The following is a 72,089-nucleotide window of genomic DNA, read 5'->3' as shown; positions in this document are numbered from 1 at the left end:
TCATTATCTAACTGTAAAGAAAAGAAAAAGGCAAGTTTATCATTTTTTATATAACACAAAATGTAAGAAAATGAGGGTCAGAAAATTGCTAGTAGTGATTGCAGATGTACCCAACAGAAGCTTCTGCTTTTGCTATTACTTGGGAGCTGTTTTTTTTGCTGACTTATATAAGAATATTAGACCCCTTTTTGCAGGCGCTATAGTGTTAAAAATAGCGCCTGCAATCCGCCCTCAAACAGCTGCAGCATTGTCTCCAGTGTGAAAGCCCGAGGGCTTTCACACCGGAGCGCTGCGCTGGCAGGACGGGAAAAAAAGTCCTGCCAGCTTCTTTCGAGCAGTGAAGGAGCGGTGTGTTTACAGCTCCTCCACCGCTGCTCCCCATTGAAATCAATGGGGCAGCGCTGGGATACCGCCGGCAAAACGCCGCTATTGCAGCGCATTGCGGGCGGTTTTAACCCTTTCTCGGCCGCTAGCGGGGGGTAAAAGCGCCCCGCTAGCGGCCGAAATGTGCCGCTAATCCGACTATTTTTAGCGCCGTTTTACTGCCAACACTATGGGCGGCCCGGTGTGAAAGGGCTCTTAATAAGAATAACTTATTTTTCTTTTTATTTGCATGCAAATGTAGCACCCTCTACCATAGGTAGGTGCTAGAGTGAGGATTTTGTAAGGGAAACTGTCAGTGCAGGTAAATTTGGGCAGGCCTATGCTTCAGGCTAGGCCTGCTTATTTTGATCTGGAGGGCAGGGAGTGGTTCAGAGTGGTCTCTTTTGTCAAAAGAGGATGATGTGACAGGAAGAGTAATGATCTACAGTGGAAGTTTGTGCAGGAGGGTGGAAGTCCTGGGAGCAACAGTCTGCAGGAGATACGCAGAGGAGGAGAAATAGTCTGCATGGTGTTATGCAGGGGAAGCGCCTGTAGATATTATGTGTACATCAGTACTCCATGACTCAACCTTTCGTTCTAATTCTTAAATATGATGGCAAAGCAATTGTTCTATGGGCATCCCATATTTCCTTTCCCCCAACCAAGTTATATTCCCCAATAAACAAAACAATGCAAATGACTGTTCATTGTCTCAGAAGTGATAGATGGAGGTCTGGCAGCAGGGTGACATGGTGGATGTTAGTTACTAGTAGCAACCAAGCGCTACACATGCTATATACAACACGTTTTTTTAAAATGTCATCTTACTGAAAACCTGTACCAAATGTTTGGTGATTTGGTAATATTTTGCAACTGTATATCCTTATTGATTTCAGTTTAGTAACTGCCACAAAGATTGCTAAGTACACATTACAGGAAACACTTTACACACATCTACATCTTTGTATGTAATATTTGATTTGACAATGTGTGTAATGCAATGCTGGTTGGTAAATGATACAACAAAATAGTATTAGTTAAGGTAAATTGTCATTTGATTCTCTGTCCATATATTGTGATAGCCATTTATGTTTAACCATCTAGCAGACTGGCTAAAGGAAGTTTTCTGTTTAAAGCAAAGTTCCAGTCACCAATTTTTTTTTTTTTTTTTAACAGGCATCCCCTCCCACTGCATTAATAATACACATAAACTATATGTGTATATGCTAGTGGATAGTAATCCTATTTTTTTTTTTTACTAACGATTTATCTGATCCTCTTCTGGCCGTTGCCATGATGAGTGTGGGAATGTGAAGCCCACTCACAACCCACTCCTGGATAACATATCGAGAGGTGCATGCTGGGTAACCAGCATGCACCTCTCGATCTTGTGCATGGGCGATGCTCCGGCGGCCGTAGCGCTGATCGTTTATCAAGTTGCCATAACAACGGGTGGTGACGGAGGAAGGTCCCGCCCCGTTGTTATGGCAACCTAGATAGATCCGCCTTAAATCGCGTCATTTCCTGACGGGAAGTAACGCGATTTTTTGACACACTCCTGCCCACTGACTCCCACTGACTCCTGGGAAATGATGGTACACACACCGCATCTCCGATATTGGTTAGGAACCTATGACGTAGGCTCTTTACCACGTGATCAGCTAAGACTAATCACAGCTGATCACAGTGGTAACCAGGAAGTGCCAGTAATCGGCTTTCTCAGTTTGCGCTGACAAGGCGCAAGCAAAGGAGAGCCGATCAGTGGCTCTCCTGACAGGAGGGGGGGTCAACGCATTGTTTATCAATGCAGCCCCCTTCAGAGGTGGCCATCACAGATGCAAATCAGTGCCCATCAGATGTCAATCAGTGCCCATCAGATGCCAATCAGTGCCCATCAAAAATACCAGTGCCCATCAGTAATACCTGTCAGTGCCCATCACAGATGGCAAACAGTACCCATCAGTAATGGCAGTCAGTGCCCCCTCATCAGTGCTGCCTATCAGTGCCATCTATTAGTGCCCATCATTGCCGCCTATCAGTACCAACCTATTAGTAATTGGCTTTCCTCAGTTCGCGCTGACAAGGCGCAAGCAGCGGAGATCCAATCAGTGGCTCTCCTCAAGGGGGGGGGTCTGCGCTGATTATCAGCGCAGTACCCATCAGCAATGTCCGTGTGTGCCTCCTCATCATTGCTGCCTATCAGTGTCATCTATTAGTGCCCATCAATGCCACCTATCGGTGCCCATTATTGCAGCCTATCAGTGCCACCTATTGGTGCCCATCAGTGCCACCTATCAGTGCCCATCACTGCCACCTATCAATGCTGCATATTATTATTAATATTATTATACAGGATTTATATAGTGCCAACCTATATTAGTGCCTCCTCATCAGTGCCACCTATCAGTGCCCATCAATGTCGCCTATCAATGCTGCATATTATTATTATACAGGATTTATATAGTGCCAACCTAAATGAATGCCTCCTCTTCAGTGCCACCTTATCAGTGACACCTCATCAGTGTCCATCAGTGCTGACTCATCAGTGCCCATTAGTGAAGGGGAATACAACATTTTATAACAGAAAAAAAGAAAAACTTATTTTTTTCCAAAAATGGCGGTCTTTTTATAATTTGTTTAGCAAAAAATAAAAAACCCAGTGGTGACTAAATATCACCAAAAGAAAGCTCTATTTGTGGGAAAAAAATGATAAAAATTTAATTTGGGTACAGCGTTGCATGACTGCGCAATTGTTATTCAAAGTGCGACAGTGCTGAAAGCTGAAAATTGGTCTGGGCGGTAAAGGGGGTAAAAGTGCCCTGTAATAAAGTTGTTAAACTTTAAAACCTTATACTTAATGACAAAATCCTAATTTTTACATCAAATTTTGACTAGTTTGCCATTTGTGACAGTAAGTGGAACTCAAATAGATTATTGGATATAGTAGCTTGCTTGATAAACCTAGAAAGAGGTGTTTCAACCCTCAAACATTTTAACCACTTCAGACCCAGAGCTTTTGTTGCCTATAAAATCAGATTGGTGTATTTATTGGAGAAATCCACTTAGGGTTGCCACCTCATCCCTTTAAAACTGAACACATATTAATTACACAGGTTCTGTGGCTGATTAAGGTGGTAATTAAACTCACTTGGTGCCTTATCTACATTAAATTAGCCACAGAACCTGTGTAATTCATATGTGTTTGGGTTTAAAGGAATGAGGTGGCAACCCTAGATTCACTTCAAAAGACTTCTTTATTACCGTTTCCTGCAGATCCTCTAAATCAGATTCTGGAACAGATCCAAATCAGAACATGTGAAAGGACAAAAACAGGCACCAGTAAAACCATCAAACAATTTATTAGAAAAATATCATCACTCACATGTAAAAATGCCTGTGTGTGGCTCAGGGTTCCAGGAAGGAATACAGCAGCAGGCAAAGGAAAAAGCTCAGATGGTCTGATACTGTCTGCCGGACCCGCTCCACAACTGACAATTGGCAGCATCTATGGCAGCAACCTGTGCGCCTCTTCGTCAGGCAGTTCAACAGAGGGGAAGGTAGTGAGCAGCAACACATTTCATGGGCAATGCCCCTTTTTTCCAGGTAGCAGCGCATTTCATGGACAATGCCCCTTTTTTCAAGGCATCAACGCATCTTATGGACAATGCCCCTTTTTTCAAGGCAGCAACGCATTTTATGGACAATGCCTCTTTTTTCAAGGCAGCAACGCATCTCATGGACAATGCCCCTTTTTTCAAGGCAGCAATGCATTTAATGAACAATGCCCCTTTTTAAAAGCCTGCCCAATGGATCAAGACACCGACTATTAGCATGCTAGCCGGTTGGGAGTGGAAAACAGGATGAACAGGGCTTGGTGAGCAAAGACAAAAATATAAGCAGTGGCCAGCATGTACCAAGTGGCAGCTGCATACATTTAAAAGCAAAGCATAGGAAATAAATAATTAAATGCATACATAAATACCAGGCACTTTTGTGATGTATTTTCAAATAAAAACATTATGAACTAATATGAACTGATCAATGTATAAAATGAACAAAATAAAATTAATAAATGTATATTCATTTTAAAAAGAATGTACATAAGTAAAGTTGTCAGTTGTGGAGTGGATCCGGCAGACAGTATCTGAGGCTTATTCACCATCTCAGCTTCTTCTTCTATTTGCTGCAGCATTTTTACGTGTGAGTGATGCTATTTTTTCAGTAAATTGTTTGATGGTTTTACTGACGCCAACGCCCTAGTTATTTTTGCCTTTTCACGTTGAGATTTTAATGAGATTTTATAGCAGTTAGGAATTTATGTGTTCACTCGATTTCTGACACTATCTTTTATTATTAACGCTTATTTAACAGATTATAGAAAACCATTTTCAATAGTATGTTTAGAAGTGAACAAATTATAGAAGCTTATTGTTAGGGTTTAAATACACTTTTGGTTGGTTACAAACAATTTCTTGTCTCAATACACTGCCAAACACCATCTTAAATAAATATTGTCTTTGCTCAAGGCAGTCCCATTCCCCTCTCCCACAATGGAATGTACCTTACCAACTTATTTAGAATGTTGATATAGAACAAAGTTCATATTTACAGTACATCCTCCCAGATTTGGAGGAACACAGTGCACAGTGGAAGCTAGATGACAATTTTAGCACACTAATGGTACAGAATTGTTATCACATTGTCACATTGTCACACTAGTTCATGCAATCTTCTAATGGCAGGTACTCTTATGCCCCATACACACGGTCGGATTTTCCGATGGAAAATGTCCGATCGGAGCGTGTTGTCGGAAATTCCGACCGTGTGTGGGCTCCATCGGACATTTTCCATCGGATTTTCCGACACACAAAGTTGGAGAGCAGGCTATAAAATTTTCCGACAACAAAATCCGATCGCGTCAATTCCGACTGTGTGTGGCCTGTTCCGACGCACAAAGTGCCACGCATGCTCAGAAGAAATTCCGACACGGAACAGCTCGGTCTGGTAAACTTAGCGTTCGCAATGGATACAGCACTTTCGTCACGTTGCAATGTCAAAAATGGTTTAATACAGCGTACTCTCTTCTTCTTTATAATGTGAGAAGAATGAAGTAGTTTTTCTGCTCATATTCACACAGACTTCTCACAAACTTATTTCTTTACTATTTATCGGGATTTCCTCAATATATTTTGATTTGTCACATCTGACAACATTATTTTGGTGTTGTTTTTTTATTTTATTTTTTTGGTTTTAAGGCAGCTTAGTTATTTTTGGTTTGTATTTTTTTCAAAGCTGATTTTTGTTTTTTTGGATTTTTATTTTTACTCCAGAATATTTTTGTGTGTGTTTTTTGTGTCAAGTTACCACAACACCATTGATATGTTGTTATATTTATTAATCTGTAGGAGATTGTTTGGTGTTGTTGTCCCTTGTTAATTTCACATTGTATTTTAGAAATGTACCTGAATCCTCACCAACAAACTGTCCTTTTTGGATGAAAACACACATAGGAGAGTATAATTTCCCAAAAAAAAACATTTATTAAGGGCTCACAACTAAACAAAGAGGGAGGCAACGCTGGAGAAACAGCAGAAATGGGTGAAGCCTTGGACCCCCAGGGCACACATCAACTATTTTCAAGCAAAATTGGTGGCCTGAGGAGTCTAAGGGAGTGCAGTCTGGTCCAGAAGTCCCAGAGATCATGAAAGCAGCAGATGACATCTGTGTCCCCAGGCTGTGGTCATAAAAGAGACTGCATCTTTTATCAGACCAGACTGAACCCAGGTCATCACTCTCTTGTCTTCCTTCCACGCTTCCTTCCATGCGGTGGCTCTGGTGGTGGAGTTGTGGCAGGAGGAGGAGGATGGTCCAACTCAATCACGTCGGTCTTGGGTGTTAGTTCCCCGCTCACCCCCTTACTTAGGACTTTATAAAGCAGGTCCTCACATAGCTTGCGTTGACCCTCCTGCATGCCCTGCAGTTTTGTGGCAGCCATGCAGGCAAAGGCCTCTTCAGGAGTGGGTAAGGCTCGGAGGGACGCAGAAGCCTCCTGAATGAGCCCGAGCGCTGAATCCTGCATGGGAGTCGTCTTCCTCTCTCTTGTATGGAAGGCGGAGGGGAGGAATCGGCGATTCGGTCAGGCTGCGACTGGTCCCAGGCTTCTCCTGGCTGCCACTTAGCCCCGCCTCCTCCTGGCTGCCACTAATCCCCGCCACCTCCTGACTGCCACATTCCACAGCCTCCTCCTGGCTGAGGTCTTCCTGTGTATGAAAAAGGGACATAGTTTGAGTATTTTATTCATCAATCACACACAATTTTCGCCTCCTGACTGTTGCATTTTTCATTCTTGTCCCAATTTTGGGTGCCCACTACTGTCTATTGATATGTAAAACACTTTTTCCAATCAGCAATTAGTGATCATTAATAACATCTAATAAACATAATTTCTTTATTGGCCAGAAATCTGTAGAATACTGCTCTACCTGACTCCAGCTGGGCTCCTCTACTTCTTCCTGGCTGGAAGGCCCAGGTTGGACATCGGAAGCCTCAGCTGGGGTGGAAGGAAGAGTGGAAGGAAGAGTAGAGAGGGATTCCCTGACTTCAGTGTGGTCTGACAGAAATCGCAGTCTCTCATAGTACCACAGCTTGGGGACATAAACGTCATCTGCTGCAGCTCCGGACCTCTGGGAATCCGTGACCTTCTTGCGCTCCCTAAGATAAGTGCTCCTCAGGCCACCAATTTTGTTTTTTAAATAGGGGATGGTTGCTGTGGGGACCACCGGCTTCACCAACTCCAGCAGTTTCTCCAGCGCTGCCTGCCCCTTTTGTTTATTATTGTAATGTGGATGTTTCACCTGCCACAGACAGGGCAGCTCCCTGTATTTGTCTATGAACAGGGGGAGGAAGTTGTGGTCATTGAAGCCATCCATTTTCTCTGCAAGACACAACACAAGACAAACCCTAATGTCAGGCCAAACTCCCCTAATCTTGTTACAATATAGGCTTCCATTTCGAAGCAGTATAGGCCCAAGTTTAGATCTTACCTTCGTTATCACGATCGACGATCACGATCGACGCCTCCGATGCTCCTTCCTACGCACGCGTGTTACGCTTTATACACACTGCGCATGCGTGTAACTCTGCCCGCCCCTGACTTTCTTTCTAGTCTATTCCCCGCCCCTTTTCATTCGGCACAGTGGGGGAAGAGCACATGGCGGATACACAGCAGGTGCGTGCTAATTACAGCAACGAGGAGGAGGGGGAGGAAAGCCCGGAGCCGGAAACGTCCCGATCCAGAAGGAGACGATTTAAGGCATCAAATATGTCCTTTGGGGAGATGTTGGAGATGGTCGACATCCTGAAGAAGGCCGACTATGATGAGAAGTATGGACCTTACCCCAACCCCAATGTCAGAAAGGCCAAGATCATGGCGAAAGTGGTCAAGAGTCTGCATCGGAATTTCGGGGTACGACGATCGAAAGATCAGCTCAGGAAGCTGTGGTCAGACCTCAAATTACGAGAACATGAGCAGTACAGAAAGATCCGGAGAGTGCTGCAAAAAAGTAAGTAGTTGTCCTGTGTTCCTATTCTTTATGTTTCTTATGTTCGTGCTGCTCCATGTGCTTTTCTTACAAGTGTACGTTTTTAAATGGCAACTTTCATGTTCATGGGCACATTATTCGTTCGTATCAAACATTTTTCTTTCGGCCTATAAAACACCATTGTTTAGGCCATATGCATTTGGCCACAATTTTTACGCCCTACTTGTCTGAAACTAATTTGGTTGTGTAGATGGCTTTGTTACTAGAATGAAATGCAAACTAGATTCTGTGTAAGGAGAGGACACTCAGCAGCTGTTTTCACATCTGGACACTGGAGCACTAGTGTGGGACAGAAGAACACCATTTTTATTAGGGGGCCACACAGGTGCTCCAGTGTATACTATAGGGGTGATTCCATCTGGGAAGCTTGTACTAAACAGGTAAAGTATTGCAGCTTGACAACGGACAATAAAAATGCTACATCTTGGAACTCTGCCAAAATAGACAATTGTACTCCACTTCCAAGCAATGTTTCCTATTTATAGTTCTGCCATCAAATATCTGTGTGCTAAGTATAGCATTTTTCTTTTACATAGGGGAGAAAAGACTCGGAGGATACCCCTCATCCGAGGAGACCAGTGACCCCCCCACCTCTGGAAGAAGGGGAAATACCCCCAACCCAAGAAGATCAGGAGGAAGAAGACGTGGTGGAACTAGTCACCACAACAGGTGAGTGTCTGCGACCACAGGCTCAGGTAAGAGATGGATGCCGGCAGATTTTTTGATACCTGTTTTTGTTTGGTTTCTCTCTTTTTAGGTGATCGTGATGTTGTGGATCCAGATCCTTTCACATCAGAAAGTGCCCAGATCCTGATCGGGGAGATCATGGGGTGTAATTTACAATTGGAAAACCTCAATAAAAACATCAATGATGTTATTAAAAAAAATAAAAACATCATTGATGTTTTGGGGCGAGTTTAAAACCCCTCCAAATCACTTTCTTCTTTTGTGTGCTACAATGTTAAAAATGTTTGAGCGATTTTTTGAAAAGCCAAATTTAGAGGATGCACACAGTGTGCCAACATGTGCTATCTGCCATCACGGGAGATCAATGGACGCGTTTTGGGGGTGCAACCCCTTCCTCAATAATAAAGTAGCTGAGAGGAAGGGGTTTCTCCCCCAAAACACGTCCCTTGATCCCCCGTGATGGCAGCTAGCACATGTTGACATTGGGAAATTTGTGTGCATCTTCCAAATTTGGCTTTTCCTGGGGTGACTTCACCCCATCTGAACGCAATATCAAACACAGTTCCTAAATACTCATGTCTGATATTGCCTTCAAGTTCTACCTAATGTGAACTTTGTAAGTTCAAGATTTGTGTCTTTCTTGTTGGTTTTACACATGCCTGTTTTAGTTTAAATGGACATTTCCATTTTTGATAATGCTACCCCAAAAATTGTTATACAACAAACATGTTGGTTTGTTTTAAAAACCTTTTCTAAATGCACATGTGATTGTGCAGGTATTAAAAAGATTGTTCATCAAGAATGTGTGGATTATTGTCTCAACGCTACAACACTTTTGTGGGGCTCTAATTGCTGCTTTCTGTGAAAATGGGGGTTATTTCCTAAGGGCAAATCCTCTTTGCACATCAAGTGGAGTTTCAGTGCAGTTTCAAGTGCACTTGTAGCGCAAAGTTTCTTTGCCTTTAGTAAATAACACCCAACGGTGCTTTGTATAAGGTTACACAATCACGCCTTTTTCGGGACTCACCACATTTCTGTCAGAGTCATCTAAAACAAACACAAGCAGTAAATGTCAACAAAGATTTTCTTTTTTTGGGTTTTTTATTTGATAAAGGCTTCACAAATTTGCTGGCATATTGATGGCTCCCCTACCCGCAAAGAACTCCAGGTATCGTAACCGGACATCACGGGCACACAGGGAGGGCAAGCCAGGACGGCCACTTTCAAGCGCCGTCAGTGTTGTTTCATGTATCATTTCGGCCTCAGGCCCAACTGAGCCAGCATAGTTGGCTGAATGTTGGCGTAAAAAGTTATGGAGAATACAGCACGCCAGGATTATATGATTAAGTTTATACTCCGCCATATGGATGGGTGTCAGAAATAGGCGGAACCGGCTGGCCAGAATTCCAAATGTGTTCTCCACCACTCTTCTGGCTCTGGCCAGCTGGTAATTAAAAACCCTCTGTTCCGGGGTGAGGGTCCTCATAGGGAATGGCCGCATAAGATGGTCCCCCAGCGCAAACGCTTCATCAGCAACGAAGACGAATGGGAGTCCTTCCACATTGTCCTCTGGAGGTGGCAAGTCCAAGCTGCCATTCTGGAGACGCCTGTAAAACTCCGTCTGGGCGATGACTCCACCATCGGACATCCGGCCATTCTTCCCCACGTCCACATACAAGAAGTCGTAATTAGCCTACACCACCGCCAACATCACAATACTATTGAACCCCTTATAGTTGAAATAGTATGACCCTGAGTTGGGTGGTGGGATGATGTGGATGTGTTTCCCATCAATTGCCCCTCCGCAGTTAGGAAAGTCCCACCGCTGGGCAAAGTGGGAGGCCACAGTCTGCCATTCCTGTGGCGTGGAAGGAAACTGTTGAGGAAAACAAAAATAAATTAGTATTTTTGCACATAAACATGGCAAGCAGATTAGACACAAACATTCTTGGCCAACCTCCAGATAGCATTTATTAAGGGGAATTTAACAACACCAAAGTATAAGGTACACCTATCATATTCCCCCCCCCCCTCATGGGCCATTTCTAACATTATGGGGGGGGATCCTGGACAGGTAACCCTCTCCACTTCATTGAGAGATGAATGCCTAAATACAGGGTAATACTTGGAACAGCCCCTCCTTAATTACACTATTGGCAGCCCACTGGACAGGTAAGAAGTGTCATAATACAAAGATATAAATACACACTGTACACATTTGAGGACATTTGGACATTCTGCTATTACCTGTCAAGATAATAATAGGATACAAAAACTTTAAACAGTACCATTTGAAAGTATACAGACAGGCCCTTGCACTACATGCTTTGGGGGATTCATCCATACATCTGAGCACTAAAGAGATGGGTATAGTGTGTATGGGTTTGGCAAAGTCAGCAGATAGATGATTGAGGATAGATAGAGAATTGGGATCAGCTGACTTAGCAGTTGGGGGGAGGGAGGGTTACTAAAAATGATTTGGGGACACCACAAAAAAAAGCCTCTGCCACTCTGCCTGAATTCAAAGCACAAATCACATTTCTAAACATTTTAGGGGTTGTTTGGGGTAAAGCACTACTATGGAGCTGACAAAATACATTGTTAAGTGACTACATGAGGTGAATATAGGGCAGGAGAGCATGCTGGGGAGGTTATTGAAGGCCAATCTGTATGAAGGACTAAAAAACTAATTACATAAAAATCCAGCATGCATGAGAACAAAGGGGACATTCACAGCATATTACAATCATGGTAATTAGGGAATGAGGAAAGAAATACAATATATTATCAAACATTCAATACAATAAAATGTGATATTAAAGGATAAAAATCTTACCTTCATATACTCCTTCTGCAGGACCTGGATGATGGCAGAACAGGTCTCTGGGATAATGATCCCCAGAGCCTGGGGGGAGATGCTTGTTGAGAACTTGAGGTCCTGCAAGCTTCTCCCTGTCGCCAAGTACCGCAGGCTAGGGACCAGCCTCTGCTCCAGAGTGATGGATTGCTTCATGCAGGTAACCTGCCTGCTGATATAGGGGGTCAGCGAAGCCAACAAACGGTGAAATACGGGGTCCGTCATCCTGAGAAAGTTCCTGAAATCATCAGGATTATTCTCATGGATCTCACGGAGCAAAGGCATATGAGAGAACTGGTCACGCTGAAGCAACCAATTCTTGGTCCATGAACTCCTCCCCACCCTGTTCATGGACTGGACTTGTGTCAAGGTCAGGACCCCAACACCAAGCCCCCGCACAGCACGAACTCTACGAGGAGTACGTATACACAACATGGCTAGAAAACGGTCGGCTGCTCAGAACGAAGTAACAGAACGCACTGAAGAACAGCAAGGCCTGTGAAGAGCGACCTGAAAAACAGTAACGAACGAACAAGAACACAATGACTATAAGTCACGCGGAACTTGCTTGCACGCACTGAAGAGCAGATACAAACCCACAAGCACAAACTGAACCGCAGAAAACGATCTGAAAGCCACGAGTCTGAAAAAGCGCGAATCGTCTCTCACCAAACTTTTACTTACACGAGATTAGCAAAAGGAGCCCAAAGGGTGCCGTGCTTGGTTCTGAACTGGCCTTTTCTAGTCTCGTCGTACGTGGTTGACGTCACTGCGTTGTTGGTGATCGGAAATTCCGACAACTTTGTGCGACCGTGTGTACGCAAAACAAGTTTGAGCCAACATCCGTCGGAAACAATCCTAGGATTTTGTTGTCGGAATGTCCGAACAAAGTCTGACCGTGTGTATGGGGCATTAGAAGGAAATTTATCACATACAATGTAAAAAGGCTTATCCCATAAACAAGTCGTCCATAATACATTGTTCTCTGTGCCCTTTCCTGATTTGATATCACCTGGAATCTGCAGCAGTTATGTTGGGTCTGTGCCACTTTGTACAGCCATGAAGCACTGAGAAGGAAAAACTGGAGTTATACAAACCTCCTTGAAGTTTAATTCTGACTTTGACTGTATTTTCCTAATTTGCACTATTATAATAGGTCAGTAACTGTTAAGGAAATTGTAAATTCTGTATAAAATTGTATTCTATTTTGTATGATTTACCTATGTATCGCACACTGCACCCATTGTGCACACGGCACTAATAATGTTTTCATTACATGTTTGCATTCTTCCGAGTCCTGATCAGAATTATCCTGCCTATGTTACGCCCCTTGTTACCATACAAGTACAATTGTAATATTAATGTGATACCTACGTAATCATGTGTATAAAAACCTTCAATTGCATCAAATAAAACAGAACTGTTATTTTGGAAAGATGAGTGTATCTTTTGTGTCTGTTCCCTACTGCAGTAGTTATTATTAATTTTGAACCACTAATCAATATGAGGGTAGGAGTTGCCTATCTAAAAAATACAGATAAGCAATTGGCTACAAATAAAGTAACAGTAATGGGGTAGGTTGCCTGTCCTTTGAATAATAAGGACACACGCACTGCATAAAACTCAATTTCCACACTCCCTGTTCCTCCTCTGCAATATTATAACATTTTAAGGCCCACGACCAGACTTACTGCTTTACCAAACACTTCAGCCTGCCCCCATCTGGGTAGTACCTCCCCAGCCCAGGAACTGGTATTTCTTCATTACTGCATTCACTACCATAGATTGTAGCAAAATCTCCATCTCCGTGCAGGTCTACAAGGAGGCACGTACTCTGTATAACTCTATGACATGGCTATCTCCCTGCTTAGCTAGATACAGTTATATGCCACCTCTGATTATTATAATGTTATATCTAAAATATAGTTGTCTACAAAAGTATTATATAATTTCCAACAGAAAAAAATACAAATATGAAAGTTTTTTTTTTTTTACAGACATCTAAATATACTATATGTGTAATAAAAAAAAATGACTGTTGGTGTGTGTCACCTGCAACTAACCAATAATGGTGGCCACACAAAATATTGACACTAATTGACACTATTGGCCTAAATTTCTCTTCGTAGATTGACAATGTGCTTTTTGAACATGCTAGAAAATGAATAGCTCTCTCCTTTTCAGGGAGGGTCCAGTTACTGTCTGTTCTGGCCCAGCTCCTCCACCCTTCCCTTAACCCCCTCATATAACCTTTTATGTAGGTGCTGGGAAAGGAGCAAAGAAAAGTACTATAGAGTGTCACTTGGATGACAGCTCTGAGTCTGCTGGAACTGCTGACATCCCATCCAAGATGGGGGCACTCAGCAACCGTTTTAGGGCTTTTGGATGTCTACACAAGTACACAAGGGAGGCTTTTACAGGTAAATAACATGCATCAAATATGGTAAATGCATACAACAATAGTATACATGTTCTTATATTTGTGTTGCTTGTATATTTTTAAATTGTCAGTGTTACATAAAATGAATGTTATTAGAAAAATTATTAGTATATTTTTTTTAAACGCTATAGGTTTTTTTTTTGTTTTGCAGGAATGAAACATATACCTTCTTAGGCATTTTTTTTCAAAACAACTATTTGCACTTATGTATGGAATTTATCCAGTGTACAAGAGCTTGATAGCTCCTACACCTACTACCTATTCCCAGAGTTCCTCTCCAAATGTTTAATAATTTTACTGGTATGCAGCTTCTTTGACTTTTCACAAATACATGTCAAGAGACTGTGGCAATGTCTTTCTGAGCTGATGGGACTGTTGTCTGCTTTTGGTGCAGTGTCTCATCTCAAAAGTATAAATGTATCTCTGAACTGTCACTTTGTTAGTGCAGAGAAATTCCCAAGGCAAATCCAGCTTCAGAGGAAATGTATTTAACTAAAAGGCCAGAAATCTGTCTTCTTATTCTCTGGCTGACATCCCTCTCTTTGGGGAATTAGTTCAGAATTTCCCATCAGAAGATTTTTGTTATAAGAGGTCTTATGAAGTCAGGAGACCTGGGTCACATTAAGACTGAGGCACGAGTCTGCAGCTGACCTTCAACTTCCACATTCTGGGGAATGTTTTATATAGTCACTGCTAGGAAAGAGCTTTATTTAATTCCTGATTGTAATGAAAATTGGCATGCAAGTAAGAAAAACTACAAGTGTAAAAGTTTGGCAAACTTTAAGTCAGAAATTGATATTTATAGTCCTGGGAATTTCTATACAGGCATACCCCTCTTTACGCACACTCACTTTACGTAGACTCGCGAGTACGGACATACACACAAGTGTACGTAAAGTGTCTCACAAGTTCAAACATTCCTGCATCATACAGCCGCAGTAGAGGGAACTGAAGCTCTGAGCATGTAGCCTGGCCTGGTCCAGTGTGCTCTTTCTGTATCCTGGCCGCCTCCCCACCTCTGGTGACATCACATCCGCTTGGTGGTTCTTCCGGCTTTCCTGTTAGCCACAGAATGCCACCTAGCCTCTCCACAGCACTGTCCTCAGTGCACAGCGCGATGTCTGGGGGATGGATTGGAGCAGCCCCCCCTTGCATCAGATGAGCCTATTTACATGTGAGTGAGCCCCTGGCGCCCCCACTACAGCCCCTGGCGCTCCCACTACAGCCCCTGGCACCCCCACTACAGCCCCTGGCAGCCCCACTACAGCCCCTGGCGCTGGCACTCCCACTATAGCCCCTGGCACCCCCACTACAGCCTAGAAGCAAAAAAAGGTATTACTTCACTTTAAGTACATTTTCATTTTACATACATGCTCTGGTCCCATTGTGTACTTATAGAAGTGGGGTATGCCTGTAAGGCCTTTTCATTCGTGTCACTATTTTAATGTATTTTTCTAATGAGATTTTTCAAACCTTGCTTTGTATGTCCATGTGTATATAGGAACCGAAAAAGGGGTAGGGTTGGGACTTTGATTGAGGCCTGTGGGTGTAATAATAATATAAATATGGCATGAAGGTAACCTGAATGTCACAGACCCCTAGGGGTAATTCATGGTAGGGATCATGGTAAACATAATTGAGCAATATAATAAGGCATTTATGATGTAGCAATACAATCATAAAAATTCAACATAAGTTGATATAATCATAATACATTTATTAATAAAGAGTTAATCACTAAAACATGGTTTGTGACAAACAGTAAAATTCATGACAGAAAGTAAATAAATATAAATAAATAAATACACTCAGAATCACTATTTGGATTAATGGACACTCAAAGTGGTTCTAAAGCCTAAACATTTTTTACCTTCATGCATTACTTGCATGGAGGTAAAAAATGTTTAGGTGTCAGCATCTCCCCTCACCCCCCCTCTTTTACCGACCTGAGCCCTCATTCAATTCAGCGCTGTGCATGTTTGTTTCTCTCCTCTCTCCCTGGGTCTGGATGGCTTTGCTGGGGCATCGGGAGCCATCGGCTCCCAGCGCTGTCAACCAAAGCCAGAGACGAGGAAGCAGGGGATTGGCACGATTCTCGCTGTCTATGTCAGTGAATGCAGAAGTGGAGCTCAGGAGCGAGCGTGTCCATGGGGGCACTGGACAGAGAGGAGGGGCCAGGAGCAGAAAAGAGGAGGTTTGTGGCTGCTCTAAGCAATTCCATTGCACAGAGCAGGTAAGTATAGACATGTTAGTTATTTTTTTTTGTTTGTTTACCTTTACAATCACTTTAAGTTTAAAATTTTACATGAACTGATACTAATGTATTATGTATATGATATCCTGATTGTATAAATTGCAATTATTACACACAAATTTTGTTGCATAGAATATTTTGATGGATGGTATGTTGAGCGCTGCACAATTATAGGATAATTGTCATTCCAGAGAATCGTGGCATATTCTAGAGAGATGTTTTCCTCCTCACACTTGTGTGATAAAGAGAGAATGATTCCCAGTCAAATCTGTGCTGAGCTTAAAGTGGATGTAAACCCTCACATATACCCAGTGAAGTGAACAGCCTCAGATGATACACAGAGATGAAACAAATCTCCCTACAAAGGTTTTACATGTATATCTGCTGTCTTCAGCTTTATATATTTTAAAGTTATATTAGAAAGTGCACATTGTGTTAGAGATTTTCTCTTCCTGTTCAACACTGCAGTGAAGCCTGGGCATGCAGCCAAGACAGCTGATTGGAGGAAAGGCACACACCCCCTCTCCTCATAGGTAGAGACTTTCAGAGCTATTTGTTGAATAGCTCAGCAGCTACTAATCTATTTATAGCATTCTCCCCAACACAAAACTCAGGCTGCTTTTATTTCAGTTGATGGAGAACTTGTCAGAAGTCATCAGGCTGATAGAACAGAGCAGGAGAAAGCCACGAGACATAGTGCTTTGAAGAGAGATAAGAAAACACTGCAGATATATGTACCAAGCTCAAATTTCATGAATCGGGTTTACATCCACTTTGAGCTGAATTTATCAGTCTAACAGCAGAAGAAGACACTACAGTTTTTGTCCGAAATCACCTTTACTTTTGTTATTTCTTACCTTATCTTACTGCAAATCTTCCCTTCTTTTCTTTCTTTCTTTCTTTCTTTCTTTCTTTCTTTCTTTCTTTCTTTCTTTCTTTCTTTCTTTCTTTCTTTCTCTCTTTCTTTCTTTCTCTAATTTACAATGATAGCTTTATGAATTTATTTTGTTTCAGGCAGCTTTGACAAACTGTGGAAACACACATGAAAATTCTGATGGATGGGCCATTTTTATCTTTTATCTTGTATTGTTTGATAACTGTAAAATAAACTGTAAAAACAGCTGAAAGTGCCTTTCATATATCAAGCGGTTTTAACCACTTCAGCCCCGGAAGGTTTTACCTCCTTAATGACCAGAGCATTTTTTGCGATTCGGCATGGCGTCGCTCTAACTGACAATTGCATGGTCGTGCGATGCTGTACCCAAACAAAATTGACTACCTTTTTTCCCACGAATAGAGCTTTCTTTTGGTGGTATTTGATCACCTCTGCGGTTTTTATTTTTTGCGCTATAAACAAAAAAAGAGCGACAATTTAAAAAAAACAAAAATAAATTTGTTCATCAGTTTGGGCTGATATGTATTCTTCTACATATTTTTGGTAAAAAAAAAAAAAAAAAAAAAATCGCAATAAGCGTATATTGATTGGTTTGTGCAAAAATTATAGTGTCTACAAAATAGGGAATAGATTTATGGCATTTTTTTTTTATTATTATTTTTTTTTTACTTGTAATGGCCGTGATCTGCTATTTTTATCGGGACTGCAACATTGTGGTGGACAGATCAGACACTTTTGACACTTTTTTGGAACCACTGACATTTATACACCGATCAGAGGTAAAAATAGTCACTGATTACTGTGTAAATGTCACTGGCAGGGAAGGGGTTAACACTAGGGGGCGATCAAGGGGTTAACTGTGTTCCCTATGAGTGTTTCTAACTGTGGGGGGGATGGGCTTACTGGGACATGACAGAGATCACTGTTCCCGACCACTGGGAACAGTAGATCCCTGTCATGTCACCTGTCAGAATGAGGCAATGTCTTGTTAACATAGGCATTTCCCCATTCCCCATTAACCTGCCAGCATGTCTTTGGAGTGTGGGAGGAAACCGGAGTACACGGAGGAAACCCACACAGGCACAGGGAGAACCTACAAACTCCAGGCAGGTAATGCTATTACTTAATTATTTTTCTTTCTTTTTTTTTCTTTATTTTCACCTGGTGATCCAGCTAGTAAGTCTGTTTTTCAACTTAGTTTAACACACCAAGCTGTCCAGACAAAGAAGCAGTCAGGGGGTTGAGACAAACCATTTACCATCTGACATGGCCTAATAAAATATGACCATTGTAAGCACCTTACAATGGTCAGATTTTATTCATTTATGTAAAACATGTATCCCAAAAGGAAAAAAAACTGTTGCCATAACTGCTTATGAAGTGTTAGCTGGTGTTCAGCTTAAATTTTTTAGTCAATTCCATCTAAATCTGCTATTCTAATGCCACCATCTCCCCAGACTGACAACGCTACTGTCCAAGGGTATTTGCTTTACTACTTCCTCCAGAATGCAGACACCCTAAGACAGGAAGTTGTGTTACTGGCTGGATTATCAGGTGAAATAAAGGAGAAAAAAAAATCAAAAAAGGAAAACAAACTCAGCCATCACATCCAAGGAATGATAAGCTGCAATATATTACATTTTGGTTTTGGGCTTTTATTGAATACATTAAATTTGTTATTTATGGATCTATTTTTTGTAGTATTTTGTTCTGTATATTATGACTGTCCAGTGTATTGGCAAGCTCACAGTAGTTTTGAAAACAATCACCTTGTAAAACAACCCATTCAGTTTAAAATAGAAATGAAAGGCACAACATTTTTGTATAGATATAAAAAAAATTATAAATACAGTTTTTTTTCATTTCTATAAGACCCCTTTCACACTGAGGCGCTTTGAAGGCGCTATAGCATTAAAAATGGGTGTCAGAAAAAATCCTGCCAGCAGCTTCTTTGGAGCGCATTAGGAGCGGTGAACTCACCCCTCCTAAAGCGCCCCTGCCCATTGAAAACAATGGGGCAGCCCTGCTATACCGCTGGCAAAGCACCACTGCTGCGGCGTTTTGCGGGCAGATTTAACCCCTTTTCGGCCGCTAGCGGGGGTTAAAACCGCCCTGCTAGTGGGCGAATAGCACAGCTAAAATGCTGGTAAGGTGGCGCAAAAAATAGTGCCGCTTTACCGCTGACGCCCGGGGCGGCTCAGTGTGAAAGGGGTCTAAGTGTTCACATCCCCTCTGTTCTTAGCTGCGTAAGAGCTGGGGGAGGAGAAGCAGCAGTACACAGAGCTTCCCTCTGAATGACTGTGCGGGGGGGTGTCAGGACAAGTCTAGAGGAAAAGAGATTTCATCTGCAAATACGGAAAGGCTTCTTCACAATATGAGCTGTGAAAGTGTGGAATAGACTCCCGACAGAGGTGGTTCTGGCCAATTCAGTAGATTGCTTTAAATAAGGCCTGGATTTTTTCCTAAATGTACATAATATAACTGGGTACTGACATCCGATTGCCTCTCGGGGGATCAGGAAGGAATTTTGTTCCCCTGCTGTAGCAAATTGGTTCATGCTTTTCTGGGGTTTTTCACCTTCCTCTGGATCAACTGTGGGTATAGGATTGTGTATATGGGATTGTATGGTTGTTTTTTTTTTTTTTTTTTATTGGTTAAATTAGATGGACTTATGTCTTTTTCAGCCTGACTAACTATGTAACTATGTAAGTCTGACCATTGGAGGAGAGCAGGCTGAGTTCCCAGCATAGCTAGAGAACTGACCATGGTGTGTTCTGTATAGTGTGGTCAGTTTTTAATAGGAAAGCAGAGGGACTGGCAGGAACATCAGGGCTTTTACAGAAAGGAAGCAATATGAAGAGAACAGGATATTTTTTCATACAAGTACATGGTACGGAAGGCACATATCAGGAATATAAAACGTTGGGGTAACAAACGCTTCAACAGTGGTCAGTGTATTCTTCAGTCGGTCTGTTAGCTTGGGAGGATCAGGAATGTGCCTTGGTCTGTTAGCGGATCAGGAATGTGTCTTGGTCTGTTAGCTTGGGAGGATCAGGAGTGTGCCTTGTCATCCTAGCCTACAGGGCTGTGTGTTTCTATTGAAACACACTGTAGGGAAACACAGCTTTAGTCTCTACATGTAAGGGTGGCTCCATAGGATGCTGTAAGAGAAAAGAGCCACCTTAAAACAGGTAACCTGGGGCAGCAGTCCTAGCACCAGCCTAAACTGAAACAGACAAAAGATAAAGACGCTTTAAATAAGTTGCTAAAGGTGCTTAACCACTTGCTGACCGGCTCACACCGATATATGTCGGCAGAATGGCTCTGCTGGGCGAAACCCCGTATGGGTACGTTGTAAGAGCTACCAGGGGTGTGCGCACACCCGCTGCGCGTCAGGGGCCCGATGCGCGTTGCCGGCGGCTACGATTACCACCGGCTACCTACCATCACGGGCACGAGTGCCAACACGGGGATTTGTGTCTGTAAACGCACAAATCCCTGTTCTGTCAGGGTAGAGAAGACATATTGTTTGTTCCTACAAAGTAGGAACAGCAATATGTCTCCTCCCCCAGTCAGTCCTATCCCATACAGTTAGAAACACTAAGGAGGGAACACATTTAACCCCTTGATCGCCCCCCCCCCCCCCCCAGTGTTAATCCCTTCCCTGCCAGTGACATTTATACAGTGATCAGTGGCTATTTTTAGCTCTGATCGCTGTATAAATGTCGATGGTCCCAAAAATTGTCAAAAGTGTCCGATCTGTCCGCCTCAATGTCGCAGTACCTGTAAAAATCGCAGATCACAGCCATTACTAGTAAAAAAAAAATAACAAAAATGCTATAAATCTTTCCCATAGTTTTGTAGACGCTATAACTCATGCGCAAACTAATCAATATACGCTTATTGCTAATTTTTTTACCAAAAACATGTAGAAGAATATATATTGGCCTAAACTGATGAAAAAATTTGTTTTTTAAAAACATTTTTGGGGATATTTATTATAGCAAAAAGTAAAAAATATTGTTTTTTTTTTCAAAATTGTCGCTTTTTTTTTTGTTTAGAGTGCAAAAAATAAAAAACGCAGAGCTGATCAAATACCACCAAAAGGACCTTTGCTTAGGTACAGCATTGCATGACCACGCAATTGTCAGTTAAAGTGACGCAGTGGCAAATTATAAAAAGTGCTCTGGTCAGGAAGGGGGTAAAATCTTCTGGGGCTGAAGCGGTTAAAGTGATACTAAACCTTCAAAATTTTTAGAATAAAAATAACAAACTTGTTATACTTACCTGCTCTGTGCAATGGCTTTCACAGAGCAGCCCCAATCTTTTTCTTCTGGGGTCCCCTGTCGGCGCTCCAGGCCCCTCCTCTTCATTGCATGCCCCCACAGAAAGTCGCTCCCCACAAGGACACCCATTGACACAGACAGCAGGACTCGCCCCCGCCCCCTCGCTCCCATGTCACAGCTTTTGATTGACAGCAGTGGGAGCCAACAGCTCCCAATGCTATGAATCTGTCCAATGAGGAGAGCGACAACTGGATACATTAAGGTGAAAAAATGTAAGGCTTCACAATTACTTTAAAAACTGAGGGTTTTATAAGTTTCATTTGAGTATTGATAGATGTAGAGTGTTTAGTAAACAGTCACTTACTACACATGAGACAGGAAAGCCTTCAAAAAGGGATTTGGTGTTCATAACCCTTTTGCATGTCTATTATCAAAAAGATTGTCCCTCTCTTGCTATGTCGTATAGCATGGCTGTACAATCACAAGAAGGGCTGAAATCAATTATAAATATTTTGCAATGTAATGACTTATTAACATGTGTCAATCTTCCTGTAGTTAAACACATCACATCTACTGCATTAAAATGCAATTCAAGTAGAAATCCCATTCTTTCCTATGTGTCTGGTTTATATCTATGAGCTGCAGTTTAGTGTATTTTTAAAAGTGAAACTATAAAGGTCAATGCAATGTAATTAAATTTTATGCATTTTAGATGTATGGCTGCAGTTTGTTTGCAGTTTGTTTTAATGTACACTTTCACGTGAAAACTATTTTTGAAAGTTAGTCTACTTTTTAATTAGATATACAGTAACATTTACTAGGTTGCACAATTTACAGTTGACTTCTTGTTCACATGCGAGTATAATTGGGTAATGCAGGCATGGGAATGCAACCAAAAGGCAGCTCATATTTCCTTCTGGTACGTGATTCTGCTCATTTATCATAAACTTGGCAAACAGCACAGGCAGGCAGATCCATTTATTAAATTACTATTGAAGGAGAAACATTTGGGAATTTGTGGCCTTTCAGCATACTGAACATATAGTAAAATTGTTGTGTAAAAATTCCTAGTATGTTAATATTCGGCTACTGAAAATTGGCATGGCTGATTTTGACATAGTAAACTAGCACGAAAGTTTGCACAAAAGTTGCAACCAATAAATTGTACATACAATATAGCTACATTTTTTAAGATTGGGATCAGACTCAAGCGGTAGGTGCGTTTTCAATGAGTGTGCCAGTCCAAAAATGTATTTTTAAGAGCATGGTAGCCCGCTTTTATTTAAAAGAACGGAAAAGTTCACAAAAGACATCTGTAGCCCATGCAGGGGTTTCCACCAGTGGCAACTGGTGCTCAAAATTTTTGGGGGGCGCAAACAAACTGAAAAATACTGGAAAAAAACATCAATTGCAGCCTCAATGTGCCCATCAAATGCAGCCATTGTGCCCATCAAATGCAGCCACTGTGCCATCAACTACAGCCATGGTACCCATCAAATGCAGCCACTGTGCTCATCATATGCAGCCACTTTTGCCCATCAATTGCAGCCATTGTGCCCATCAAATCCAGCCACTTGTACCCATCATATGCAGCCATTTGTGCCTGTCAAATGCAGCCACTTGTGCTGTCAAATGCAGCCACTTGTGCCCATCAAATGCAGCCACTGTGCTATCAATTGCAGCCACTTGTGCCCATCAAATGCAGCCACTTGTGCCCATCAAATGCAGCCACTTGTGCCCATCAAATGCAGCCACTTGTGCCCACCAAAGGCAGCCACTGTGCCATCAATTGCAGCCATTGTATGCCCATCATATTCAGCCACTTGTACCCATCAGATGCAGCCACTGTGCCCATCATATGCAGCCACTTGAGCTAATCATATGCAGCCACTTGCGCCAATCATATGCAGCCACTTGCGCCAATCAAATGCAGCCACTTGTGGCCCATCATATGCAGCCACTTGTGCCCCATCATATGTAGCTACTTGTGCCCATCATATGCAGCCATTTGTGCCTGTCAAATGCAGCCACTTGTGCCCATCAAATACAACCACTGTGCCATCAATTGCAGCCACTTGTGCCCATCATATGCAGCCACTTGTGCCCATCATATGCAGCCACTTGTGCCCCATCAAATGCAGCCACTGTGCCCATCATATGCAGCCACTTGTGCCCATCAATTGCAACCATTGTGCCCATCAAATGCAGCCACTTGTGCCCATCAAATGCAGCCACTTGTGCCCATCAAATGCAGCCACTTGTGCCCATCAAATGCAGCCACTTGTGCCCATCATATGCAGCCACTGTGCCCATCATCTGCATCCACTGTGCCCATCAAATGCAGCCACTTGTGCCTATCCTATGCAGCCACTTGTGCCCATCAAATACAACCACTGTGCCATCAATTGCAGCCATTGTGCCCATCAAATGCAGCCACTGTGCCATCAATTGCAGCCACAGTGCCCATCAAATGCAGCCACTTGTGCCCATCAAATGCAGCTACTGTGCCATCAATTGCAGCCACTTGTGCCCATCAAATGCAGCCACATATGCCCATCAAATGCAGCCACTTGTGCCCATCAAATGCAGCCACTGTGCCATCAATTGCAGCCATTGTGCCCATCAAATGCAGACATTTGTGCCCATCAAATGCAGCCACTGTGCCCATCATATGCAGCCACTGTGCCTATCATATGCAGCCACAGTGCCCATCATATACAGCCACTTGTGCCCATCTGTTATATTGAGAGACACAAGACTCTATTCTGAAACAACCAATATATTTATTTCAGTACTCACTGTACACTGCAACATTCATCTCAGGACAGGTATCTCTAATGCAGCGTACACAGGGTCGTACTTTTTAACCAGACTGGTCCAACAATTGCCGACGGCTTTGTGTGGGCTTCACCGGACCTTCAGCGGACTTTTCCAGTCACAAATCTGCCGGACTTTAGATCTGGAACATGCTTCAAATCTTTACGTTGTAACTCCGCTGGACCCAGAAATCCGCTCGTCTGTATGCTAGTCCGACGGACAAAAAGTGACACTAGGGCAGCTATTGGCTACTGGCTATCAACTTCCTTATTCCGCCACTGTTACCCCCGCCCACCCGCTGTCTGCCCGGCACTTACCCCATCTTAGTGATTGGTCAGGCAGCGGGTGACGGTGGCGAGCTGTGGGACGGCTCCTGTGTCCTCCATGCTTCCCACTCCTCTCTTCTTCCATTCTGCATCCAATCGGATGTGCCTTCAGCCAATCAGGTGACTGTTATTAGACCCGCACTACCCGATTGGCGGAGAGGTGGTTCAGTGTTAGAAAAGCAAATATTAATTTGCTTTTCAAATACATCTGGGTGGACTGCGCGCGCAATGCTCTGCGCTCCAAGTCCACTTTTTTGAAGCCTATTAGAGCCTATGGCCCTAATCAGGTGCTTTAAAAAAACACCCCCGCCACTGGAATTCAGGCGCCCTGCATCTGAAAAGGGGCTGGATGCCTGAATAGGGGGTGGCTACAGCGGCCATGGATAGATTCATGCAATGCTGGGGTGGCTGGAGATATTGGGCGGGGCCCCGTGTGCCCTTAATGGATGGGCTACCCCTGGGTTCCACCATTACTGTAACTTGCACAATCAAAATACTTCAGCCTCCTGGGTTACTCTCTTGCCACACGGCTGCTTCAGGCCTCCAGCCTAGGCCTTAGGTCTGCTCCTCAGACCAAAAGAGTTCCTTAGAGTCAAGCTCTCTCCTAGCTTACTTCGATCAGCTCCTTGCTGCTCTGACACATACTACATCTGCCTCCTGCGGACATGCACGCTCTGGCTGCCCCATGCAGCCTCTGACTCCTGCAGAGGAATGGGAGTCCACACGACTCCCATGTACAGACCTGTCTGTTGGGTGGGGCCCTGAGCCAAAGTCAGGTCACAACTAAATAGCCCAGCACACAGCTGTGCAATCAGCATGCCTGTCTCTCCAAAATCTGGCATAAACCAGCAATCCTCCAAGTAGCACGGTCCCACTGTCACAATTTTTTAAATTGATGTGTTTTAAACGTGTATTAACAACTCGTGTGAATATATATGGAAATGTATGCTGTATCACACATCATAAACTTGCTCCTTACTGCATACACAAAGGTGAGAAATGGCCCAAGGCAAACTCATACAGGACATTGCTTAGGGAGTGGATGACAGATTGTAGCTATGGTTATAATGAGTATAAGTTAAAGGACTGAGTTTAAATAGTGACATATTTCATCCATCATATTTCTTATATCAGCTTTTTACTCCTCCAGTAGCAGCTGCTGTATATATACTGTACATCTATTTTTTTCCCCAGAGCTCTTACCAATCTATCCCCACCTACCTGAAGCCATAACTCTTTCTCCTCACTCCCCAGCTATATCTCAGCTATATCTCTCTATACCCACCTTCTCACAGCCACAACACCCTCCCCACCCAGTAGCTGTAATAACCCCTCACAGCCATATCACTCCTCTCTTAATCCACATCATCTCTCTTTATCCATATTACCACTAAATCTTGCCTATGTATCCACAGAAACCTTTCCATACTTACCCTCCAGCTTATTTACCCTACCCCACGCACCCATCCACTGGTTTCTCTGGAGATTACTAGGGTTTCCTTGAGATGTGGCTATTTGGTCTACCATTTGATGGTGTTTCATAGTTCCGGGGCCTGTGCCAACTTGGCAGACCCAGCTGCATGACACCAAAGTTCTTTTTAGCTGTCTTTGGGAAGACATTCCCATGAATATAAGGAACACCGGAAACCAATATAAAGGGCATTTGTCCCACTGACCTCTAATGAGTTGGTTTTAGCAGGGGTGCGAAATCTGCAATTATATTAAGGGTTCCTGTGGAGTAAAAGGATAGAGAAAGGCTGCACTAGCTCATTTAACTTGTATTCTGATCTCACTCAAAGAGCACACACTGAATCTCCCCTTACCGCAGGGGTAGGCAACCTCGGCCCTCCAGCTGTGTTGAAACTACAAATCCCATCATGCCTCTGCCTCTAGGAGTCATGCCTGTGATTGTCAGGGTCTTTTAATGCCACATGGGATTTATAGTTTCAAAATAGCTGGAGGGCCGAGGTTGCCTACCCCTGCCTTACCACATCACCTGCCCTATATATTCTTTTCTTTGTGTATCATGGCAGCATACATTGGGTTATGGCTCCACCCCTCAACCTAAATGGGCTGGTTAACTATAAAATTGAGAGAGATACAGCTTGCAGCATTCTCATTTTTGCCCTTACTTGGTAGGACTGGACTGGTTGTGGAACATCCCTTGGAATAGGGCTTGTTGAGCCACTCAGGACTTTCATGGTACCACTGAACTCACAAAACTAGGTACAATTTAAAATCATCATATTTATTAGAAACGTTTTATCATCAGTACATACACCGATCAGCCATAACATTATGATCACTGACAGGTAAAGGGAATCTCTCATTACAACGGCATCTGAAAATTGGTGGAATATATTAGGCAGCAAGTGAACATGTTGTCCATGAAGTTGATGTGGTGAAAGCAGAAAAAAATGGGCATCACAGTTTGCTGTGACCCATGTCCATAGCCAAAAGCTTCTACAATGGTCACATGAACATCAGAACTGGACTACAGAGCAATGGAAGAAGGTGGCCTGGTCTAAGGAATCATGTTTACTTTTATATCATGTGGATAGCCGGGTGCATGTGTGTCACTTTCCTGGGGAAGAGATGGCACCAGGATGTGGTATAAGAAGGCAAGTTGGCAGAGGCAGCGTGGTGCTTTGGGCGATGTTCTGCTAGGTAACCTTTGGTCCTGCCATTCATGTGGCTGTTACTTTAGTGTCCATGCCTCAATGGGTCAGGGCTGTTTTAGCAAAAGGAGGCCATAAGCAATATTATGTGGGTGGTCATAATGTTATGGCTGATCAGTGTATATCAAACACCAGATACAAAAAAAATTAAGGGAAAGTAACTCCTTCAAAGACTGAGCGTCTTTAACATAATACCCCACAAAAGTCTATGGTAGATATTTGTCCAGCCTTGCTCTCGACATATTTCATGGGGTAACCGCTTCCTCAGGGGGTTTTCTAGAAGGAGTACTAATTCAACAGTTCCCTTGACCCATCAGCGAGATAATGGCGCCAAAACGCAGCTTCCCCGGCAAGTGTGGGAGCCAGATCACTTGGGCTGATAAATACAGAGAGTAATAATAGATCCTAGGATGTTGTACGCTGGTGATGGAAGGTAGTATAATAATGATTAATTAAGCAAAAGGTTCCCCAGAAAGTAACTGGTCAGGACCAATCGTCTGCAAAGTTAGCCCAGAAAGGAGTATTCACAACAGTAGCCCCGGAGCTCACCACAATCACCCTAAGTCTATAACCCAAAAGATAGGGTGTTTTAACCATCAAAGTAAGCTTCAAACTAGTACAGATGTCATTCGCAAACTGTAGATTTTACAAGCTGGGAAGTGATGCCAAATTGGGGGAAACCAATAGATCCACATGGTACTGCATCACCGCCAGGAAATCTGCATTCGATTTTGATGATCCTTAAGCGGAATCCTCTTCTATTTGTATAAACTCTAAAAACTATGACCTGGTACACCGATTCTGCAGACTGCACAACTGAACAAGGAACTTCTGAGATTTAGGGGCCTATTTATAGTATATGTGGCTCAAATGGGACACTTTCCACTGTTTTGTAAACCTAAACACAGATTACTTTTATCTAACTGTCAGTTTATTGAGTGAATATTTTTACTTGGCCAACATTTAAGAGGGGGACCTAAAAATTTGTTTTGAACAGGGGCCCCTAGGTGACTCTGTCTGTTACTTCTATTTTTGCAGAACTAACCCCATTACTTTAACTGTTTCCCAAAAGAGGTACATTCAAGGTATGTTTTGAATGATAACTGTCATACTTCCACGTATTTGACTGACGAGCCCGATACAGCAGGGGAAGGTCTCGCTTACGTATCTGGTTCCTGGCCCCTGGTAGTATGAACAGGAGGCACGGGAGCTCAGAATGGTATGAGAGCCTGGCAGGTGACTTGCGGAAGTAAGGCCCAGGATCCTGGTGCAAGTGGACTGGAGATCCTTGGTAAGCTGGAGCACAGGCAGCAGGTGCAGAGCAGGAGCAGGGTAGGCAGGTCCGGTCACAGGCAGAGTTGGCAACAGGCGGGCAGCACAGTACAAGGGAGCAGGAAGGTTCAGAGTCCAGGTCACAGGCAGGGTTGGCAACAGTAGTACAAAGGATCAGGCAGGTTCAAGGTCAAAGGCAGGCCAGGGTCAGATGCAGGCAGACAGCAGAGAGTAATCCAATAGCCAAGCAGGGTATCAGGGAGATCAACCGTTCAGACAGGAAAACAGGAAGCACGGATACTGGGAGCAGATTGCACAGCACTGAGCAAAGTGCACCAACAGTTTAAATAGGGCGATTGACGCCAAACGCTGTGCGCGCGTGCCGACGCGCACAGGCGCGCATGGGTGCACGCCGGCACACCCCAGGGCACCTGATACTGAGTCTGTTCCGGGAGCTTCTCTGACAGTGCCCCTCCTTAAGGGCAGCCTCCGGATGCCCATCTGGGCCAGTCTATTGGCGTGGGCACTCCAAAAATCCCTTAAAAGTTCTTCAGCATACAGGTTGCTTTCCGGTTCCCAGGAATTATCTTCTGATTCATACCCCCTCCACTTAATTAAGTATTGGCCTTGGTTGTGCCTCTTCCCGCAGTCCAGGATTGCTTCCACCTCAAATTCTTCCTCGTTGTCAATGATTACAGGTTCAGGTGGGCCAGTATTTCGGCCGGAGAAAGAATTGGGAATAACAGGTTTTAGCAAAGACACGTGAAAAACTGAATGGACTTTCAAAGTATCGGGTAAGTCAAGCTCGTAAGTCACATCATTAATTTTCCTCTTGACCGAAAAAGGACACATGAATTTGGGACCCAACTTCCTTGAGGGGCAGGCCATTTTTAAGTTAGCTGTGGACAGCCAACCTGGTTGCCAGGTTCTAGGATGAGTTCTCCTCGCTTCTTCCTGTCAAACATCCTCTTATTGTAATCCTGGGTTTTAGCCATGGTCTCCTGTAGTAACTTATTGTTGGTGAGGAAGAAGTCCATTGTTTCGGAGACTGCGGGAATCGCACACTCGGGTAAGGAACCGTGCAGGAAGGATGGATGGAAGCCATAGTTGACAAAGAATGGCGTTTGCTTAATGGCAGAGTGCAAAGAGTTGTTGTAGGCAAACTCAGCAATAGGCAGTAGAGAGACCCAATCGTCCTGTGAGAAGGCAGAGAAGCAGCGGAGATATTGCTCCGAAGTTTGATTGGTTCTCTCCGTCTGCTCATTCGTCTGGGGATGGTAGGCAGACGAGAATGCCAATTCAATTTCGAGAGACCCACAGAGAGCCTTCCAAAACCTGGAAGTGAACTGAACACCTCGATCAGATACTATACTTGATGGGATGTGCAGTCTCACTATTTCCTTAATGAAAACTTTCGCTGTTTCCAATGCTGAAGGTATGCCTTTCATGGGTAGAAAGTGAGCCATTTTAGACAATCTATCCAATGACAAAGATAGTAGAAAAACCTTCTGCCTGAAGGAACTCTACGATGAAATCCATCAAAATCATTTTCCAGGGTCTTTCTGGAACAGGTAAGGGTTTTAGTAGGCCCCAGGCTTTCATTCAGCTATTCTTATTCTGAGCACAGGTGGTGCATGATTCCACGTAGCTCTTGCAGTCGTTTGCCAGCTGAGGCCACCAGAATGTGCAATGTACCTGCTCTGTTGTTTTCAGAACACCAAAATGTCCGGCCAACTTATGGTCGTGGCAGAGTCCCAGTACTGCCACCCTCAGATTTTCTGGGACCATAATTTTGTCCTTGTGCCAGAACGAACCATCTTGCATGCTTACATTATCTTCAGCAGATGGGGACCAACCCATAGAAGCTTGTCTTATTTGGGATAGGAGATCCCCTTGAAGTAACAAGAAATTTCCAGCAGGAAGGATGGTGTCTGGGGGTAAGGATTCCCCGGAATCATGGAACATGCAGGATAATGCGTCCAGTTTGATATTTTTAGAGCCAGGTCTGTACATGATGTGGAACTGAAATCTGGAGAAAAACAGAACCCACCTTGCTGTTTTAATCTCTTGGCCGTTCTCAAGTACTCCAGTAGTAGCTGGATGAGCAGCACCCTCCAGTAGGTAGCGCCACTCCTCCAGGGCGGCCTTGATGGCCAGAAGCTCCCAATCTCCTACATCGTAATTATTCTTCGCAGTGGAGAGCTTACGTGAGAAAAAGGCTATTGGATAGAGGAGGGCTTTGGCGCCTTGCCGCTGAGAAAGTACAGCCCCTACTGCAAACTCTGATGCATCCACTTCAAGAACAAATGGTAAGGCAGGATCTGGATGTTTCAGGATGGAAGCAGAGGTAAATAGCTCCTTCAGTTTTTCAAAGGGGGATTGCGCCTTAGGGGACCAACAGAATCGGTTCCCTTGCTTGGTTAATTCAGTGATGGAGCAATTATTACAGAAAAGCCCCTTATGGACTTCTGGTAAAAATTGGCGAAACCAATGAAGCGTTGGACTCCTTTCTTATCGGAGGGAGCGGGCCAGTCCAGGATGGCTGCCACTTTTTGGGGATCCATCTTAAAGTGGAGTTCCACCCAAAAGTGGAACTTCCACTCATCAGATTCCTCCCCCCCTCCGGTGACACAGTTGGCACCTTTCAGGGGGGAGGGGGGTACAGATACCTGTATATTACAGGTATCTGTACCCACTTCCGGCATAGATAGCCGCAGAATCTGCGGTTATTTACGCCATTTCCTGCTCCCTCCCCGCTGCCTGCTGGGAAACACACAGGTCCCAGAGGCAGCAGGGACCATCCGTATTGCGCTGCGCGACTCGCGCATGCGCAGTAGGGAACCAGGAAGTGAAGCCGCACGGCTTCACTTCCTGATTCCCTTACCGAAGATGGAGGCGGCAGCACCCGAGGACGGAGAGACGCTTCGGCCTCGGGTGCTGACATCGCGGGCGCCCTGGACAGGTAAGTGTTCATGTTTTAAAAGTCAGCAGCTGCAGTATTTGTAGCTGCTGACTTTTAAAAAAAATTTTTTCGGCGGCGCTCCGCTTTAATGCCGTTGACAGAAATGATTAGGCCAAGGAACTGGATGCACTGGAGTTCAAACTCGCATTTTTCCAATTTGGCGTAAAGTCCATGCTGCCTGAGCCGGGTTAATACATTTCGGACATGCCTGCGATGCTCGGTGACTGAGGAGGAAAAGATTAAGATGTCATCTAAATACACTATAACATACAAGTCCAGGAGGTCAAGGAAAATATCATTAACAAAGTGTTGAAATGTGAGGTGGATGGACGGATAAAACCTTTTTTAGATTCTCATCAATATAGATCTTAAGGGTATCCAGCTCCTGCTCTGTTAGTGGAAATATTCTTCCAAAAGGGACTTCAGTTCCTGGCAGAAGTTCTATTGGGCAATCGTAAGGTCTGTGCGGAGGAAGGGTCTCTGCCCCATCCTTGCTAAACACATCAAGAAAATCCCGATAAGGAGCGGGAATTGCCTGCTGCGATTCAGTGCCACTGTCCAGACACAGGAGTTGAGTGGGTTTTACGGAGGTACTGTGCAAACAGTGCTGTTGGCAATATCTGGAGAGGAACTTAATTTCCCCAGTGACCCAGTCAATGCTAGGATTATGGGCCTGTAGCCAAGGCATTCCCAGGATAATGGGAAAAAGTGGTGAAGAGATGGCATCCAATCAAAGAAATTCCCAATGGTGAGTGCCCATGATGGCCATCAAAGGGATAGTCTCCTGGGTGACAGGACCGGAACTAAGGGTGGAGCCATCAGCAAGGTGTACAGTGAGTCCCTGAGTTTTCCATTGGAGAGGAATGCGGTGGTTAGCAGCAAAAGTTAGGTCAATGAAGCAGCTGCATGCTCCGGAGTCAATTATGACTGAGACTGGAAGATCCTCTCCTGGAAGCTGTAGAATAATGGAGAGAGCAAGGTGATTAGCAGGATTAGGCAAGGTAGGTGCATACTTAGGAGAGGTTGAAAGAGACTTACGTGTCTTGTTAGGGCAAGATCTCACATAGTGAACCGACTACCTGCAATACATGCACAGATTGTTGACACGTCGGCGCTGCCGCTCTTCTGGAGTGAGAGACGGGCGGAGAAGACCGAGCTGCATAGGTTCGGGGGTATCGAGGACCGGGGTAGATGGTGGACGAAAAAAATTGGCCGACAGAGCTGGTAGCACTAGGGACCTTGGGGAGGACCCAGGTAGGGTGGAATTGGTTGGTGGATCTCTCAGAGTGGCTCTCCCTTAGACGCCGGTCTATTTGAATGGACAGGTTGATGAGGTCATCCAAGTAGTCCTCTGCAGGTCTACGCCCTTGTTGGAGGGCGTGTAAGGCAGATTCAGCGGTGGCTTTTGATTGAGGGTCCTCATAGAGCTGAGACATAGTGGCAAAAAAGGCATCCAGGCTATCAAGAGATGCTGACTTTTGCTCCAGAAGGCGGTGGGCCCAGGTCTGTGGTTCACCGGACAAGAGAGAAATCACAAAGCCCACCTTAGTCGCCTCCAAAGAAAAAGTGCGTGGTTGCAGAGCAAAGTAAAGTTCGCAGGAGTTGCGGAAGGACCGGTATTTACTGCGCTCTCCAGCAAATCTTTCGGGTGTAGGGACCCTAGGCTCAGGGGGTAGCATTACCACAGAGGGTGCAGATGAGAGTCCGGCAGCAGAAGCAACTTGAGGGTTGGCAGGTGAAGACAAAACCTGAACTCATTCTTCCAGTCTATTATAACCTTCCTTAAGGCTCTTCACAGCTTGTGTGAGGCCCGCCAGGTGTCTACACAGTTCCTCTATGGGAGAGGTTCCCTGCTCGGGCTCGGACATGGCTGTCCGATACTGTCAGACTTCCACGTACCTGACTGACGAGCCCGATACAGCAGGGGAAGGTATTACGTATCTGGTTCCTGGCCCCTGGTAGTATGAACAGGAGGCACGGGAGCTCAGAATGGTATGAGAGCCTGGCGGGTAAGGCCCAGGATCCTGGTGCAAGTAGACTGGAGATCCTTGGTAAGCTGGAGCACAGGCAGCAGGTGCAGAGCAGGAGCAGGGTAGGCAGGTCCGGTCACAGGCAGAGTTGGCAACAGGCGGGCAGCACAGTACAAGGGAGCAGGCAGGTTCAGAGTCCAGGTCACAGGCAGGGTTGGCAACAGTAGTACAAAGGATCAGGCAGGTTCAAGGTCAAAGGCAGGCCAGGGTCAGATGCAGGCAGACAGCAGAGAGTAATCCAATAGCCAAGCCGGGTATCAGGGAGATCAACCGTTCAGACAGGAAAACAGGAAGCACAGATACTGGGAGCTGCAGATCGGACAGCACCGAGCAAAGTGCACCAACAGTTTAAATAGGGCGATTGGCGCCAAACGCCATGCGTGCGTGCTCCGACTCGCACAGGCGCGCACACGCACACACCTGCCGCACACCCGTGCACGCAGGCGCACGCCAGCGCACCCCAGGGCGCCTGATACTGATTATTTTCTGGGAGCTTCTCTGACAATAACTTTGACAGTTGTTTGTGCGCTGAACCGAACTGTAAAGACATCAAATGACTGGTGTCATAACTAGTCACTGCGAACCAAGATATGTGTGTGAGCTGCTCAGGTTGTATGGGAATGAAGTCCTGTGCCCACCGCTGTAAATGCTGGCTGGGAAGGGAGCTCGTCTATGCTCCAGGCAATGTTAGAGAGTAGTTAGGTGTCTCAGGAGCTACACATCCATGATCCATGAGCAAGCTCCACTGGGCAGAGTGAAACATGTTGGGGGCGTGGCCTGGTGGGGGTCCAGGCTGAGATTGACATTCACCATCATACAGCAGGTCTTGACTTGATGTGTGGCCCCTGGGGACACCTAACCACTCTCTGACATAACTAGTCACATGTTCAACACCATGGCAATAATTGCAGATCAAACAGAAGCATGGATGGCAGCTTCCTTTGCTTTAAATGATAGGAATGTTTAGTTCTGCCTAAACTGTAAACTTTGAGGGGTCTTTACAGTGAGCCTGCTAAATCACACATGATGAGAGTATTGGATGAATGATCAGGTGTTTTTTTTTTGTTAGTCTCATATTGAAAAAGAAGAGGTTACCAAACTTACGAAAAGTCTGGTGCAACAGAATACAACTTCGGATGTGAAGTAATGTGTTTTATTGTATTGTAATGTATTCTTTCATTTCCGAGCATTTGTGGTCTTGATCTTCCAAAATTTTCATGTTTGCCCCTTTGGATAATTTCGGATAAACTGTCGTGGTCATCTCTCAAAAGCTGTGCACTAACGATCAGATTATCATACGATCGTTTTGAAAGCAGTATTTTTCTTCCGATTTTCTGATCGTGTGTACTAGGCTTAAGAATCATTATCTTCTCTGCATTGAGAACCTCTGTACCAGTAAATAAACCTTGGCATTGCCTCATGTGCCGTGTACATATACTGTATATTAAAAAGGTCTATTGTGTTTTCAGTCTAGCTATAATAGTTACCATTTAATAAATTGGGTAATTATAAATGATCCCTTAAAAGATCCCTTTCCTTATACACTTTAATAACTGAAGTGGACTATGCGAACAAATGTGTTTTTACTTATGATGCACAAATGCATGCCTTTTAGACATAGTTAATTTTCTTGCCAACTTTTAAAACACAAATAGAATTACGTTTACATCCCACCTCAATAATGACATCTCATATATATTAGCCATCATTCTGAGCCTTTCAATTCAGCAACAAAACATGCATCAGAGAAAAACACCAAAAAAAGACCAAACTCAAATATTGCAAAGTTGTTCTGTATATAACTGAGCAAATACGTGACTGCATCCCCTATGTTACACTCAACAACCATGCTGTAATTCCCATTTTCAAGGGCATAGTATTTTCTTTGGCGAACAAATGTTGAGCTACTAAAATTAAAAAACACTAAATAATGACATACAGAATTTCCTCTCGTGAACTCCTTTAATTAGTTACTACAATGAACAGCTTTGTGTATATGAATACAGTGGTCCTCAGTAAGTAAGTGGAAATCACTTTTCAGTGCTTGTAGAAACAATGGGGCTACTGTGTTCTGGAAATGGGGCTTGTCCCATATTTAGAAGAATCTGGTTTTAATATAGCTTCAGATATGCAACGGACATTGCATTCTGTTTCTGTAGGCTTAACAACAGACATACAACTTCCCTTTCTAAAACAACTACTTCATTGTATTGTAAAAATGTAAGACTTTCACCAGTACCACCCTGCAAAGAAAAATAAATGTCTGTTGCATATTCAGAGTTGTTTTAAAAGCAGGTACATAGCATGTATGTAAAATCAAAAATTGTATTTTCGTAGTCACTGTAAAAACAGTGGCCAGTCTAGTATGACCCCTCCAACCAGTGGTGTATTTTGGCTTTGTGCTGCCCTAGTCAAGACTAAAATTGGGCGCGTCCCCTCATCTAAATTTTTACCACCCCAGCCGCTTTAAAATTGTGCCGCTCTTGCAACAGCGACAAGCAACATACATTTTACTATCCATAGGTGATTCTTTAAAAGCCTTTACAGGTTACCACTTTAGATTTACAGAGTAGGTCTGGTGCTAGAATTACTGCCCATGATGTGAAGTTCGTGGTGATACCTCACGTGTGGGATGATCCCTGTGTGCGTGTGTACGGGAACGACACACACGTCCGCCTTTGCATGCCAGCACAAGAGGATGGGGCACTTTACATTTTTTTTATTATTATTTTTACTTTATTGATTTTTTTTTTACACTGTTAATTTTATTTTTTTTATCACTTCTGTTGCTGTCACAAGGAATGTAAACATCCTTGTGACAGCAATAGGCATGTGACAGGTACTCTTTATGGAGTAATCTGGGGTCTATAAGACCCCAAATCCCTCCTCTGTCCTTAAAAGCATTCAAAACTCCTAGATCAGTGTTTTTTAAATGCTTTAAATTTTTAAAAATGGCGCTGATGGTTTCCGAGTAAACCATTAGTGGTGTCATGTCATCGTTTTCGGTTTACTGTTACGAACAGCTGATCAAAGCCCTTCCCAGCTTTGCTTGGCTGTCTGATTTCTATTGTGCACCATTCCAACCTTCTAGATGCCGGCGTTCTAATGACCCTTGCCACTCTCCATCAGCACTGGGGTCACATTAACTGAGTGTTGGAGAAAAACTGGGGGAGAAGAGAAACATTGGAATATTAGTCAGTACCAGTTTGTTAAAGTGAATTTGCTTTAGAAGAATAAATCACCTCTAATGTTGGGTGTCCTACTTGTGTGGATGTTGCTGCATTATGTAAAACTATTAGAATAGTTTTTACATTTTAGAATGGGGTTCCTTGAGACTGTCCATAATTTTTAAAGAGTGCATTGAGACTGTCCATAATTTTGAAAGGGAGCCTTGAATGAAAAAAGGTTGGGAAACACTGGCCTAAAGGACCTATGTGTAGGGGATTCTTTGATGTGTTGGAGGAACTCTGATGTAATGGAGAGACTCCAATATGAAGGGGGGAACTCTGATGTTCTGGTAGGACTCTAAAATGAAGGAAGGACACTCTGATGTGAAGGAGTTGGCTCTGATGTCCAGGGGAGACTCTAGTATAAAGGGGACTCTGATATAAAGGTGATGATTCAGAGGTAATGGGTGGACTCTGATGTGAAGGAGGATGTTAATGTTAAAGGGGTACTTTAATGTAACAGTGGGACTCTAATGTGTAAGGAAGACTCTATTATTGGGGAAGGGGGAGTTAGGGATCTGATGTGAAGAAGGGGGCTCTGATGTTAAGAGGACTGACTCTGATGTAATGGAGGGATTCTCATATGAAGAGTCTAATTCAGATGTAATGAGGAGGACTCAGATATGAAGGGGGACTCTGATGTGATGGGGGGGATTCTGATGTGCAGAGAGCTGACTCTGATGTAAAGAGGACTAACTCTGATGTAATGAAGGGATTCTGATGTGAAGAGGCTAATGCAGATGTAATGAGGGGGACTCTGATGTGAACGGGGAATCTGATGTGATGGGGGAATACAGCATGCTGATGTAATGCTAATGTTAAGGAGGGGGAACTTTATGTAATAGTGGGATTATAATGTGAGGGGGGCTATATTATGAATCAAGGGCTCTGTGAAGGGCGAGAATCCGATGTTAAGACAGGACTCTGATATAATTGGGGACTCTAATATGAAAAGGGGGCCCTAGCAACAAGGAAGGCTCTGATGTGAATGGGGGATGCTAATGTTAAAGGGGGACTGACTCTGATTTAATACTTTGATTCAATAGGGAACTCTGATGTAATGGACTGACATAAGGGGGGTTTCTGATGTGAAGGGAGCTGACTTTGATGTAATAAGGGGACTGATGTAAGGGGGGACTCTGATGTGAAGAGGGCTGACTTTGATGCAATGGGGGACTGATGTAAGAGGGAACTCTGATGTGAAGGGCGCTGACTTTGACGCAATGGGGGACTGACATAAGGGGGGTCTCTGATGTGAAGGGCGCTGACTTTGACGCAATGGGGGACTGACATAAGGGGGGTCTCTGATGTGAAGGGAGCTGACTTTGATGTAATGGGGGGACCCTGATGTGAAGGGAGCTGACTTTGATGCAATGGGGGAACTGACCCCCCGTGCCAATGCAAGCACGCTGTGAGCCGCGGACCAATTTCTTTCTGTGATGATGTACTTTTTATACTTGTAAGTAGACTACAATAAATGCCTATTTTTTATCCATACAGGCTTCACTATTATTGTTCTTTTCTTACTGGGTATCCTGCTGGTGACTGCACAATCCATTCATCTCCCCATGTGTATCTTGATGTCCTGATGATATGTGACCACCTGGCTTTTCCCATCTTTTGGCTATCTGTGATGGAGTGTCATTCCGAGTTACTGTTGAGCCTTGGCATCATTAGATTACATCGCATGTTTTTTACATTTTTCTGGTAAGCAGATTGGCAGCACGTGGGTGTGGTGTGCTTTCTTTGTGCACACTGAAGTTTGGTGGAGGCTTCACGTCATCTCTACTCTCCAAAAGTTCTTATGGACTATTTTTATTCACTTGATCACTTTGTTTAATTTAGCATGCATTTTGATATTTTTTTATATATGCGTTTGATGAATCAACGAACTATGCTGGCAGCTAACCACTCTTTCTAGTTAGCGCAGATATTTGTTCACATTTGTTTCATAATGTTAAAGGGGGACTGACTCTGATTTAATACTTTGATTCAATAGGGGACTCTGATGTAATGGACTGACATAAAGGGGGTTTCTGATGTGAAGGGAGCTGACTTTGATGTAATAAGGGGACTGATGTAAGGGGGGACTCTGATGTGAAGGGAGCTGACTTTGATGTAATAAGGGGACTGATGTAAGGGGGGACTCTGATGTGAAGGGAGCTGACTTTGATGCAATGGGGAACTGACGTAAGGAGGGACTCGGATGTGAAGGGCGCTGACTTTGATGCAATGGGGGACTGACGTAAGAGGGGACTCTGATGTGAAGGGCGCTGACTTTGATGCAATGGGGGACTGACGTAAGAGGGGACTCTGATGTGAAGGGCGCTGACTTTGATGCAATGGGGGACTGACGTAAGAGGGGACTCTGATGTGAAGGGCGCTGACTTTGATGCAATGGGGGACTGACATAAGGGGGGTCTCTGATGTGAAGGGAGCTGACTTTGATGTAATGGGGGGACTCTGATGTGAAGGGAGCTGACTTTGATGCAATGGGGGACTGACATAAGGGGGGTCTCTGATGTGAAGGGCGCTGACTTTGATGCAATGGGGGACTGACATAAGGGGGGTCTCTGATGTGAAGGGAGCTGACTTTGATGTAATGGGGGGACTCTGATGTGAAGGGAGCTGACTTTGATGCAATGGGAGAACTGACCTAAGGAGGGACTCTGATGTGAAGGGTGCTGACTTTGGTGCAATGGGGGACTGACGTAAGCAGGGACTCTGATGTGAAGGGCGCTGACTTTGATGCAATGGGGAACTAATGTAAGGGGGGCTCTGATGTGAAGGGGGCTGACTTTGATGTAATGGGGGGACTGACGTAAGGAGGGGCTCTGATGTGAAGGGCGCTGACTTTGATGTAATGGGGGGACTGACGTAAGAAGGGACTCTGATGTGAAGGGTGCTGACTTTGATGTAATGGGGGGACTGATGTAACGGGGGACTCTGGTGTGAAGGGAGCTGACTATGATGCAATGGGGGAACTGACGTAAGGGGGGACCCTGATGTGAAGGGAGCTGACTTTGATGCAATGGGGGACTGATGTAAGAAGGGACTCTGATGTGAAGGGCGCTGACTTTGATGCAATGGGGAACTGACGTAAGGGGGGACTCTAATGTGAAGAGTGCTGACTTTGATGTAATGGGGGGACTGATGTAAGGGGGGACACTGATGTGAAGGGAGCTGACTTTGATGCAATGGGGGAACTGACCTAAGGAGGGACTTCGATGTGAAGGGCGCTGACTTTGATGCAATGGGGGACTGACGTAAGGGGGGACTCTGATGTGAAGGGCACTGACTTTGATGCAATGGGGAACTAACGTAAAGGGGACTCTGGTGTGAAGGGCGCTGACTTTGATGTAATGGGGGGGCTAATGTAAGGAGGGACTCTGATGTGTAGGGTGCTGACTTTGATGTAATGGGGGGGCTAATGTAAGGAGGGACTCTGTTGTGTAGGGTGCTGATTTTGATGTAATGGGGGGGGCTGACGTAAAGAGGGACTCTGATGTGAAGGGCGCTGATTTTGATGTAATGGGTGGACTAACGTAAGGAGGGACTCTGATATGATGGGCGCTGACTTTGACGCAAAGGGGGACTGACATAAGAAGGGACCCTGATGTGAAGGGCGCTGACTTTTATGCAGTGAGGGGACTGACGTAAGGGGGACTCTGATGTGAAGGGGGCTGACCTTTATGTAATGGGGGGACTGACGTAAGGAGGGACTCTGATGTGAAGGGGGCTGACCTTGATGTAATGGGGGGACTGACGTAATGAGGGACTCTGATGTGAAGGGGGTTGACCTTGATGTAATGGGGGGACTGACGTAAGAAGGGACTCTGATGTGAAGGGGGCTGACCTTGATGTAATGGGGGGACTGACGTAAGGAGGGACTCTGATGTGAAGGGGGCTGACCTTGATGTAATGGGGGGACTGACTTAAGGAGGGACTCTGATGTGAAGGGGGCTGACCTTGATGTAATGGGGGGAATGACATAAGGAGGGACTCTGATGTGAAGGGGGCTGACCTTTATGTAATGGGGGGACTTACATAAGAAGGGACTCTGATGTGAAGGGCGCTGACTTTGATGCAGTGGGGGGACTGACATAAGGGGGGACTCTGATGTGAAGGGCACTGACTTTGATGTAATGGGGGGACTGACGTAAGGGGGGACTCTAATGTGAAGGGGGGTTAACTTTGATGTAATGGGAGGACTGACGTAAGGAGGGACTCTGATGTAAAAGGGGCTGACCTTGATGTAATGGGAGCTGACATAAGAAGGGACTCTGATGTGAAGGGCGCTGACTTTGATGTAATGGGGGGACTGATGTAAGGGGGGACTCTAATGTGAAGGGGGGTTAACTTTGATGTAATGGGGGACTGACGTAAGGAGGGACTCTGATGTGAAAGGGGGCTGATCTTGATGTAATGGGGGGACTGACGTAAGGAGGGACTCTGATGTGAAGGACGCTGACTTTGATGTAATGGGGGGACTGACATAAGGAGGGACTCTGATGTGAAGGGCACTGACTTTGATGCAATGGGGGGACTGACGTAAGGGGGTCTCTGGTGTGAAGAATGCTGACTTTGATGTAATAGGGGGGACAGACGTAAGGGGGGGGGCTCTGATGTGAAGGGGGCTGACTTTGATGTAATGGGGGACTGGCCTAAGAAGGGACTCTGATGTGAAGGGGGCTGACCTTGATGTAATGGGGGACTGACATAAGGAGAGACTCTGATGTGAAGGGGGCTGACCTTGATGTAATGTGGGGACTGACATAAGAAGGGACTCTGATGTGAAGGGAGCTGACTTTGATGCAATGGGGGGACTGACATAAGGGGGGACTCTGATGTGAAGGGCACTGACTTTGATGTAATGGGGGGACTGACGTAAGGGGGGACTCTAATGTGAAGGGGGGTTAACTTTGATCTAATGGGGGGACTGACATAAGGAGGGACTCTGATGTGAAGGGCGCTGACTTTGATGTAACGGGGGGACTGACATAAGGCGGGACTCTGACGTGAAGGGCACTGACTTTGATGCAATGGGGGACTGACGTAAGTGGGTCTCTGGTGTGAAGGGTGCTGACCTTGATGTAATAGGGGGGACAGACGTAAAGGGGAGGGCTCTGATGTGAAGGGGGCTGACTTTGATGTAATGGGGGACTGGCCTAAGAGGGGACTCTGATGTGAAGGGAGCTTATTCTGTTGTAATGGGGTATTCTGATGTGAAGTTGGGGCTCTGATGTAATGGGAGAATCCTGATGTAAAGGGAGGACTCCCCCATATCGTGCCATGGAGAGAGTGACCCCATCATCCAGATGTCAGTTCCCTTCAGTCAAACAAATAGAGTTCAGGAATGGGGTGCCTCATAATTTTCCATATGTTGGTGCTGTTACTGAGTAAAGGTTGAGAAATGCTGTCATAATACATGCACTTTTCATCAAAGCCCAGAGATGCAAGGAACTAAGCGTTTACTCCTGCACTGCCTCTGCTCTACCCAGAAGTAATGTCAGATGTTGCTTTAGCCTCTTGACTCATGGCACAAAAGCACAACATGGTACCCTAAATCAGAAAAGTAAAAATATATATACTTTTCCAATAATATTCTATTTATAGTGGCACCACTAGGCTAAACAAAATTGTAAAGATAATAATAAATGGCAATTCTTAATCTATATAAACAATTACAGAACATTGCATTTTTCAACAAACAGAACAAGTGTTGAGCAAAGCCACTGAAAACCCTTGGGAGAACGCCACTAATAGCATTAAACTATTACAGGAAAACTATATTTCTTTTGAAACAAGAAATATTCACATTTTATAGTTCCGTGAAATTCTAATTACAGAACTTCTTGGAAAAGTTAATAAATTCCAACCACTAAGTTTTCTTTACTCTTTAAAAGTACACTCTAGTTGAATTAAAGTGGTTGTAAACCTCAGATATGAAATATGAACAAAGCATATCCCTCTATAGTGTGTACTTGTCTCAATTAAGAACACATAGGGGTTGATTCACTAATGCCCCGTACACACGGTCGGACATTGATCGGAAATTCCGACAACAAAATCCTAGGATTTTTTCCAACGGATGTTGGCTCAAACTTGTCTTGCATACACACGGTCACACAAAGTTGTCGGAAAATCAGATCGTTCTGAACGCGGTGACGTAAAACACATACATCGGGACTCTAAACGTGGCAGTAGCCAATAGCTTTCATCTCTTTATTTATTCTGAGCATGCGTGGCACTTTGTGCGTCGGATTTGTGTACACACACGGAAATTCCGACAACGGATTTTGTTGTCGGAAAATTTTATAGCCTGCTCTCAAACTTTGTGTGTTGGAAAATCCGATGATGAATGTGTGATGGAGCCCACACACGGTCGGAATTTCCGACAACAAGGTCCTATCACACATTTTCCATTGGAAAATCCGACCGTGTGTACGGGGCATAAGAGTTAACCACTTCCCGCCCGGCTTATAGCAGATTGACGGCTGGGAAGTGGTTCAGCTATCCTGACTGGGCGTCATATGATGTCCAGCAGGATAACATGGCGACGCGCAGCGATCGCGAGTGTGGCGTGTCAGTCTGACACACCGCATCTCCAATCGTGGTAAGGAGCCTCTGACAAAGGCTTCTTACCACGTGGTCAGCTGTGACCAATCATAATTGGTCATGGCGTGAACCAGGAAGTGCTGGTAAATGGCATTCCTCGGTTCGCACTGACAGGGAGAGGCAGGGAACCGAGGAGAGGCTCTCCCTGTCGGCGGGGGGGGGTGTCTGTGCTAATAATCAGCACACTGATTATCAGCACAGCCCCATCAGATGTGCTACCACAGCTGCCAGTCAGTGCCCCATAAAAAAAAATGACAATGCCCAGATCAGTGCCAATTAGTGCTCACCACAGTGCCAGTCAGTGCCCATCACAGTGCCAATCAGTGCCCAGCAGTAAAACCTGTCAGTACCTCATCATCAGTGCTGCCCATCAGTGCCACCTGTCAGTGCCAATCAGTACCTCCTATCAGTGTCAATCAGTGCCGCCAGTCAGTGCCCATCACAGCCGCCAGTCAGTGCCCATCACAGCCGCCTATCAGTGCCCATCAGTGCTGCATACCAGTGCCACCTATTGGTGCCCATCACTTCTACATATCAGTGCCTCCTCATCAGTGCCCATCAGTGCCACCTTATCAGTGCCAACTCATCAGTGTCCATCAGTGCTGCCTCATCAGTGCCCATCAGTGAAGCCTCATCAGTGCCCATCAGTGAAGCCTCATCAGTGCCCGTCAGTGAAGGAGAATACAAAATTTTATAACCGAAACAAAGAAAAAACTTTTTTTTTGTCTTTTTTAGTTTGTTTAGCGAAAAATAAAAACCGCAGAGGTGATCAAACACCACCAAAAGAAGGCTCTATTTATGGGAACAAAATTATACAAATTTTGTTTGGGTACAGTGCGACAGCGCTGAAAGCTGAAAATTGTCCTGGGCGGGAAGGGGCGAATAAATAACGGCTAATCTTATATGGTAAAAAAATGCATGCGGTAACAATTGTGCATGTGTTAAATTCACTAAGAATTTGTAGTTAACCACTTCAATACCAGGCACTTATGCACCTTCCTGCCCAGACCAATTTTCAGCTTTCAGCGCTGTCGCAGTTTGAATGACAATTGCACGGTCATGCTACACTGTACCCAAACTAAATTTTTATTATTTTGTTCCCACAAATAGAGCTTTATTTTGGTGGTATTTGATCACCTCTGCGGTTTTTATTTTTTGCTAAACAAATAAAAAAAGACTGAAAATTTTGAAAAAAATAAAAGTTTTGCTTTTGTTTCTGTTAAAAAAATTTGTAAATAAGTAAGTTATCTCTTTCACTGATGGGCACTGATAAGGCGGCACTGACAGGCACTGATACGGCGGCACCGATGAGGTGGCACCAATGAGCGAGCACTGACGATGGGCACTGATATGCGGCACTGATGGGCACTGGTAGGCGGCACTGATGGGTGGCACTGATATGCAGCACTGATGGGCATTGATAGGCGGCACTGATGGGCACTCATGGGTGGCACTGGGTGGCACTGGTTGGTACTGATGGGCACTGATAGGCGACACTGATGGGCACTGAAAGGCGGCACTGATAGGGTGGCACTGATAGGTGACACTGATGGGCACTGATAGGCGGCACTGATGGGCACTGATGGGCACTGATACATGGCACTGATGGGCACTGATACGTGGCACAGATATGAGGCACTGATAGGCATCCCTGGTGGCACTGGCAGTGGTAGGCATTGGAGTGGGCACTGATTGGCAGCTGCCTGGACACAGTTTGGCAGCTGCCTGGGCACAGATTTGTATTTCCCTGGGGGTCTAGGGGGCATACCTGGTGGTCCAGTGTGGTGGCCATCCTGGTGGTCCTGGGCGGCTTCCCTGGTGGTCCTGGGCGAGATCCGAGGGGGGGCTGTGCTGATAAACAATCAGCACAGACCCCCCCCTGTCAGGAGAGCAGTCGATCGTCTCTCCTCTACTCGCGTCTGTCAGACGCGAGTGAGGAAAAGCCGATCACCGGCTCTTCCTATTTACATCGTGATCAGCCGTGATTGGACAGGCTGATCACATGGTAAAGAGTCTCCGTCAGAGACTTTTTACCTAGATCGGAGTTGCGGTGTGGGGACTGACACACCGCAACAATGATTGCCGTGATGCGCGCCCCGGGGGCGCGCAGCGGCTTAATATCCTGATCACGTCATATGACATCCGGTCAGAATATTGAAACCACTTTGCCACCGTCATTTTGCTATATGGCGGGCAGCAAGTGGTTAAATACCGAATGTGGTATTTGTTCGATTTAGCGGTCATTACCGCATTAACTGATGCAGTAATTTTCTGTATTGATCTGGCTGCTAAGCAGCGGACTGGGAAGCCGGCCGCCGCGTCCTTAACAACCAATGACTCGTCATCTGTCAGCAGGCTTCCCCGTTCACAGCTAATTGTAAAAAAAAAAAAAGCAGGCTATTTAAAGGTATGAAGAAAATACGGCATGGGGTCCCCCCCAAAATCCATACCAGACCCTTATCAGGACATGCAGCCTGGCAGGTCAGAAAAGGGGGGGGTGGACAAGTGAGCGCCCCCCCGAACCATACCAGGCCACATGCCCTCAACATGGGGGGGGTGCGTTGGGGCAGCACCTTGTCCCCATGGGGACAAGGGCATCATCCGCACAACCGTGCTGGTAGTTGTGAGGGCTGGCGGGCGGGGGGCTAATCATAATCTGGAAGCCCACTTTAAGAAGGGGGCCCCCAGATCCTGGCCTCTCACAATGTGAATGAGTATGGGGTACCCATTCACCAAAAAAGTGTCACAAGGTAATAAAAACACTCAGTTTTTGATAAATCTTTTATTAAAAAATCAAAAAAATAGTGTCCCCAGATGTAATTCCACCATCAATCACAACGCCCGCCACCTGCCGGACCTGAAAGTGAAAAAAAAACGTCAGCGTGGATGTCTTCTTTTTTTTTTTTTTTGGGTCTAGCGAACTTTGCATGCTTTTTAACGTGTGTGAATTGGACTTAAGAGCTTTTTTTGCAAATGAGTAACAGGATACCCTTATCGCATGCGGTAAATGTTAGTGAATTGAGTGTTGTTTCTGTCTGCTGCTTCATTCCTCTGCTATCAGCATGAACCATTTCTGACAGGTTTTCTTGACACCAAGAGATACAGTATATGGTGGCAGGAGAGACTAGCTAATTGACAGCCTCAGCTTTGTTCCTGCGAGCTGTGTGAAGGGAGGTGTGTCTTTACCCTCCAATCAGCTTTCAGAGCTCTCCTCACTGAGCTCCGCAGAGTGTGATTTCATCTCTCTGCCCCCTTTTTTCTGACAGCTAGGCAAGTTTTATAAAGTCTGCACTTTGAATGGATGTACAAGCATATCTCCCAACTTTTTGAGATGGGAACAAGGGACACCTATTAGCAATAGTGTATAGGACGCAACCCCCTGCCACATCCCCTTAACCGGTTCCCGACCAGCTCATGCAGATATGCTGCGGCAGAATGGCTTTCCTGGACAAAATCCTGTATGGGTGCGTCCTTCCCTTTTTCAGCCACCAGAGGGCGCACGTGCGCCCGCAGCACAGCAGGGGACCCAATGCGCGTGCCCGGCGGTTGCGATTGCTTCCGGCCAAGCGCGAGCGCGTGCACGAGCCCCAGCATGGGGATTTGTGTGTGTAAACACATAAATGCCTGTGCTGTCAGAGGAGAGGAGACATGTTGTTTGTTCCTAGTAAGTAGTAACAGCGATATGTCTCCTCTCCTACTCAGTCCAATCCCCATACAGTTAGAACACACGAAGGGAACACATTTAACCCCTTGCTCGCGCCCTAGTGTTAACCCCTTCCCTGCCAGTTGCATTTACACAGTAATCAGTGCATTTTTATAGCACTAATCACTGTTTAAATGTCAATGGTCCCAAAAATGTGTCAAAAGTGTCTGTTCGTTGCAATGTTGCAATACCGCAAAAAATCGCAGATCACCGCCATTACTAGTAAAAAGAATAATAAAAATGCCATAAAAATGCCATAAATCTTTCCTATAGTTTGTAGACGCTATAACTTTTGCGCAAACCAACCAATATACGCTTAATGCTAATTTTTTTACTAAAAATATGTAGAAGAATATATATCGGCCTAAACTGATGAAGAAATTTGTTTTTGTTTTTTTTTTTTTATTTGGAAGATATTTATTATAGCAAAAAGTAAAAAATATTGTTTTGTTTTTTTTCAAAATTGTGGATTTTTTTTGTTTATAGCGCAAAAAATAAAAACCGCAGAGGTGATCAAATACCACCAAAAGAAAGCTCTATTTGTGGGAAGAAAAGGACGCAAATTTTGTTTGGGTACAGCATTGCATGACCGCACAATTGTCAGTTAAAGCGATGCAGTGCCAAATTGTAAAAAGTGCTCTGGTCAGGAAAGGGGTAAAATCTTCCGGGGCTGAAGTGGTTAAAGGAGAATTATAAAAAAAATGATTAGTTAAACCCACAAGTGCTTTTTTTTAACACTACTATTCTTTTATACTGGCTTTTGAAATGTACAAATGCAGCCATTTAGAAATTGGATAAAAGGTTTAGCACTGTAAAACACTTTTTGAAAGATAACGAAGTGCCTTTTGTATACAAATGAGGGACAAATGGGCAGGAAAGAGGGACAGTCCCTCCAAATCAGGGACAGGTGGGAGCTATGGTACAGGACAGATGCCAGCAGATAAACAGGTACAACTTGTGTAGGAGGATTTATTTCATATCTGTGTATCACCTGAGGCCAGCAGGCATGTACTGGCCATTGGGACTACCGGGAGATTCCCGGTGGGCCGATGGCTCAGTGGGCCAGTCAGGTGCGGTCCTGGAGCCGCTCCTCTGACAGTGAGTGATCACAATTTCACTCCTGTCAGGAGGAGCAGCTTCCGTCACATGCTGGAGAGAGCATTAGGTGTTATGCTCCCTCCAGCCTGCAGGGGGAGATAGACCAACGGGAGACTTTCCTTCCTCTCTCCCCTATCACATGACTGGAGAGAGGAACGAGAAGCTGCCTTCAAAATTGAGTACATGTGGGAGGGGGGAGGACACGCTGATGTGAAGGGGGCTACTGGTGGGGACGCTGCTGGGGACACTGATGTAAGGGGGACTTTGCTGGGGACACTCAACATTAAAGTGGGCAGGTCATGAGGAAGTCCAGGGCCAAATTTTTGTCCCAGTCCAGCCCTGGAGGCCAGTCACTTCATTGGCTATATGTGGAGGTTTACAACCACTTTAAGGCCTTTAACCCTTCCAACTCCCTGGGTAATCAAAACCTTCATGACAAGACCTTATTTTGAAGTTTTGGTATATATTGATTCACTCAATAACAATAACTTTAAGACATTTTGCACACCAAAATGAGTTTCACACAATTTTCACACCATCACATTTGGGTCCTTTGTTTTGTCATTTGTTTTTAACCTCTTGCTACCCACCCCACATACATTTACTGCGGTAGGGCGGCCGCTCTGTGCCAGATCACGTACCTAGTACGTGATCTGACACTGCCGGCTCTGGGGCGCACGCGCGCACCGCCAGAGACCTACTCCCGCTGTGATTGGACACTATGTAAACAAGGTGGTTTTGTCAGAGGTGAAGGTACTGATCCTGTGTTTCTGCTAAGCAGGAACACGGATCTTTGCCTTCCCCTAGTCAAAGCACCTTCCCCCACAGTTAGCAAGTACAACTTAGGCATACATTTAACCCTTTGTCATTAGTACAGTGATAGTGCTTTTCTTTCAGCACTGATCACTGTATTAGCGTCACTGGTCCCCAAAAAAGTGTCAAAAATGTCCGTTAGGTGTCCAATTTGTCCGTCACAATTTCGCAGTCGTTGATCGCCGCCATTACTAGTAAATATCCCATAGTTTGTAGACCCTATAACTTTTGCGCAACCCAATCAATATATTCTTATTGGGATTTTTTTACCAAAAATATGTAGCAGAATATATATTGGCCTAAAATGATGAAGAAGTTAGATTTTTTTACATTTTCTTATTGGATATGTTTTATAGCAGTAAGTAAAAAACATATATTTATTTATTTTTTTAAATTGTCGCTCTTTTTTTGTTTATAGTGCAAAAAAAAAAAAAAACACACAGGTGATCAAATACCACCAAAAGAAAGCTCTATTTGTGGGAAAAAAAGGCCAAAAATTTATTTGGGTACAGCGTTGCACCACCGCGCAATTGTCAGTCAAAATAAAGCAGTGTCGTATCGCAAAAAATGGCCTCCTTTCAGGAGCTAATGCGGTTAACAATACCTTAAATATATATCTTTTTTTTTTTTTTTTTTAGAGCAGAAAGCTGGGTAAAATCTGAGAAAATGTAGTTTAAATAACACTTAAGATGTAAGTAAAGGTAACTTTTATTTATTTTTATTTTTTTAGGATAGATTGGAGAGGGATTAGAACACCATTATCATCAAAAATTAAAGTTAAAGAAAATCCCAAATTTTGGGTTGACATCAGAAGTGAGACACTGGTTCTGGTGACCCTGGTGACACACCGAGATTTCCTCACTTTGAAGGGATTTTCCTTCACTTCCTGTTTAGCTGTAGGACAGCAAGTAGAGGGAAAGACCCCAATGGGACACCGATGTAAAAAAAACTGATGGGAGTTATAACCCTCCTGTACTCTATCCCCTCCCCCCCCTCCAAAAAAAGTGTTGCCCCTGGTTAGGCTTAAAGTGGTATTAAACCCCCAACCAAAAATGTAATATATAGCAGCTTACTAATCATTAGATGTGGTGGCTGCAATCGTTTTCTTTTTTTTAGGCTTCTTCTTCCCTCTGTTTTTGCCTGGTGATCTGGCTAGTAACACACCTGTATAAGAATGTCTCAACTCTGGATGAATGAGCACAAATACACCTTTGCACAGCAGCATTTTCAGTCTTGGGGGAATAGAGCGTTAGATGTACAAGGCGAAGTAAATACACTAACAAATTGAGCTCAAACTCCAACTAACATTTTTTAATCAGTTGCAGTTTTTTGACATGTCAAATCGTATGCAGCCTACTGCCGGCAACGGCACTGTCCCAATCAGTGCGACGCAGCACCGATTCCCTAAAGTAGTTCCTGCGCTACTTTTGGCTCGTTCAGGGACGATTTAAATAGACATCTATGCATGAACCCGCACAGATGTTTTTCAAATCGCCCCCGAACTCGCACTGAAATGCATGTTTGAAATTGTGCGAGTTCAGATGAACTCGCACAATTTCATACCTGCCTTCAGTGTGAACGAGGGCTTTTTATTAGTTGCACTACACTAGTTAATTTGAACATTAATTACTGAGGGGGGTGTTGTGGAATCACCTGCACAGTGTTTGAGCAAGCAACTATTATTGAAAAATATTTTTTTTTGTTTTTTTTTTTTTACATTTTGGTTTATTATTTGAGATTGCGCTGATAGTCAATGGCCTAGAGCAAAAAGTGCAACTTGGAGGAGGGCCAGCATGACTGGGGTGGTCAGTGAGGCGGAGAGAACAGTGGTGTGATGGGGGAGGTATTAATCCACTTACCCAGATTGGTGGGTCCTGAGGGATGGGGGGTGTCCTGTGGGGGTAGAGGGGTGGAGGTTTCTTGTTGGAGCTCAGTCGGAGCTTCTCACAAAATCAGGAAGGTTTCTGGGGTGACAGATACAAGCGGTTGGTCGAGAGAAAAATAGCCCCTCAAAGACCCTTAGGGTAGGATTAAGCTAAGGTTTTTAGTTTAATAGTTATGTATAAAAATGTATTATATGCATTACGACATGTTTATGTTGTTATTTGCATTTCATTTTGTTGTAATAAAAGGCTGCTATAGCCATTCGACTCCAAATATAATATGTGTCGTCTGGTCAATCTTGGGGGTGAAGGAATGGGGTTTAGTTGAAACTTTTAACTTTTTTAAATACATAACCCGGGATGGAAGCACACAGCAGCAGTCACATATTTATTTCTATATCTACGTAGGCCATTGGTATCAGTGGTCCCACAATCAACCTTTCATACTGATGTTTGGTTGTGTGTCCTGCTGGGTCTGCGTCTGCGATCCCCGGACAGTGTTTTTGATATCGCTGATCTGTCTGCATTTGCTCGCCTCCGTTGGCTGCAGTGTTTCATGTGGGTCTCCTACCTCTCTCCCTGCCCATTGGTGTCAGGGAGGGGGCGGATGCATGGTCCTTCCCTCTCTGCGTCACGTCACATCCGCCGGTCGCAGGGCGTTCTTATGGCGCTATGTTTCCGGCGGTGTGTGTCGCTGTTCGGTGGACACACTGGGGAGATGGACTGGCGCTAATCGCCCGACGGCTGAGCCGCCCAGGTGAAAGTGCTCCACTCCCAGGTGTTGTCTGCTGACTTGATGTGGGGGGGCTGGGCCATGATGGAACACCTATATAGGCATCTCCAAGGCTGGCCTTCACACACTGCACTTTCCTTCCTGTTCAGCATCACACTCACATACATGGAGTTGTCCACTCTGTGCACACCAGGTATTATTCCTTCCTTTTTTTCTAATTTTCCTTTTATTTTTGCTTTTTCTCCCCCCCTTCCTATCCCACTATCTCTCCCTATTTCAACCTTTGTCCCCACATCACTCTTTTTTACATTTTTTTCACATTCACACACCAACACACATCACTATGATTTGTCCCATATAGGTTTCCCACACGGAGGTCCGCATCCTACACTCATTGCACCTACCAGCAATGGTTTTGCCTATGGCTGTTGTTCTCATTCCCGCAGACCACCCTGGCGTCGGGCGGCTTTGCATTGCAGCTCTCGGTGATTCTGGATACTGTTTCACTGGATTGCTGATGCAGACGTGAGTTTGGATGCACAACCTTTAATTCATTTTATACAAGTAAAATATTTGTATACAAAACCTTTTTTTCATTTCCTGTTTATTTACTGAAAATATTATTTATTTTTTTTTTTTAATAAAAATATATTTTTTAGAATCATTCCATGACGTATGCTCCTAAAGAGCGGTTGCTATACCGTGAAACGCGTAGAGCTTTGATTATTGCCAATCTTCACATATCATGGAATACCAAGATTTCAATGATTCCATTCACCTCCATAAGTACCTGTCATAGCATTAAATCCTTTTTAGCATTTGCATTATTTGTCCTAATTTTCATGGCTCTCTTTGGGTCTAATCAAAGTAACATTTGTACACATGTATGTTGATTGTTATCTTTGCTCTCTGTGTGACAATGGATCATGACTTATTGTGCAACTTATGTGTATTTTATGTATAATCAATCCATGATTTATTATATAGAGGCTTGATGCCCACAGCATTTTAGAGGTTGGATGCCCGAAATGTTTTTTATACACCATGGATTATACTAAATAAATGAATTTTGGTCACTTGACCTGCGTTGTGCTGCTGTGTGCTTCATTTAAAGTCCCACTTCTCCTCCTTTTTTTATATAACCAATGATCGGGATGGAGGCGAGCATCCCTTTGGTGCTAGCCTCATTTAAAGTCCCAAAACTTTTTTCTTTTTTAAATGGGGTTTAGTTGTTTATTTTAAGGAAGCCTGAGCCTCTGTAATCTGCACATCCCTCAGGCATGTATTTATATTTATTTTTGTTTTGAGTTTGCTTTTGGCAACTGCTCCAATTTTTAGACATCTGTGTTGTGAATGAGCAGCACTGTGTAGACTGGCTCCAGGATTTAGATCATTTCTTTTCGAAGTGTGATTGTGTCTGTTTGCCTGTGGGCTGAATGATGGGGAAAGGAGTGCAAGAGCTGAGATTGCTACGCAAAACATTGATCAAGGCTTATTTTTGTATTCTTTGTCAAAGGGTAGCCAGGTGTAGCGGCCCCATTGGATTTGAATAAATAACGAGAGGAGAGCTTCCGACGGGTGCAGTACTTTTATTCTTTTGCCTCAAAGGTGTGCAGTAGGGTTGAACACCACAGAGGTTAATCCTTTTAACTCCTTAAACACTGTGAAAACTGTAAAATGACATGCAATACTTTCGTTTACAGAGATCACCAAAAGGGGGAGTTAAAATAGAATTACAAATGTGGAGTTACAAGGTGGAGTTCCGTTAGCTACACACATATCTGAATTAACATTAACCACTTCAGCCCCGGAAGAATTTGCCCCCTTCCTGACCAGAGCACTCTTTGCGATTCGGCACTGCGTCGCTTTAATTGACAATTGCGCAGTCGTGCAACAATGTAACCAAACAAAATTGATGTCCTTTTTTTCCCACAAATAGAGCTTTCTTTTGGTGGTATTTGATCACCTCTGCGGTTTTTATTTTTTGCGCTATAAACAAAAAAAGAGCGACAACTTAGAAAAAAAAGCAATATTTTTTACTTTTTGCTATAAGAAATATCCCCCAAAAATATATATAAAAACTATTTTTTTGCTCAGTTTAGGCCGATATGTATTCGTCTACATATTTTTGGTAAAAAAAATTGCAATAAGCGTAAATATTTATTGGTTTGTGCAAAATATATAGCATCTACAAAATAGGGATAGTTTTATGGCATTTTTATTATTATTTTTTTTATTAGTAATGGCTGCAATCTGCGATTTTTATCATGACTGCGACATTATGGCAGACACATTTGTCACTATTTTGGGACCATTGTCATTTATACAGCGATCAGTGCTATAAAAATGCACTGATTACTGTGTAAATGACACTGGCAGTGAAGGGGTTAACCACTAGGGGGCAATGAAAGGGTTAAGTGTGTCCTAGGGAGTGATTCTAACTGTGGGGGGGGGGGCTTCAACACACATGACAGCGATCACTGCTCTCAATGACAGAGAGCAGTGATCTCTGTCATGACACTGGGCAGAATGGGGAAATGCTTTGTTTACAAAGGCATCTCCCCGTTCTACCTCTCCATGACACGTTTGCGGGCACCCGGTGGACATCGAGTCTGCAGGACCCGCGGTCACGGAAAACGCGGCAGGCGTGCGCACCCGCAGTGCCGCTTCTTAAAGGGGACGTACCTGTACGCCCTTTTGCCCACCTGTGCCATTCTGCCGGCGTATATCATCGTGCAGCAGTCGGGAAGCGTTTAAACATCTAAGGAAACATGGATTTGAATTGTCTACCCCATATCTTTTAACTAACAGTATGGACTCAATTTATGCCTAAAAACATATATACTCTTATAGACAATGCACCTTTACTGCATACCTTGCTCCGCTTGCCAAGGGGGGCAACTTTAAACTTTAGAAAACTTTAATAAACAATTGCCTTCCCACGAGGTACTGCTGACTTGCTTTGCCTCTGAATGCTGAATCACGAGAACCCCTCTTTCTCCACAATTAGAGGAGTGAGGAAGGGTCTGATGATCAACACATTCCCCAGGAAAACAAGAGGAAGACACAAAGGTTCCACCTGTTAGTCAGTGCTGAACAAGGGTTTAAAGTAACAAGCGGACAGTTACACTCCCATCAAATTATGTTATAACGAATATGACTTAGAGTCATACATTATTTATAGAACATGCCCCTGTTGAAGGCCCATTGGTCGAAACGCATAGGGCCATTATCACTCTCTACATTGCCTTCCATTTTTATCTTTTGTGATCACTTTTATCTGTATGGTGGTTTTTAGCAATAAACAACCTTTTTGACCTGCACTATGTGGAAGCATATTATTTTTTCTCCACATATCATCTGGATGTGAGTGGATGTTTGTTCTTTGAACCTACCATCAAGATCCAGCCCTGACGGTCTTGAGATCGGGCCGACCCGGAAGTCATCCTTGGTCCCCCTGGATCCTTCTCTGGAGGCTTCAACCACCTGGCTATCTACACACTTGCCCCATGTGGCACATTGCCTGTATGACTCTATGACACCGACATTAGAGTCCATCTTTTCTGGTAAGAGCACCTACATCACATTCAGTGTTTGATGATCCTTCCATTTGATGTTTCTTTCACGGATGGAGTTTTGTTTCCGTTTCACCGCACCTGCATCCACACCATCATATTGGACTTTTTGTTCTTATTTTTGGACACTATTTATTTTATTACATTCCCATTTGAGGTTTATACCACATACATTTTTTGGTGCATTGTTTTGTTTGCAGATGGACTTTTGCACACATCATTCATTTATTTTTACACACGGTGTTCATCATTTGTGCATATTTGTCAGCGCTACAGTTTGCATTTTTCTGTATTTATATGTTTGTCACATTTGTATGTAGCTGCTTTTTGCCCCATTTTTCCTTTGTTTGGGGTTTAGCGCAGTAATCATTTCCTATTCCACATTGTTTTACAGAACATAACCATGGGCGCTTTAAAAAACGTGAGTCTTACACAATATAGCTCATAGGTACCTCTGTAACTGTCTACTGTATTGCGCGGTGGTATGCTAGAGTATCACTAAAACTGATAACTCATTTACTTTCTATGAGAACTACTAGCTTTTAAATAGGACGTTCAATAATTGAGGGTTTTGATACATAGTCCTTAATCTTGCAATCTTCTGTCACCCACTAACACCTTGACTTCTGTCATTTTTGTACCTAAGGTATGAACAGGCACCATATCCTATGTTGCTGGCATCGGAAAAGTGGTGTGGTTCCACCTTCACTCCGAAATCAGGAGGATTGTAGCATCTGGGTATCTTGATTTCCCTTAAAGCTTGCAGACTACTCTTCCAGGCCTCCCACCATGGACTTAGGCTCTCAGGAAGTGCTTCATCCCAACTGATGCCCCTGCGACAAAGCTCCTGAAGAATGCACTTGCCACACAGTATGAAGGGAGCTATGAAGCCTAGAGGATCATAAAGAGAGGCTACGACTGACAGGATATCATGACGAGTTGAGGGTTGATGCTTTATGTCAACGCTAAAGCTGAAGGTGTTGTTTTCATTTGACCACTGAATGCCAAGTACTTGTCCTTCTGATGTTAAGTCTGGGTTAAGTTTGAGAGGTTCACTAGTTTTTGCTCTTTCTGATGGAGCTACACAAGACAGGACATCCCTTTTATTAGAGTTAAACTTGTGCAGTCTTAAGCCAGCATTTTTACATAATCCTTGCGCTTCGAGGATTAGATTTGTAGCTTCACTGATTGTTGAAACACTGGTTAGGCCATCGTTGACATAAAAGTTCTTCTCAATGAAAGCTGATGCTGAAGGATATTCTGCCTTGTATTGTTGTGCAAGATACTTAAGGCTGAAGTTGGCACATCCTGGAGAGGAACTGTCACCGAAGAGGTGAATTGCCATTCTGTATTCTTTGGGTTCTGTTTCCAACTGGCCATTCTCCCACCAAAGGAACCTGAAGTTGTTGCGCATTTCTGGGGGATGTAGAACTGGTGGAACATCTTTTCAATGTCGCATATCACGGCAACTGCTTCCTTCCTGAGGCGACAGAGGACTTCCACTAGAGAATTTATCGGGTCCGGACCTGTCAATAAGGTGTCGTTTAGGGAGATGCCTTGAAACTTTGCTGAACAATCAAAGACAACTCTTAACTTGTCAGGCTTCTTGGGGTGATAAACCCCATAATGTGGGATGTACCACACTGTTTCTTCCTCTGATAATGAAAGGGCTGGTTCTGCATCACCTTTTCTGATCGTTTCTTCCATGAATGCAGTGTAGTGTTCGTAGTACTGTTTATCGGCATTTGACTTTTTCTTTAGATGTGGAAGTCAAATAATGGTCAGCCTCTTATTGTTTGGTAGTGCCGGTTGACTGTTGTCTTTGAAGAGTAATGGCATCTCATAGTGTCCATCTTTCCGTTTCATTATGGTTTCAGAGAGGAACTGCACAAAATGAACGTCATCTTGAGACACGTACTTATCTTCATCATTTCTTTCAGAGAAGTCCATTTCTAGAGCCTTTAACACATCAGAGACCGGGGGCATTGGCATTTGACTACCCTTTCTATTAAGATGTGAATTTGCTGATCCTATGATGCTCTAGCTGAGCATAGTTTTTTGAGCAAAGGGCTCATCTTCGGAGCCAGTAACGACCTCCAAAGGAGCCAGTGCTGATGGTCAATCGGATGTGATCAGCAGTCCAACTTTGCAGTCTTGAAGTGACTGTAACTTGTTTGTCAAATACTTGAGGTGTGGCCACTGAAGTGCAGTCTCCTTGGTGGTGATGTGAGACTTATCTACTGGAACGAAATCTCTCGTATAGGCTTGACGGAGTTGGACTAGAACTTTAGAGTTGAAACCACGCACTCACAGACCATGAGCAATTTGGCTTGATATAACTGTATCTATGGCTGGCATGGTGCTGAGCTTTAGCTGTAATGGCTTGGTGCTCTCACTTAGCTCAGATACCAGGTCTGCCAAAATAAAGGTTGAATCACTCTGCGTGTCAAGTATGGCATAAGTGAGGATTTCCCTCTGAGGCTCCGCCACAGCTGACAACAGAACTGGAACAATGCAGGATGTGGCAAGAGTATACCTTGTCAATTTATGGGACATAATTTGGGAACATTGTCATTTACCTTATCTCCTGTAGCTACCGAATCATCATTTGGTGTTTTGACAGGCTCAGTGTTTCTCTGTATGTGCAAACAGGTGGGATGACATCGACTACATATGCTACATGTGTGTCTTCCTTTGTAGTCTTTTGTAGTGTGGCCCTTTCTTAAGCAACCAAAGCAGAGGTGGTTTTCATAAATTAAGGCCTTCCTTTCATTGATGGTCTTTGCTGCAAAAGTTGAACATTTAGTGACACTGTGTGTTTTGTCTTTGCAGACTAGGCAAGGTGGTTTTGGTCTTGAAGCTGAGATCTCTGGAACACTGGAGGTGGAGGGCTTCATTTGAGTGCTTGTGTGGAGCGCCTTGGCTCTTTTGGGAATTCTCTCATTTGTGTTCTTGGTACTGAGACGGAAGGGGAGGCAATGGGGTTGCATGCTATCTTGGTTTCCTTCTGCAGGAACTCTGTGAAATGAGCAAAAGTTGGGTATTCTTGAGACTTGTCTAATTCGTCCACAACTATGCGACTCCAGCTTGTGGTTTTCTTCACAGTCATTTAGAATAGCTAGGCCTTTAACATGGGGAATAGCCTTCACAAAACCTTGAAGGAAATCTGCAAACTCTCATAATGCTACAGGGTCGTTTGCTGATATCTTTGGCCATTTAGTCAGCCTTTCTCTGAAAGCTCTTTACACTATGAATGGACCTCCATACCTGTCCTGTAGAATTCCCCAGGCACCTATATTAGCGTTTTCTGAATTTTGATATAAGAAACCTTCCACTGCCTTATGAGCTTCACCACCGATACACCTCTTCATCTACAGTATTTTTTCGCACACAGGGAGTGTTTTTTGATCAATCAGCGCCATAAGGGATATCTTCCAATCTATGAACTTTAAAGGTTTATCTGTAAATACAGTTGGTTCAGGTATAGGGAGACGGCTGGAGATGAGCAGACTTGCAAGTCCTGGAATTAGACTAACTTCTTCTTGTGGTTTTGACACCTCAAGTGGTGTATTTGAAGGTTGAAATGGCACAGCTTTTGGATTCAATGAGGTTTGTAGTTCATTTTTTTTTGTAAAGGTTTTGCACCTTGTGGTCTGTTTCCTGTTCACAATATTCAAAACTATGATAGGCATTGTAAGCTTTCACTCTTGCTGCAGCTACCTTGACTTCATTTTCTGCTTGTAGCTGTTGCAGTTTTGTCTTGTCGGCTTCTGCGTCTGCACGTTTGCTAGAAGATCTGGAAGTGGCTCTCGAGCTTGAGCTAGAGTCTGGTAATGACTCTGAGAGGGCAGTTTCTGTTTCTGTGTTTCCAAAGACTTACTCGTGCTCTTCTTTATTAAGTGCCATCCTCACTCTTTCCTTCTCAATTTGATCATTAAAGGTTTCCTCTACATTCTCTAGCCATTTGCTGGTGAAGTTGCAGCTGTTAATGTGGTGCATACATCCATTCTTTTAACAACGTATGGGGTAGTGGAATGATTATGGCAAATGGACTCATACTGTTGGTGTACTAACGCTTCTTTGGCTTTAATCTCCTTCATTCTTGTATCAAGCTCTTCGGCTAAGCAGAAGTTCTTTAACTTTGTCCTAATTTCTTTTGCTAGCTTCTTCCAAGAGTTGTATGCCTTGTTGAATGCTATTTCATTTTTTTTAACTGTTTCTTTGTGCATTTTTTGGCCCTTTTCTGTTAAGTTTCGCTTTCTGGAGCTGGACCACACTTGTTGTGACTCGGTGGGATTGTCTGTTTGTTTAGTGGGTGACAACATTTTGTTCTAGTGTGCCTTTGCCTTTCAAGTGTGTGTGTGCCTTAAACCTAACTTGAATGAGAGTTGGCTCAAACTTGCTACTAAGGGCCTACGAAAGAAAATAGGCATTTACACTTGTAACATAAAGATTAGCAAACAATGCTTACCATACGACAAAATGTTTTTAAACGAATATACTGCTGATATTTTTTTACCAGACAATTTATCCTTTACGTAATTAACAACAATTTACTGGATTAGGAACTTAGGAGATAGTGTTGCTTACAATTTGACACTAGGCCTCTAAACACTAGGCACTCATTTCATGAATATAATAACTTAATCATTGCTTTTGTAAAATATTAATTATTTGGTTCATATACTAATTAAGGGCGATTTCCAGACCGCGTATAGAACAGACCGCGTATAGAACAGCCCGCTTATATTTAAATGTCCACGTGACTCGTTTACTTTTTGGCCTATTCTCTGTTGCTAAGATGTCATCTGCACGTCAGGGTTGCCAACCTCCCACAGAATTTTTTACTGACAAAACATGGAAAATTTACTGGTGGAGCATATTTTTTACTGGCAACCTGAGAAATTACACGTGTCTTTGCAAGGCGTTGGAAAGCCTTTACTCACAGTTTGATGAAGACAGCAACACAGCCGGTGATGACAGCGATGCGGCGTTGAGTCTCCACCGCAGCAACAAGTTTTCACTGTAGCGGCCCCATTGGATTTGAGTAAATAACGAGAGGAGAGCTTCCGACGGGTGCAGCAACTTTAAACTTTAGTAAACTTCAATAAATAATCGCCTTCCCACGAGGTACTGCTGACTTGCTTTGCCTGTGAATGCCTAATCACGAGAACCCCCCTTTCGCCAAATCTAGAGGAAGGAGGAAGGGTCTGATGATCAAAACATTCCCCAGGGAAACAAGAGAAGGGCATAAAGGTTCCACCTGTCAGTCAGTGCTAAACAAGGGTTTAAAGTAACAAGCGGACAGTTACACCAGATATTGGATTGCTCCACATAACAGCACAACTTTTTTTGCACTTTTCATCAATCTCATCTCTTGTGATCACAGGCTGGAGAAATGTGTTCTCATGTCTGTGCCTGGCTGCCCTAAGACCTGTGCTGGAAGACACAGCTTAGTGTAAGGTGACAAGATTTTCAAAATGAAATCCGGGGACATATTTTTTTTATTTTTTTTTTTTTATTTGGCAAATGGTAAACTATTTGATAAGCATATTTTCCTCAAATGATATATGCAGTGTATGTGGTATATGTTTATGGAATTATTGTATGTTATATTAAAATTATTTCTCACATTTTGTCCATGAGATGAAAAAAGAAATACTTCTTACCACTGTCCAGAGCACTGTGTATATTACAGGCCTCCTCTCAGACCACCGTCCAGAGCACTGTGTACATTACAGGCCTCCTCTCATACCACCATCCAGAGCACTGTGTAGCCCCCCAGTCTGCACAATCCCCCCCCAGTCTGTACAATCCCCCCAGCCCAGTCTACAAAATCCCCCCAGTCTGCACAATCCCCCCCCCCCAGTCAGCACAACCCCCCCAGTCTGCACAATCCCCCCAGTCAACACAATCCCCCCCCAGTCTGCACAATCCCCCCCCAGTCAGCACAACCCCCCCCCAAGTGAGCACAACCCCCCCAGTCTGCGCAATCCCCCCAGTCAGCACAATCCCCCCCAGTCTGCACAATCCCCCCCAGTCAGCACAACCCCTCCCCCAAGTGAGCACAACCCCCCAGTCTGCCAGTCTGCACAATCCCTCTCCCCCAGTCTGCACAACCCCCCCATCTGCACAACCCCCCCAGTCTGCACAATCCCCCCCCAGCCAGCACAAACCCCCCCAAGTGAGCACAACCCACCCAGTCTGCACAATCCCCCCCAGTCAGCACAATCTACCCCCAGTCTGCACAAACCCCCCCAATCTGAACAACCACCCCATTCTGCACAATCCTCCCCCCAAGTCTGCACAATCCCCCCTCCAGTCAGCACAACCCCCCCAGTCTGCACAATCCCCCCCAGTCAACACAATCCCCCCCAGTCTGCACAATCCCCCCCCAGTCAGCACAAACACCCCCCAAGTGAGCACAGCCCCCCCAGTCTGCACAATCCCCCCCCCCAGTCAGCACAACCCCTCCCCCAAGTGAGCACAACCCCCCAGTCTGCCAGTCTGCACAATCCCTCTCCCCCAGTCTGCACAACCCCCCCCCCCCGTCTGCACAACCCCCCCCAGTCTGCACAATCCCCCCCAGTCAGCACAACCCCCCCCAGTCTGCACAATCCCCCCCCAGTCAGCACAACCCCTCCCCCAAGTGAGCACAACCCCCCAGTCTGCTAGTCTGCTAGTCAGCACAATCCCTCTCCCCCAGTCTGCACAACCCCCCCGTCTGCACAACCCCCCCCCCAGTCTGCACAATCCCCCCCCCCCCGAGTCTGCACAATACATGCCAGTCAGCACAGCCCCCTCAGTCTGCACAATCTACCCCCAGTCTGCACAAACCCCCCCAATCTGCACAACCCCCCCCATTCTGCACAATCCTCCCCCCAAGTCTGCACAATCCCCCCCCAGTCTGCACACAACCCCCCCAATCAGCACAATCTCCCCCCCAGTCTGCACAAGGGGGAGAACGGAATGAGAGGGGAAAGAAGAAAAAAAAATCTGGTGAGAGAGGAGAGCTGTTCATGGAGCTGATAGCTCACTCACCAATTATGCCTCCCCTCTCAGGCTGGTTTTCACAAGTAGGCTGAGCACAGTACATGCAGGAGGCTGGAGTGTGGGCGGGGTTGGGCAGACACCAATTCAAGGCGGATTGTCTGATTAGACAGGCGGCGGAGTGAGGGAGGAGCCAGATACTGCTGATGGGACGGGCAACAGGTGCTACAGCCTGACTCCTGGAGCTAAAATGCGGAAGCGCCTGAGACTAAGCAGCCGAAAATAGTGCCATGGCTGCTGCCGCGCCAATCCGGGGACAAAACCGGGGACATATTCAGTTCGGGGAGAGCGTCCCCAATCCGGGGACTGTCCCCGGAAAACGGGGACGTCTGGTCAGCCTAGCTTAGTGTACGGCAGACCTAATTTTCAGTACTTTTTAGTAGTAAAAGTGCACATATAGGACCCTATTACCGTGTGATATATTATTTGCAAAGTGGAAAAAATAAAAAGTTTAAATGAAATGTGAAATTTTGAAGCCAAGTTCCCAGAATACTGGCCTAGCATAAAGTAAAATTCATCTCCTAACTACATAGTGTCATTCTTCAATAATCTGATTAGAATGTTTCCAACTACAGTGCGGATGTCATCTAGCCTGTGTGGCACATGGTGAGTAGGGATGAGCCGAACACCCCCCGGTTCGGTTCGCACCAGAACCCGCGAACGGACCGAAAGTTCGCACGAACGTTAGAACCCCATTGACGTCTATGGGACTCGAACGTTCGAAATCAAAAGTGCTCATTTTAAAGGCTAATTTGCATGGTATTGTCCTAAAAAGGGTTTGGGGACCCGGGTCCTACCCCAGGGGACATGTATCAATGCAAAAAAAACTTTTAAAAACGGCCGTTTTTTCGGGAGCAGTGATTTTAATGATGCTTAAAGTAAAAAAAAAAAAGTGAAATATTCCTTTAAATATCGTACCTGGGGGGTGTCTATAGTATGCCTGTAAAGTGACGCGTGTTTCCCATGTTTAGAACAGTCCCTGCACCAAATGTCATTTTTAAAGGAAAAAATCTCATTTAAAACTGCTTGCGGGTTTAATGTCATGTCGGGTCATGGCAATATGGATGAAAATCAGTGAGACAAACGGCATGGGTACCCCCCAGTCCATTACCAGGCCCTTTGGGTCTTGTATGGATATTAAGGGGAACCCCGCACCCAAATTAAAATAAGGAAAGGTGTGGGGCCACCAGGCCCTATATACTCTGAACAGCAGTATACAGGCGGTGCAAACAAGACAGGGACTGTAGGTTTGTTGTTAAGTAGAATCTGTTTGTAATTTTGAACATTTTTAACGTGTTTAGCTCCAGCCAAAAAATCTTTTCTAAGCTTTTTGGAAAACATAGGGAAGGGTTATCACCCCTGTGACATTTGTTTTGCTGTCTTTCCTCCTCTTCAGAAGATTTCACCTCACTTTTTTGTCCCAATGAAAAATGTTTTTTGAAAATTTGGGTTTTTTTGTGGAACAAGGATTGGAAAGCATCAGTGGAAAGGAGAAATTGTTTTCCCATATTAACTCTTACAGGAGAGAATTTCCCTTCCTAGGGGTAGATTTCATCTCACTTCCTGTTGTCTCCTTCCGTTTGCAAGTAGGAGTCGTTTGTAAGTTAGATGTTTGAAAGTAGGGTCCTGCCCTATATACTCAGCAGAAATTTGGGCCTTAGGTGTTGCTGTGGCCACAACACTGTAAGCCCTCACAGGGCCCTGCTGTGAAATATTAGATCAAGAATTGTAATTACATGCCCCTGTTGAACAGGAGCTGAAAAATTAGGCCTTAGGCACTGGTGCTGGTGCCACAACACTGCAACCCCTCACAGACACTCTAGTTGGAACGCAGGAACGAGCCCTGCTGCAAAGTATTGCATCAAAAATTGTAATTACACGCCCCTGTTAGACAGGGGCAGAAAAATTGGGCCTTAGGCACTGGTGCTGGTGCCACAACACTGCAACCCCTCACAGACACTCTAGTTGGAACGCAGGAACGAGCCCTGCTGCAAAGTATTGCATCAAAAATTGTAATTACACGCCCCTGTTAGACAGGGGCAGAAAAATTGGGCCCTAGGCACTGGTGCTGGTGCCACAACACTGCAACCCCTCACAGACACTCTAGTTGGAATGCAGGAACGAGCCCTGCTGCAAAGTATTACATCAAAAATTGTAATTACACGCCCCTGTTAAACAGGGGCTGAAAAATTGTGCCTTAGGCACTGGTGGTGGCGCCCAGAACCAAAAATGTTCTTACAAGCTATCAGCGTGATGATTGAGGAGGAAGAGGATAATTACTCAGGGATAGTCACTCAGCATCAGCATAGGCAGTCTTTGAAGGGATCTGAGATTTCAAAAAAAATTATTCGGTTACATCAGCATCAGGTGCTTGGTAGCTGGTGGTGATCCAAGACTCATTCATTTTTATGAAGGTCAGCCGATCGACCGAGTCGGTGGACAGACGCACCCTGTGATCGGTTACCACGCCTCCAGCAGCACTGAATGTGCGTTCCGAAAGAACGCTGGATGCAGGACAGGCCAGTAGCTCAATTGCATACTGTGCAAGCTCTGGCCAGTGATCCATCCTCAAGACCCAGTAACCCAGAGGATTTTCGGTGGGAAAGGTGTCCAAGTCTGATCTTGCCCCTAGGTATTCCTGCACCATGTAAAACAGACGCTGGCGATGGTTGCTGGAACCGATCATACCTTGGGGCTGCGGACCAAAAAATTGTCTGAACGCATCGGTCAGACGGCCACCTTCTCCACCGCTCCTTCTTTGACTGACCGAAGCCTCAGCAACACGTTGTCCAGAAACAGGAGTTTGTAACCTCCCAGTCTCTGGGAACGCGTTGCACAGACCTTTCTGCAAGGCCTCCCGAAGATGTTTCATCCTCTGCTCCCTCTGCGATGGCAAGATAAGGTCCGCAACCTTACCCTTGTAACGTGGATCAAGGAGGGTTGCCAGCCAGTATTGGTCCTTCTCCTTGATACCACGAATACGAGGATCCTTACGCAGGCTTTGCAGGATCAGGGAGGCCATGCAGCGTAGGTTTGCTGAGGCATTCGGTCCGGAGTCCTCTGGGTCACTAAGAACGACATGGTCCGCAGCCACCTCCTCCCAGCCACGTACAAGTCCATGTGTTTCTTGGGACTGATCCCTTAAAGACTGCTGCTGATGCTGAGTGCCAGGCTCCACCTCCATACTGACACAATCTTCCTCCTCCTCCTCTTCCTCCTCGTCCTCTTCCTGTGTGATCGGCGGGCACGCAGGAACACTGTCTGGATAAAGGGGGCCTTGAGAGCTAAGGAAGTCCTCCTCTTCCTGCCTCTGTTCTGCCTCAAGTGCCCTGTCCATTATTCCACGCAGCGTGTGCTCCAACAGGTGGACAAGGGGGACAGTGTCACTGATGCATGCACTGTCACTGCTCACCATCCTCGTGGCCTCCTCGAATGGTGACAGGACAGTGCATGCATCCCTGATCATGGCCCACTGGCGTGGGGAAAAAAAACCAAGCTCCCCTGACCCTGTCCTGGTGCCATAGTCGCACAGGTACTCATTGATGGCCCTCTGCTGCGTGTGCAGCCGCTGCAGCATGGCCAACGTTGAGTTCCACCTGGTGGGCATGTCACAGATTAGGCGGTTCTTGGGCAGGTTAAACTCCTTTTGGAGGTCCGTCAGCCGAGCACTGGCATTATATGACCGGCGGAAATGCACACAGACTTTCCTGGCCTGCCTCAGGACATCCTGTAAGCCCGGGTACCTGCCCAAGAACCGCTGCACCACCAAGTTAAGGACGTGAGCCAAACAGGGCACATGGGTCATTTGTCCCTGTCGGAGGGCAGAGAGGAGGTTGGTGCCATTGTCGCAAACCACCATTCCTGCCTTAAGTTGGCGTGGCGTCAACCACCTCTGAACCTGCCCCTGCAGAGCTGACAGAACCTCTGCCCCAGTGTGGCTCCTGTCCCCCAAGCACACCAGCTCAAGCACCGCATGGCATCTTTTGGCCTGCGTACTTGCGTAGCCCCTTGAACGCCTACGGAGCACCGCTGGTTCCGAGGAAGAGGCCATGGAGGAAGAAGAAGAGGAGGGGGTGGAGGAGAGAGGTGTGTCACAATCAGCATTTTGGAGGCGTGGTGGCAGAACAACCTCCAACACTACTGCACCTTGTCCTGCATCCTTCCCAGCTGCCAGCAGAGTCACCCAATGCGCCGTGAAACTTAGGTAACGTCCCTGTCCATGCCTGCTGGACCATGAGTCAGCGGTAATATGCACCTTACCGCTGACCGCCCTGTCCAGCGAGGCATGGACATTGCCTTCCACATGCCGGTAGAGAGCCGGAATCGCCTTCCGTGAGAAAAAGTGGCGTTTGGGTACCTGCCACTGAGGAACCGCACATTCCACAAACTCACGGAAGGGGGCAGAGTCTACCAACTGAAAAGGCAGCAGTTGAAGTGCTAGCAATTTTGCCAAGCTAGCATTCAACCGCTGGGCATGTGGATGGCTGGGAGCAAACTTCTTTCGGCGGTGCAGCAGCTGGGGCAGGGAAATTTGCCTGGTACAATCTGACGTCGGTGTACCAAAAGCAGATTGCCCACAAGTACTTGGCTGTGACACACCTAATTCTACACCTTCATTCCTCTCACTGCAGGTCTCAGAGAGGACTGAAGGTCTAGTGGGGTTGGAAATCTCAGCTGATGAGGAGCAAGGAGAGATCCTCTTTGTTCTTTGGTGTGGGTCTTTTAGATACGCTTGCCAACGAACTGCATGGCAGGTCAACATATGTCTGGTCAAGCATGTGGTACCCAAGCGGGAGATATTTTGGCCACGCGAGATACGCTTGAGACATATGTTGCAAATAGCAGCGGTGCGATCTGATGCACTCGTCTCAAAAAAGGCCCACACCAAAGAACTTTTTGAATAACGCGCAGAGACTGCAGCGCCCTGCACATGTGGAGCTTTGGGGTGTGATGCAGTCAATGTGTTGCCCTTAGGCTGGCCCCTGGAGGGCATCCTGCCTCGTTGGTGATGTGCTGCCGCCTCCTCCTCCTCCTCCTCCTCCTCCTCCTCCTCCTCCTCCTCTCTCCTATCAGGCACCCACGTTGAGTCAGTGACCTCATCATCCCCTCCCTCCTCATCACTGGAGCAAACCTGGCAGTATGCTGCAGCAGGGGGAGCATGACTGCCAGATTGCTGTCCTTCTTGGGCACCCCCTCTGTCCGCGCTCATGTTACTGCCTTCATCGAGCTCAGTATCGTCATCAGAGCCTTCCAAACGCTGGGCATCCTCCTGGAGCATGTACCCAACACTGTGGTCAAACAGTTCGAGGGAATCCTCATGAGGACATGGTGGAGCTAGGGAAGGAGTCACTGATGACATTGAGCTGAGGGAAGAGGCCGCTGCTTTGCCAGACAAAGCACCCTGGGCATGGGTGAGAGAGGATGAGGAGGATGAGGACGGCTTGGTCATCCACTCGACCAAGTCTTCCGCATGTTGCGGCTCAACATGGCCAGCTGCCGAAAAAAAGGCCAAGCGTGTCCCATGGCCACGTGCTGATGAGGATGCACCGTCTCCACGACCAGCACTAGACACAGAGCCTGCTTGCCCTCTCTTATTGGCTTGTGACTGTCTGCCTCTCCTTCTTGGCCTTCCAGACATACTAATGGCCTGTAGCTGCACTAAGCTGGGATAGAACACCTGTAATTTTCTTCAAGTAGCTTTATATACTGTAACCAGACAAGCCTGCCTGTCAGTAGGAAGATAACAGGAACGGATCTAGCTGAACACTGTGAGCAGGACGCACTGTACTAAATGTAAATAGTCTAGCTGCCTGACCGTGGTACTAATAGGATCAAATAGAACACCTGTAATTTTCTTCAGGTAGCTTTATATACTGTAACCAGACAAGCCTGCCTGTCAGTAGGAAGATAACAGGAACGGATCTAGCTGTACACTGTGAGCAGGACGCACTGTACTAAATGTAAATAGTCTAGCTGCCTGACCGTGGTACTAATAGGATCAAATAGAACACCTGTAATTTTCTTCAGGTAGCTTTATATACTGTAACCAGACAAGCCTGCCTGTCAGTAGGAAGATAACAGGAACGGATCTAGCTGTACACTGTGAGCAGGACGCACTGTACTAAATGTAAATAGTCTAGCTGCCTGACCGTGGTACTAATAGGATCAAATAGAACACCTGTAATTTTCTTCAGGTAGCTTTATATACTGTAACCAGACAAGCCTGCCTGTCAGTAGGAAGATAACAGGAACGGATCTAGCTGAACACTGTGAGCAGGACGCACTGTACTAAATGTAAATAGTCTAGCTGCCTGACCGTGGTACTAATAGGATCAAATAGAACACCTGTAATTTTCTTCAGGTAGCTTTATATACTGTAACCAGACAAGCCTGCCGGTCAGTAGGAATTTAACAGGAACGGATCTAGCTGAACACTGTGAGCAGGACGCACTGCACTAAATGTAAATAGCAGGAACGGATCTAGCTGAACACTGTGAGCAGGACGCACTGCACTAAATGTAAATAGTCTAGAAGATAACAGGAACGGATCTAGCTGAACACTGTGAGCAGGACGCACTGCATTAAATGTAAATAGTCTAGATAGAAGATAACAGGAACGGATCTAGCTAAACTGAATACAGTGTATATATATATATGCAACACCTGGGATGCATATATATACACAATACACTGTAAGTGCAGCTAACTGACTGACTGTTCTGCCTAATCTATCTAACTCAAATCAAATGACACTGTCTCTCTCTCTCTCTATCTCTCAGCACACCGGAACACACACTACACAGGGCCGCCGTGCAGGCGGCCTTATATAGTGTGGGGTGTGTACTAAATGCCCTGAGCCGTAATTGGCCAAAGCCACCCTGGCTTTGGCCAATTACAGCTCTCTCTACTGACAGCGCTGTGATTGGCCAAGCATGCGGGTCATAGTGCATGCTTGGCCAATCATCAGCCAGCAATGCACTGCGATGCCGCAGTGAATTATGGGCCGTGACGCGCCACACGAATTTAGCGCGAACGGCCCATAACGTTCGCAATTCGGCGAACGATCGAACAGCCGATGTTCGAGTCGAACATGGGTTCGACTCGAACACGAAGCTCATCCCTAATGGTGAGTAAGCAGTTCCTATAATCATTAGCTGTGTGGGATCACTTGTGCCAGTGAATTAATACAGCTGTTCGGTTCTTCCTGGCAAGGCAGTGAATTTCTGACAGTCCATGCAACTGTTAGTTACATGTTGCTGTGAAATGGTATACAATGCAAGCCAACTGATGTCTGGCTGTGGATATTCCTGGATCATGGTATAACTGCAGATAATGATAAAAGAATTAGGCATGTGAATCCCCTGTGTCACTAGACATACACTACTGTGTTAATGGGCTCACCTAGGTTCAGTTTCTAAAGAGTGCTCAGTCTTTGCTAGGTAACTATGAAATGAACTGTCAATATTCACTTTCTGACGCCTGGTAATGGCTCATCTGGCAACAGTTTTGAGCTGACAACCAAGCGAAGTAATGTACCGCATTTTCATGCAACAGTATAGTTTGTCAACATTTATAAGCTGTGGCAGACAGCATTTGGACCAACAACATTCAGGAGTAGTCATATCACGTTAGTCCCAGATCAGGCAAGATAAATGAAGGAACATTATCAAAACTTACTTAGATCTTATTGTTCCATACTGTTAGACCCCTTTCACACTGGGGTGTTTTTCAGGTGTCAGGCTTTAGCGTTAAAAAAAAGGGCCTGTAAAGCGCCTGAAAGAAGCCTCATTTGCAATCCCAATGTGAAAGCCGAGTGCTTTCATACTGAGGCGCTGCGCTGGCAGGGCGTCAAAAAAAGTCCTGCAAGCAGCTTCTTTGCAGCGCTTTAGGAGTGGAGAATACACCGCTCCTAAAGCGCCCCTTCCTATTGAAATCAATGGGAAGCGCCTGCAAAGCGCTTTTGCCAGCTGTGCTTTGTGGGCGCTTTTAACCCTTTATTCGGCCACTAGCGGAGTTTAAAGCACCCCGCTAGCACGCGAAAAACGCTGGTAAAGCGTCGCTAGTTTAAGCGGCGCTTTACCAGCATTTTTTGCGCGCTGGCAGTGTGAAAGGGCTCTTAAAGCACTCGGCTTTCACATTGGGATTGCAGATAAGTCTTCTTACAGGCGCTTTACAGGTGCTTTTTTTCAACGCTAAAGCGCCTGAAAAACGCCCCACTGTGAAAGGGGTCTTAGACACAAAATGCTTTCCAGACTCAATATGTAAAGCTATCAAAGTGGTTGTGCCCAAGTCGGGTAAGCTCTAGACTAGTATCTCTTTTAATCTTAGATGCCAACTTCTCATTAAAATCCTGGTTAACCATCTTAACTCCATAATTCTGACCTTGATTCATACCGACCAATTGGGCTTCATGCCAGGAAAGGGCACAGACTTTAACTTTAGAATGCTTATATACTAAATTATGTGCAAAAAGGGGAGGCGTCGGGAGTAGTGGCCTCACTCAATGCGGAGAAGGCCTTTAACTCTGTAGAGTGGGAATTACTCTGGCTGGTACTACAAAAATTTGGAATTGCCCCTAATTTTATATCTTGTATACATCTGCTATGCACTGCTCCTACTGCTAGAGTTAGAACGAATGAGCAGGGCCGATCCTAGGGTCACCGGCGCCTGGGTGCAGAAATATTTCTGGCACCCCCACATGGGCGTGGTCATCTTACCAACTCCTCCCCTTTACAAATGTTTCTATGGCAACGACTCAAACACAGAGATGCTCCCCTAAAAAGTCTTTGTTACCCTAGGATCCTCCCATGATCTTTTAACAATAAAAAAAATACAGGAAGAGCTTACACTAATGAGACCTGGAGGGGAGTCTCTCTGATGCACACAAAGAGGGCTTCTGTTAGAGAGTCTGTTAGAATGAGCCCCCAGACATAGTACAGGAGATGGTCAGAGACTGCAGTCATGGTACAGGAGACGGTCAGAGACTGCAGATATAATACAGGAGATGATCAGAGACTGCAGACATACTACAGGAGATGATCAGAGACTGCAGACATACTACAGGAGATGATCAGAGACTGCATACATAATACAAGAGATGATCAGAGACTGCAGACATAGTACAGGAGATGGTCAGAGACTGCAGATATTGTACAGGAGATGGTCAGAGACTGCAGACATAATACAAGAGATGATCAGAGACTGCAGACATAGTACAGGAGATGGTCAGAGACTGCAGACATGATACAGGAGAGGGTCAGAGACTGCAGTTTTGATACAAGAGACAGTCAGAGACTGCAATCATAGAACAGGAGATGGTCAGAGACTGCAATCATAGAACAGGAGATGGTCAGAGACTGCAGACATAGTACAGGAGATGGTCAGAGACTGCAGACATAGTACAGGAGATGGTCAGAGACTGCAGACATAATAAAGGAGATGATCAGAGACTGCAGACATGTTACAAGAGATGGTCAGAGATTGTAGTTATGATACAAGAGACAGTCAGAGACTGCAATCATAGAACAGGAGATGATCAGAGACTGCAGACATAGTACATGAGATGGTCAGAGACTGCAGACATAGTATATGAGATGGTCAGAGACTGCAGACATAGTACAGGAGATGGTCAGAGACTGCAGACATAGTAAAGGAGATGGTCAGAGACTGCAGACATACTACAGGAGATGCCCAGAGACTTCAGACATAGTACAGGAGATGATCAGAGACTGCAGACATAGTACAGGAGATGCCCAGAGACTGCAGACATAGTACAGGAGATGGTCAGAGACTGCAGACATAATACAGGAGATGGTCAGAGACTGCAGACATAGTACAGGAGATGATCAGAGATTGTAGACATAATACAGGAGATGGTCAGAGACTGCAGACATAATACAGGAGATGGTCAGAGACTGCAGA

Source organism: Aquarana catesbeiana, linkage group LG01 (assembly GCF_042186555.1).
Source record: "Aquarana catesbeiana isolate 2022-GZ linkage group LG01, ASM4218655v1, whole genome shotgun sequence".
Classification (NCBI taxonomy): domain Eukaryota; kingdom Metazoa; phylum Chordata; class Amphibia; order Anura; family Ranidae; genus Aquarana; species Aquarana catesbeiana.
This window is presented reverse-complemented; position numbering follows the sequence as displayed.